At 48.5% G+C, this 64055-nt stretch overlaps 3 protein-coding genes across 3 annotated transcripts; 2 read left to right on the top strand and 1 right to left on the bottom strand.

Annotated features, from left to right (window-relative positions):
• Positions 1 to 6225: 6225 nt before the first annotated feature.
• On the bottom strand, positions 6226 to 37022 carry LOC149995113 (myosin-14-like). The gene is made up of 14 exons (XM_090259122.1): positions 36859 to 37022; positions 32852 to 33039; positions 29862 to 29983; positions 27411 to 27480; positions 27127 to 27287; positions 26052 to 26160; positions 25047 to 25178; positions 24027 to 24233; positions 22473 to 22610; positions 20448 to 20571; positions 19715 to 19886; positions 17917 to 18129; positions 17244 to 17388; positions 6226 to 6342 (listed from the first exon to the last, which is right to left on the bottom strand). Exons 1-14 carry the CDS (start codon positions 36989 to 36991, stop codon positions 6226 to 6228), a joined length of 2031 nt encoding a protein of 676 aa, XP_090115248.1. The 5' UTR covers positions 36992 to 37022.
• A 7245-nt stretch (positions 37023 to 44267) lies between these two features.
• LOC149995112 (cell adhesion molecule CEACAM21-like) lies at positions 44268 to 48216 on the top strand. Its single transcript, XM_090260724.1, has 3 exons — positions 44268 to 44504; positions 45773 to 46126; positions 47919 to 48216. The coding sequence occupies exons 1-3, from the start codon at positions 44456 to 44458 to the stop codon at positions 48197 to 48199; spliced, it is 684 nt and encodes a 227-aa protein (XP_090116850.1). The 5' UTR covers positions 44268 to 44455; the 3' UTR covers positions 48200 to 48216.
• A 10238-nt stretch (positions 48217 to 58454) lies between these two features.
• On the top strand, positions 58455 to 60726 carry LOC149995111 (cell adhesion molecule CEACAM21-like). Its single transcript, XM_090259121.1, has 2 exons — positions 58455 to 58668; positions 60440 to 60726. The coding sequence occupies exons 1-2, from the start codon at positions 58455 to 58457 to the stop codon at positions 60724 to 60726; spliced, it is 501 nt and encodes a 166-aa protein (XP_090115247.1).
• Positions 60727 to 64055: the final 3329 nt, after the last annotated feature.

Raw genomic sequence — 64055 nt, 5'->3', positions numbered from 1 at the left:
ATCAGTGTCAAAGAGCTTCTTTCCTCTATGTTTCCTTCTAGGAGTTTTATGGTATCAGATCTTAGTTTAAGCCTTCAATGTGTTTCAAGTTAATTTTTGTGAGTGGTGTAAGACAGGGGTACAATTTCATTTTTGCACGTGTGGCTGTCTAGTTTTCCAGCACCATCTGTTGAAGAAACTATTCTTTCCCCGTTGAGTATTCTTGGCTTTAGATAAACATTTTTTAACATTATTTCTAATCAAAACGTGCCGGTAGTGACACAGTTGATGCCTATCCCCAAAGCCCAAAGGACTTTAAAGCCTCCGTTCAGTCTTCCATTGGAGGCTTTGAAGCCGTTTGTCTGTCCATTGCCGTACCAGGCGCTGAGACACCTGATGCGTATCTTCATCTAGTACTACAACCTGTGGGCATTATATTCAGACCACGAACCGAAGTGTGCTGATGAGCTGCCACTGCTCAGGTGGCCAGCAAAAAACCACTGGGCCACTTTCCAGGCCAGATTCCTTTGCCCTTTCGGCGCCTGTGCCCCATCCCTAGTCTTGCTCTCCAGCCCCCACACCTCCAAACAGGAGCCACTGACCACGACACATGAGCAGAGCACACTGCTGGCCTCACACCATCTGGGCCAAGTTTCAGGTCAAGGTAATAGCTTCTGGCATCTGCTTAGCTCTGTACATTTCCCTCAGTTCTTTCATAGGCAGCATTAATTTGGCCTCTCAATAAGCCTAAGAAATGCACAGGGCAGGTTTTATTAGCCCCATGTGATGGATGATCAAATAAGAAGTCAGAAAAGCAGGAAACACAGCAAGCAGTGGGATTCCCTTTGGGACTCTACATCACAGGACTGATTTTATGAGTAAAGTCAACCATTCTGGGAATGAAACCTCCCAGTTGAAACCAATGTGTTCATTCATCTCACCCTTCTTCTGTTCGCTGATCTTTGCATTCCTCCCATCCGGAACAGCGTTTACAGTAATGGTAAGCCTTACATACGTTTTAGAATTAAATGACACATTTTCTTCCCTAAAAGAGGAGCATATGATCAGGTAGTAATGACAAACCAGTAAACAATCAAAATGCAGTGGTGTAACTATAATTATATTCACTAATTCCATCAAAGTAGTATTTGTTAAGTACTTCCTATATGCCAGGAGCTGGGAAGAGACAGGCGGTGGCATGTGGGATTTCAGCAGCATAGACTCGAGTGGCTGCCAGGAACCAAATCCCAGCTCTTGGGTTTTAGTTTTGGAACATGGGCAAATTATTGAACGTCACGGAGCTTCAGGGTCCTCATCTATACAATGGAGAGCACAAAACATTCCTGACAGGGTAGTAGTGAGGATTATATTAGTTCCTATACATAAAAGCTTCAGAATGGTGCCAGGTCTGTTTAATATGCATTAGCTAGTCACCATTACTAGTTATTACGACTAGGAAGCAGTGATGTAAAAGGCAGAGGCTGAAACTAGGAAAAAAGACTCAGAATTTTTCAAATTACAAACTTAGATTAAAATATATTATTTTTAAAATAATCACCACCACAGAAATATACATATGGTCGGTTGATTTTTTTATAAAGGTGCAAATGGAATTTGATGGGGAAATGAGAATTTTCCATAAGTGATGCTGGAACAACTGGACATGCAAAAAAAAAAAAAAAAAAAATTCAAGCTTTACCTCACACCATACACAAAATTTTACTCTTAATGGACCGCAGACCTAAACGAGAAAGTTAACGTTACAGAACTTCACCCATAATGCTCCCCCATGCCCCGGTGCAGTCGGCTCTCCCCTCCCCACTCTCCCCTTGCCTTCTGTCCTCTCGTTTTGCTTTTCTTTAAAGAAGCTATGTGAAATGGAATCGCACAATATTTGGTCTTTGGGTCTGGCTTTTGGGTTAGACTAATGATTTTGATTCACTCGTGTTCTTGCACATGTCTGCAGTTTGTCTGTTTCCACTGCTGAGCGGTATTCCATGGTATAGATACACCACATCGGTTAACCCAGCTACATGCGAACACTTGGGTGATTTGCAGTTTGGGGCCATTCTGCATAAGGCTGCTGTGACAGGTCCTTGAATGGACTTAGGTTTTCTTTCACTTGGGTAAACAGCTGTTCATAGGGTAGGTGAATGTTTATAAGAAACTCCAGGCTCTTTTTCAAAGCAGTTGTACAATTTTGCCCTCCTGCAGCCTTTAAGCCAAACTGGGAGGATGATGAAGATGGGGGGGGGGATCACTGAGCTAGCCTCAGGCCACCTGAGGAGTCACACATACGGTGTCATCTTGCACAAAAAAGCAACCGTTCCTCCCGAGACAGACCCTGAGGAAGACAGACGCGGAACTGAGGTACAGAGCAAACTAGCGCCCCCATCTGAACCCAAGCCACACACGAGGCCTCACGTTGGCCTCGGCCCCAAACATCTGAAGAACAAGAGAGACAATTTTTTTTTTACCTTCCAAGCTTGCATTCTTTATCCACGTGCTCACCCTTTGGGATACAGAATTGAAAATATTTAAGAAACTGGAGGATGGGACTATTCCGTATGTAGACCAAGGGCCCTCCTCCTGAATTGTTTCCATTTCATGTGAGTATTTGATTCCTATTTGCCTCATTCGCCTAGATTCATTAGGCAGTGACCGAAGTCCCGTGAAATCCAATAGTGCTATGAAAAGCGACAGGAAACCCGAAGAGCATTCTGTGAAAAGGTCTCTCTGCAAGTTCTTCACCGACCACAGCAGCCGTGAGGCCACTCCGCCCCGGGCTCAGGGCCAGAGCGAGGAGAGCGCTGAGCACCAGACAGGGCTGGGCAGGGCCGGAGAAGGAACAGGGCGGGTCACAGGGCTAGCTGGCTGCTGCTCAGGGCTACAGCATGGGGCCAGAACCAGCAGGCAGTCGCAGGGCCAGAGTTGAGACGGGCTCCCCGGGTGTGGGGTGGGGCTTTTCAGACGCCATCCTGCAGAGCTCCCAAGTTCCCACAGAGGACGTGAAGGGGTGGGTCTATGAGACTCTGCGCGACTCTGTCTTCACCCAAAGCATCTCTGACTTTCAGTGGTTTGTATCCTAAGGGTTGTACAAGGCTCATTGCTCTTTTTCTAAGACCAAAAAAAAAACCATCTTCTTACTAAAAACAATTTTAAAATGACTAGTTGAGAGGTAGAGCCCAAATTTTAGCCTCTACAGAGGCAGAGAGAAAACCTACATGTGTTAAGCAGGCTGGCGAATATATAAAAGGGGGTGGTGGGGACTGTGGCCGACTGGAGGGTCTATACGCCCTCCATGGGGCAGCTACCACAGGGCCCCAGTGAGCTGTAGCTCTGAGGGACTGAGGACCCAGTCTTGCCAGACCTGCTGATTTGCAAGAGAACCCAGCCAAACAGATTTTTACATAAAAGCGCTCAATTACTAAAGATCACCAACTAATTCAGTTTATCTTATAATATCATGTAGATCCAAAAAGCATATTAATACCTGGATTGGCCTCTCAATCACTAACTGGCTCTGGTTTGGAAAATACTAGAAATCATAGCAGCTTTTCATTGTTGCGGTGGGGAACTCACACCTTTCTTGAATGTAGAAGAGCTAGTTCTGTCTTTATGTTTTCTGCTAATCATCGTGTCCTCAATGCTTAGCCCGGAGCCTGGCCCTTCACTGCCCAAACCAGCTGTGGAATGACGGGGTGTGTCGTTGTCACCTGGCTCTCTGTTGCACCCACTTAGGCCTCAAATCTCAAACAAGTCTCCACTTCTGCTTTGATATTCCAGGTGGCAACCTTGTGGGAGGTAGACCATTCATGGGTGGGCAAACCTGGCACATCTGTATTTTTCTGGGCACTGCTGAATAATCTAAAAAGACAGGCTGTGTACTTAAGCCAGTCCAAAGCTGTGCTCTGCAGTTCCCAGGTCCTTTTAGGGTACAAGAAACTTCGGTTCACGCCAGGAAACCCCCCACCAGCATCATTTCCACTTAGGAAGGATGGAAGCCTCACTGCTCTGAGGAACAACTCCGGGGCAAAAACACTGATGGTCCTGTGGCTGGAGGTCCAAGAGCTGGCATTCCAGCAGATGCCCATGGTAACTGGAAGCAAGTCCTTCCACGCTTCAAAGTCAGGGGTTCGGCCGACTCTGCCGGACTTGCACGGGATATAACTGAATGATTCTGTGACCCATAGCTCACCTTGACCTACCTAACAGCTAAAAAGAATTGAAGTTGGAAATCAGAGAAAAGTTGTCTTTGTAAGAGTATTTAATGAGCAGTGAGCACCCTTCCCAGCCCTGTGCTGGAGATGTATTCTGTCTTCATCTAAGCCCAGTGACGGGACATCAAGGAACCATATGGAGTCCTTCCCTTGCGTTACCTGGAGTTTGAAGGACACCAAGAACTTTCAACCTCCCTCTAATGGTGCCTCTTCCTAAACAGGAGCTGCTATGGTCTGCGCCAGAGACGTAGACATGTCCTCTTCTGTCCAGGGCAAACGTGCATGAGTGTGTCCAATGAATCAGACATGAGCCACAGGAGAGGAAGGCCCTTTGCAGAACTGCTTAAATTCTGCCCAAGAGATAGATCTGCCCCAGGAGGCCTGATGACCCCAACCAGCGGTGAGTGGCCAGACCTAGATTCCTAAGAGCAGAGGGAGAAAAACAGAACTGGCACTCAGAGAAAATGTAATATTCCCAGTACAGACCCAGAGAAACCCACAAATGTACCCCAATAAGTGAAGTCAGTTTTGCTCATCTACTAACTTGCTGTAGTCCAAAGTAGTCAACACTTGATTCCATGAACACCGGGCACACCAGCCCTTTCCTGTCCCTCACCTCTCCTCCCTCCTCTGTTCAGACCTGGAGGGTCAGAAGCCTCATCTAGTAAGCTGGGGGCAGGACAGGAGGCAGAGAGAAACAAGGTGTAAAACTGAACAGAAGCTTCCCACTCACTCCCCACCCAATGTGCACACGAATATATTAATGTGCATGAACTAGATATATTCATTACTAAAATGAGGCTATTCTTGAAGCTAAAAATGACAGGAGAACTATTTAATTGTTAAGAATGAGCTAGCTGACTCTGTTGGCTCCCCAGGACTCTCTCGAAGTGTGAAGAACAATCGCCTGGCAGCTGAGGGGGGGAAGAACAGAATTGTTAAAATAATAGTTTTTTAATATGTAGGAAGACGAAAAGGCATTCAGACCCGGGGAACAGGGTGCCCAGCGGTGTTAAAGGGGTGAGAGTCTGAGGAAGAGCAGGTGGGTTGAGGTGGCCAAAGCAGAGGGCGTGAACAAGGGAGGTGGGGCCAGCTCACAGGGAAGCCTGTTTTCCATGCTCTGAAGTGTGTCCTTCATTCTGCTGGAGACGCAGCTCTCTGAGGAGGCAGAGATACAGTCTGTTGGGTAATTGCAGAAGATAACCCTGGCAACGGCATGGACAGAGACTGGAGTCTCTTTGGAGGTCACTGCTGTGATTCACGTGAAAGATGAAGGCCTGGATTAGGAGAGCTGTGGCTGGAACGGAAAGAGCGTGGATCTGAAAACCTGTCTGGAGGCAGCATTGTCGGGAACTAGCCACTCTTTGGCTAGAAGGAGTGGAGGAAAGAGAGAAGTCAAGGGTGACACCTTCTTAGAGGCTGGGCAACAGGTAGCTGAATGTGCCAGGAGCCTAGATAGGAAATAGAGGAGGAGGAGGAACTCGGAAGGAAAATAATGAGGTCAGTTTCAAACATGGTGAACCGGAGGTGCTATTGGCAGGACTTTCCTGGGAAGACGCCTGAGAAGCAGCTAGAAGTCTGGTCTTGGAACAGCAGAGAGGTTAAGGCTGGTGAGATGGATGCATCTGTCCCACCTCGGCATCCTCTGCAGGAGTGGCTCCAGCATGAGGCACTCATCCACACTGGAAAAATTCTTCCAATTACTTTTTAGCACATCTTAGAAGCAGAAGAGAAAAATGGATCGCTTTTTTACATTTTCATTACATTCATTCTAAAATTATACTCTCCTGATTTCCAAGGACTTCCAGTGCCTGGTGTTGATATATAACCACGTAACTTCACCCTCTGTATACAATGCTGAATTACTTACGCCTCTCCCAGGGCTCACTCCTGACATGGGATGTCAAACAGAAATAGAACATGCATCTCCTGCATCTGGGCTGAAACCTTACAGAGAAGTCTATGGGCGGCCATAAATAACCCCGCATGTTCCTGGAAAGGAGCTGTGTGTGCGGACAGCGTAGGGTCACTGCAGATTTATGAGCGCGTCCCCCAGGCCGCGGCTCGCACAGCCAGCGCAGGGGCCCGCGGACGGCGGGAGGTCCGAGGCAGCACCACGATGAAAGGACGGCTGGTCCCAGGGCTGTGGGACACCTGGGCACCCCAGGGCCACAGGACACCTTTCCATTTTCTAGCGTTTCTACTGCTACTCTTACAGCCAGGAAAAGACCCTGAGGGTCACTGAATCCTGAGTGTGTTTTCTTACAGCCGTTCGAATCTGTCACCAAGCGCACTAGACAAACTTCTGCTATTGTGGCTACAACGTCTCCCCGCTCTTCCACAAGCGCAAAGGTCGGCTTTAGGTGCACTGTGCGTGGGTGGGCACTGCCTTCCCGTCTCTTCTTGCTTTTCTTTCTCATTTCCCACACTCTTGGTTTCCTCTCTCTCTCTCTCTCTCTCTCCCCCTCATTATCCTATGAAACTCCTCTTCTTGTGCATAATCTGGAGTAAATGACTTTACCTCTCAAGCCCTTCACTTTCTCACTTGTAACATGAAAGTGTAAGACCAAGTGCTTGTCAAACTTGAATGTGCAAGCGATGCCTCTGAGGATGCTGTTAGAATACAGATTCTGATTTAGTATCAGAACACTGGAGGGGGCCCAAGGCTCCACGTCTCTAACAAACTCAGGTGATTTTCATGCTGTTGACCCGAGAACCTCACTTTAAGTACGAAAACAATCCCGGACGGCAGGGCTCCCTTTCCTTGTACCCGCCGTCCATTGGTAGAGCCTGCGAGGAGAGCCGTGGTGGGAGTGCTGGGGATACTTCAGCCTCCGTGGAGGGAAGTTGAACGTGGTAAAATGCTTTCAAAATAAGCACATCAAATATCTGCCTTCAATGAAAGAGATGATCTCTAAGGACTATTATCATTCCATATTTTAAAACATTTGTGTTTTTCTTCAACATGGAGCATTTCTCAGAAGCTGTTTACATATGAAAGAGTCTAATGAACTCATCAGTGTTGATGCTGAATTATGGAGGACTTTTTAGAAATAAAGAGAGTGGAAATCATAAAATAAGGGTCAACAAGCAATCAAAAAGGATAGACGGTTAACTAACCAAAAGTTGGCTCATAGAAAATGGTCTTAAGATAGCCCTTTGGGAAGAATGTTCAAGAGAAAAGAGAAGATGTAAATAAACACTACAGTAAGTAGAAAGGGAAAAATAACTACAGACATAGGAGATGTTTTAATAATTTTAAGGAAATATTATGAGTGAACAAACACCAGAAAACGTCAGAATCCAGAAGCAATGGGTATGTTGTTTTAAAAGTATAAAAATGAAAAAATTTTAATGTGAAAGAATGGAAAACTTATTCAGACAAATAATATTTAAGAAAACGAGAACGTAATAAAAAGCCTTCTCCCCAAACTCACACCCAGACACAAAAGCCAGGCACAGAGGGACTTACAGGTGTGTATTATCAAAACTTCAAACAGCAAATAACCCTTATATTATACAAGTTTCCTAATAAGAAATAATAATAAAAAGGTTGTTTACTTGACTTGGGGTGGTGAAGCCATAACACATACTTTTATCAACCAATGTCACTTCAATAAAGTCAACAAAAAAGTTTAAAAAATAATGTTGAAGAAGGAAAAATGTATAATCTAGATGTCAAAACAAAACTGGGACAATACAAGGAGAGAATATTGTAGGTCCATTTCACTTAGAAATACAAAAAAAAAGTAAAGAAAAGAAATATAAAACACTGACTAACAGAATGTAACATATATTTAAAAATAAGTCATCATAATAGTTTACCCCAGATATTGGAGGATTATTAAACATTATAACATCTATCAATCCACTTCAAAATTTAAAACAGAAAAGTCATGGTTATCTCAATAAATAATGAGAAATCACTTTATTTAAGTCAGCACATTCTTAGTAAAACTTCAGAGGATAGGGATATGAAGTTTATCTTTCAAAAACCTATAGCAAACAAACTACATAATGAAGACATTTTAGAAGGTAGGGAATAAAGCAAAGATACACATTTTAACCACTACTGTTGACCACAGTTTGGAAGGTCTTACCCAATTCACTAAGATTTTAAAAAAAAAGCAAAAGATTGCCCTGACCAGTTTTGGTCAGTTGGTTGGGCATCGTCCCACAAGGTGAACGGCCACCAGTTGGTTTGATTCCCGGTCAGGGCACATGCCTAGGTTGCAGGCCTGGTCCCCAGTCGGGGAGCATGTGAGAGGCAACTGATCGATGTTTCTCTTTCATGTCAATGTTTTTCTGTCTCCCTCTCTTCCTTCTCCTCTTAGAATAAATAAAATCTTTTTAAAGAAGGCCAAAGATTGAAAAAACAGAAAGAGTTGCTATGCTTTGGAGAGACACTGCTCATTTATACAGAAAGCTAAAGGAAATTAAACTAACAAATATTTAAGTTGATGAGTAGATGAATGAATCAATAAATGAATGAATGAATGAATGAGATGGTTCAGCAAGATCCCTAGACAGGAGGTCAACACAGAAACACAGCAGTATTCAAGCAGCACTCCTAGAATGGCAGCTTGGGAAGTTCCACACGCCTCCTCTGTCTTAGTCTGTTCAGGCTGCTGTAACAAAATACGACTGACTGGGTAGCTTTAAAACAACAGAAATTTATTGCTCGTAGTTGGAAAGGCTGAAGTCTAAGATTGTGCTGTCAGTATAGTCATGAGGGACCTCTACCAGGTCCCAGACTTCTTGTTGTACCCTCACATGGTGTGGGGGGCTTGCTGAAGGGTATCTCTGGGGCTCCTTTCATAGAGCAGTCATCTCATCCCCCAGGGCTCCGCCCAGTCACCTCCCAAAGGCCCCACCTACTAACAACACTGTGTTTGGGAGATAAGATTCAGTGTATATAGATTTGGAGGAGACAGATTCAGCTCATAGCACTCTCGCCAGGGGAATAACCATTATCGGTGAAATTTATAAAAACAGTGATCTGAAGTCTCTGGGAATTTTTCTAAAGGCATACAGCAAATGGAGAAACATTTGTTCACGAAAACCTACTAAATCTCAGTGAGCCAGTGGTATTTGAGTCACAACCTACTCCTTACCTGGCTCTCTCCACCCTGTCCATCCACCAGCACAGTGTGAAAGAAGTTCTACTGTGGGCAGATGTTGCCGGGAAGACAGGGCTCACTCTCACCCCATTTTCAGTCTAGGGATATAGTTACCCCTTGGGAGGAGCAGCTTGTCAGCAGTTCGTGTCCCCCAAACCCAGAGGTCTGGGCCTCCCCCACACTCATAAGGTGCAAAATCTACCCTAGACATAGCAGGCCAATAATACTTGGCCCAGGTCACCCTGAGCCTAGCTCACTTGTAGGGTGGAGGCTCTGTGGTTGAAGAAGTAAGGCAAGAAAACCAGAGATTGCCACTATGCTCAGAGTTGTGCTCATGGAGCAAGGATACCGCTCCAAGGGCAGTGGGCCATTGTCCCCGGCCCCAGCTCCAGAGCAGCAGTGCAGAAGTTCTGCTCAGTGGGGAGGCAGGCTGTAGGAACGGAGAGCTGAGCTCCACTTATCTCCCTAAAAAGTCTGACTTTACTTGCAACAGAGAGTGGAAAAGTTCAAGCTAAAAAGCATTTTGATAGACAGTAAAGATTTTGTTGTGAGGCAGTTAGAGAAGATGTGTAGCGTTGGAATAGCAGTGAGCAAAATGGTGGATCAGTTAGAAGTTCAGTAAAGAGACTCAAGGAAGACAGGGAGACAGGTCAGAACTGTCGTGGGCTTGAAACAAGCTTCAAAGACTGGCTTCAGCAACTTGCCTCTGCAAAAGGCCTGACTTTAATCTGATCAAATTGTGGAGCAATATACACTCAAAAGCAATGCAGAAAATTCTATGTTGTCATAAATGCCCAGTTTCGGCAAAAAATTTGCAAGATATGCACAGAAATGTGAAAGTGTAATTTATACACAGGAATAAAAGCAGACAAAAGAAACTGCCTTTGAGGACAGCCAGATGTTGACTGGACAGAAACTTAAAAATAATTATTACAAATGTGTTAAACTAACAAAAGGATATAACATTTAAAGAATCAAAGGAAGGTATGATGGCAGTGTCACATTAAATAGAAAATATCAATAGAGGTAGAAATTATTTAAAAGGACCAAATGAAAAGTTTGGAGTTGAAAAGCAAAATAAACAAAACGAAAAATTTACTAGAGGGGCGCAAAAGCAGATTTCAGCTGGCAGAAGACAGAATCAGCCAACAGAGAGAAAAAGAGGAAGAGAAAAATATAAACGGAGCCTCTGAGAAATATGAGCCACCATTATGCTTAATGGTAACATCAGATGAAGGAGAGAGAAGGGACAAGAAAAAGTATCTGAAGAAATGCGACCACCCATCAATCTATATGCTATACAAATACAAAGATATACTATGCAAATAACAAACACAAGAGAGCTGCAGGGGCTATGCTAATAATAAACAAAATGAACTTTTAAAAATGTTACTAGAGATCAAATAAAACATATTATAATAGAAAGGTCAATCCGATCAGAAGATATAACCATTATAAACATATAATGAGTTGGGCAGAGTCTCGGAATACATTCCCCAAAATGTTTTTTATAACATTAGTCTATACATTCAAGAAGCTCACCAAAGTCAGTCCAGAGAAGATAAAACACAAAGAAATTCACCTTCAGATGTATCATAGTCAAAATGTTGAAAGAGAAAATTTTGAAAGCAGCAAAAGAGAAATAATTCCTTGCACACAAGGGAACCCCAATAAGTTTAAAAACTGACTTCCAGTCAGAAACAATGGTGACCACAAAGGAGTGGGATGGCCATATTCAAAGTGCTGAATAAAGAAGCTGTCAGCTAAAAATATTACATCCGGCAAAACTATGTTTCAAAATCAATGGAGAAACTAGGACATTACAAGGCAAACAGAAACTTCTAGCAGACCCAGTGAACAAGAAATTGTGAAGGAAGTTCTTCGAACTATCAGCAAATGGCACCATACAGTAGTTCAATTCACAAGAGAAAACAAAGAGCTCTGATGAAAATAATTTCATATGTAATTACAAAATACCATATTAATGCACATTTGTCCTTTCTTCTCTTAACTGACTTAAAAACAATTACTGATATACAGGATAGGGCAAAAGTACATTTACAGTTCTGAGTACATGAAACACAGAGTTTATTCTCATATTATCACTTACTAATTATTCTATTATTTTCCACACAAACAACTGTAAACCTACTTTTACCCCATCCTGTAGATATCTAAACACATGTGAAGATATAAATTATATATATATATCTAAACATGTATCTATTACATGTTGTATATCTAAACATACATAACACATATATCATACGTGCGTGTTTGTGTTCTTGGACCTCTAATCTACAGAAAGAGCCGTGTACAGCAGGAGGCGGGGACAAAGCTGCACACTTCCCAGTAACAGTGGGCGGGACAAGGGAGCACGGAGAGGACACCAGGTGGCAATTTGAATTCACAGAAAGAAAGAAAACAAAATTCTTAAATAAAGGGATTAATACAACAAACTCCATAAAAGTACTTGCTCTTCTCTATTCTCTCAGCTTCACTAAAATACACAGAACTATAAAAAGTCATAATTATAACAATGTACTGATGGGCATGGGCATGCAGCATAAACATTATACATCTACATATACATGTAACAACAGCACAAAACACAGTGAGTAGGGACTAGAATTGTACAGGTGCAACATTTCTACATTTTGCTGGAACTGAGATACTATAAATCTGAAGTAGAGTCTGGTAAAATCTATAATGGAGACCTAGAGAAGCTACTAAGAAGCTGTCTCAAAAAATATAGATTAAAAAAACCAGTAAAAGAATTAACATAGCACAATAAAAATATCTGCTTAATGAAAAAGAAAGCAGTAAAGAAGAAAGGAAGAAAAATGATATGAGACATGGAAACCAAAATATCAGACATAAACTCTATCAATAAGCGTACCATGTGTGAAAGGATTAAACAGTCCAATTAAAGGAGAGAAAGACTGGATAAAAAACAAGACCTAACTGTATGCTGACTAAAGGAGCTACATTTTAGACCCAAAGGTACAAACAGGTTTAAAGTAAACAGAGGAAAAAGATATACCGCGCAAAGAGCAACCACAAGAGCACGGCAACGGCTGTACTAATAACAAACATACTTTAAAGCAAAGTGCTACACATTATAATGGAACTTATTATAATGAAAAGGTCAATCCAACAAGAAGATATAACCATTATAAATATATAATGAACCTAACAGAGGATCATAACACATGAAGCAAAAATTGACAACACTAAAAAAAAAAATACACAATTCAACAATAATTATCGGAGACTTCAATATTCCTCTTTCAATAAAGAGGAATAATGAGAAGATGCGCAAGGATATAGAAGACCTGAAAAACATTATAAACCAAACAGACCTAACAGACAGGCACAGAGAGGTGTTCAGCAGGCAGAATACATCTTCTCAAATGCACATTCCCCCGTTCTCAAATGGAAAATTCCCCAGGATAAGCCATTTGGTAGGCCATAAGGCAAGCTACATTAAATTTTAAATAACTGAAGTCCTATAAAGCACATTTCTGACTACTAGGGAATTAAATTAGAAATTAATAACAGAAGGAAAGCTGGAAAATTCTCAAATAACTGAAAAATAAACAACACACTCTTAAATCACCAATGGGTCAAAAACATCATAAGAGAAACTGAAAGCACTTTGAGACAGACGAAAACAGAAACACAGCACACCAAAACTTACGGGATGAACAGCTAAAGCAGAGCTTGGAAGGAAGTTATGACTGTAAATGCTTATGTTAATTTAAATTCTTTCTCTAATTCTCCACCTCGAAAAGCAGAAAAAGAAGAGCAAAGTAAACCCAAAGCGAGCAGAAACAAGGATGTATAAGGATTAGAGTAGAAATAAATAGGAGTAGAAAAAACAATAGAGAAAATCAGTGAAAGCAAAAGATGGTCCTTTGAAAGCTCGACATTCACAAATCTTTAGCCAGATGAACTAAGCATAAAGGAGGGGAAAAAACTTGAACTACTTAAGTCAGAAGTAAAAGAAATAACATCGCCAATGCCATTGCCAAAATAAAAAGAAGTATAAATGAGTACTATGAACAACCATACGCCAACAAATTACGTAATTTAGATGAAATAGGCAAATTTCTATAAAATTGATGCAAGAAGAAACAGTAAATATGAATAGGCCTATCTAAAGAAAAGCTCAGGGATATTAGTGGAATGAACATAAAGTTGGGCCAGGTGGATCAGGCCGACTTTATTAATTTAGGACCACTAAGCAGAGATTCTGGACCTGACGTTGTAGCTCGAGGGGTTAGAAAGCATTCTCAGTTAGTTTGGTCCGTTGGACCAAAAGGGGATGCACACTAAGTGAAGGTGAAACATCGAGGGAAATTAGCCTGTTAGAGTGGGTTTGTCATGTAGGACCTGCCCACCCATGCCAGGAGGACCCAAAGGACGCACTTCTCACAACTGGGAAAAATACATGTGTGAGGGGAGCTCCAGGGTCCTTGAATAGCCCTGGGGCTCCTCTTTTCTGTAGTGAGAAGTTACAGTGAAAGCTAGGGCCACTGAACTGGGATCCTTCATCGCAGGAGGGCTAATTGCGTCTTGGAATGGCAGGGGCCAAATAATGGTCCTCACCGGTCAAAGACAGAGGGTGGCGGAGCCAAACGCATCACCAGGACAATCTCATTCACAGACGCCTTTGGCTCTGGCTAGTGGATCATGGTGCTCCTGGAAGAGAAGCAGATGAGCTGTCTGTTTGGTTCTTTTGAAGATTTTCATTTATTTGTTTTTAAAGAGTGGAGAAAGGAGGGAGAAAGAGAGGGGAAAAAGATGTGAGGGAGATACATCCATCAGTTGTCTCTCACACACACACCCCAGCCAGGGACCTGGCCTGCAACCCAGGCACATGCCCTGACCAGGAATTGAACCAGCAACATTTTGGTTCACAGGATGACACTCAGCCCACTGAACCACACCAGTCAGGGCTAACATGGGCAGTCTATTAAACTCCTACTTAATCTATATAAGCAGAAGAGTCCTAGGTCAAGTAAGCAGAAATATCAATTGAATCACCAACACAAAGAGTCATGGCTCCTTAACTGTGTTCCTCACTGAGCCAGTCGGCAGACCCCTTGAGGAAGGACCCCAGTACACTACCCAAACTGTATACTGTTAATTTTTCTCCTGCCTTTCCCCCAAGGCACCTACAGTCTTTCACCCATGTAACCCTGCCGTGGGGAAAGGAAAATAATCAGACTCGGGAAATTCCTGGCCCCTGCCATTCCAAGACGCAACTGGCCCTCCTGCAATGAAGGATCCCAGTTCGGTGGCCCCAGTTTTCACTGTAACTTCTCACTACAGAAAAGCGGAGCCACAGGGCTATTCAAGGACCCTGGAGCTCCCCTCACACATGTATCTTTCCCACTTGTGACAAGTGTGTGGTCGGCGCGGCTGCGCGGCGAGGCCCGACGGCCCGGTCCGGCGCGCTGCGCGGCGGCCGGCGGCGGCACCATCCACGGCGGGCTCGGGAGACGGAGGCCGGGCTCAGCGCGGGCTCCCCGGCATGCCCCGGCCGGCCACCGCCTCAGAGCCGGGCCGCGTACGCAGGGTGGCTCCGCAAGCGCCGGGATGCGGGCCGGGCCTTCCCTCGCACCACGGTGCTCCGCTGCACCGCGCGCCCGGGCACCTCCGCCCCGTGCCCCGCGCCCCCAACAGAGCGCGCGGTCCCTGCCGCCCGGCCGTCGCGGGCCCATGGACGCGGCCTCCTGGGCCCGCTGCCTACCTGCGCTCGGGCCCGCCTCTCAGGTGCCGGGCCGCTTCGGGTCCCTGCGGTCGGGGCGCCACCAGTGTCCCGGGCGCCCCGCGGCCGCAGCAGATGCTACTGGAGCCTCTACGCACTCCCGGGGCGGGGCAGTCTGGTGGGCGGGCGCAGGGGAGGAGGAAGCCAGAGGGGCAGTGATCGGCGGCCCTGTCGGCCAATGGCAGCGCCGATCTTCGCCTACCAAAGGAAGCCCTCGGCCAGTGGCAGCCAGGGGCGGGGACAAAGGGCAGGGCGTAAGGTCACTTGCGTACGGTGGGGCGCGGGGATGGGGCCTTCAGGTTGGGTGGGCTGGTGTGGGGCCAGCAGAGTACTCCCAGCAGCGACGGTGGCGGAGGCGGTGGGTCGCAGCGGCCGGAGCGGGAGCGGTGGCGGAGACGGCCCCAGCGGCGGCGGAGGTAGGAGAGGCCGTCGGAGGGGCGGTGGGAGCGGGGTCGGTGGCGCCGCCTGTCGGATCAGCGGCGGCGTCTTTGACAGAAGCGGGGACGGCGGCGGAGGTGCTATCGGCGGGAGGGCCCGGAGCGGCGGCGGAGGAGGCGGGAGCGGGGGCGGCGGGAGAGGCGGTGGCTGATAGCACCTCCGCCGATGCCACAGGTCCTGCCGACGCCCCAGCTACCGCCGCCGCTCGCGCCGCCGCCTCCGGCCCCCGTCCCACCGCCGCCGCCCCGGGTCCCACCGCCGCCGCCCCCGGTCCCAGCGGCGGCAGAGGTCGGAGAGGCCGTCTGAGGGTCGGCGGGGGCGGGGGCGGCGGCGATGGATCGGTGGGGCGGTCGCGGTGGGACCCGGGGGTGGCCGCGGTGGGACCCGGAGGGCGGCGGCGGCGGGACCCGGTGGCGGCGGCGGAGGTGCTATCGGCGGGAGGGCCCGGAGCGGCGGCGCTGGGACACGGGGCGGCGGCGCTAGGATGGGGTCGGGGGGCCGCGGCGGCGGGAGTGGGGGCGACGGCGGTGGGACCAGGGCCGGAGGCGGCGGCGCGAGCGGCGGCGGGAGCTGGGGCGGCGGCAGGACCTGGGGCGTCGGCGGTGGCGCTATCGGCCACCGCCGCTCCCGCTCCGGGCCCTCCCGCCGATAGCACCTCCGCCGTCACCCCAGCTCCAGCTCCCGCCGCTCCCGCCGACGCCGGCCCCGATTCCACTGCCGCAGCCCCCGTTCTCGCCACCGCCGGCCACGGTCCCACAGCCGCCACCCCCGCTCCAGGCGCCGCCGACCCCGGCCCCAGTGGCGGCAGAGGTAGGAGAGGCCGTCGGAGGGGCGGTGGGAGCGGGGACGGCCGGCGGAGGTGTTATCGGTGGCAGCGGCCGGAGCGGCGGCGGCGGCGGCGGAGGCGATGGGAGCGGGGGCGGCCGGAGAGGCAGTGGTCGATAGCACCTCCGCCGCCGCCCCAGCTCCCGCTCCCGGCGCCGCCGTCCCCGCTCTCCCACCGCGGACGGCGCCGCTCCGGGCGCTGACACCGACCGCCTCCGCCACCGTCGCTGCTGGGAGTACTCTGCTGGCCCCACACCAGCCCACCCAACCTGAAGGGAAGAGAAACAAGCAAAGATTTATGATTCTCCCCACCAACCATGTCATGCACGTTCTTGCCTCAGGGCCTTTGCACTGGCTATTCCCGCTGGAAGTCCTCACTATTCCTTAAACAACAAGGCACATTCCTGCCTCAAGGCCTGTGCACTGGTTATGCCCCCTGCCTGGAACTCACCTCCCCACTGATGCTGGGATGGCTCAACCCTCAGCTCCCTCAGTTTTTTAACTCAGATGTCACTTCTCACAGAGCCCCTCCATGGCCTCTATTTAAAGTCACAAGCCCCTGACTTAGCACCTGATCCCCCTTTCCTGTTCATCATTTCCCTGTAGCACTCATTACCCCAGTATCAATTATGAATATGTTTACATTGTCTACACTCTGCCTTTCCTGCTAAAACAGGAGCTCCGCAGGGAAAGGTTCGTTGGTGGTTTTGTTCACGGCTGGTGCGCACCCAGCGAATGCTGAATGAAGATGGAACGAGGACGTGGATGTGTGAGGAAGGAACCCCAGGCAGATGGGCTGGCCTGGAACCTGCCAAGGACACCTCCTCCAACCCAGCATCCTGCCCTCCCTCCCTGGGCCCCACCCCCACTCCTGCCGTAACCCACCCTCCGGGCCTGTTCCAGCTGTTCCGCCAGCTCTCCCAGCGCCTGAGTGTGGCGCTGCCTCAGCTCCTGCACTGCCACCTCGTGAATGCGTGTCTCCTCCTCCAGAGTCTTCTTCAACTCCGTCACCTCCTGTTCCCTCTTGGACCTTTGATTGGGGGACAGGGACAGGGAACAGAATTTCAGAACAGGGGAAGGCAGGGACTATGGGGGAGCCCCCCAACAACTGGTTGGGCTTCCGTTTATTGTATCTGTCCAAGAATGGGACCTCAGTGTACGCCGAGGGGGGAATGTGGCTTTAGGGGTGAACTCCTACTCATCTTTCAAAACCCTGTTCAAAAGGCCCCTTCCCAGGGATGACTTCCTGAACTTCCTCCCGTGGAGGCGGCTTAGGGGCCTTCTCTTACCATGCTACATGACTCCATCAAAGCCCACTTTCTTCTGGACCGGGTCTGCTCTTTGCCCAAATCTGCCTCCCCCGAGACTGGGAGTTCCTGGGGGCCATGCCTGGGTCTGACTCATCTCTGTCCCCAGCTGGTCCAGAGCTAGTACTCAGTAAACAACTGTTGAATGACGAACCCTCTGTAGAGATGGAGAATTCGCACCCAAGGCCTTCTTCCCTCCCCCGCCCCTGCACGTGCCCAGGCTGTGCCGGCGCCGGGCAGCCGGGCCTCACCGGAGCTCCTGCTGAGCGTTGGTCGAGTCCAGCGTATCTTCCAGCTCGCCCTGCAGGGCCTCCAGCTCCTCGCCTAGGTCCCGCCGCTGCTTCTCTGCCTTGGCCCTGGCCGCACGCTCGGCCTCCAGGTCTTCCTGGGCCTCGGCCAGTCCTACCTGCGCCTCCCGAAGGGATTTGAGCAGCTGGGCCCGTGACCCGCCCTCCTCCTCTACCCTGGGGGCAGACAGGACCTTGGAGTTAGTTACAGAGGCAGGCAAGGGGCAGGGAAGGCCTCCTCTTCTGGGGGCGAAGAGGCCAGATGTGGCCTCTTTGGGGGGACCTGTGCTGGGTTCACACACAGCTCTGCCCCTGGGCATGTGCCTCCAGGATTCAGAGCCTCAATTTCTGAGCTGTAAAAGTGGAGCAACACTAACTAATCCCAGGGACACTTGCTAAGTAAGACCCTGCCATGTGCAAGCCCTTTGCTCTATGGTAACGCTTATGCCAGACGAGGAAACCGAGGCGCAGAGCAGGGAAAGCATGTGCCCATGGCACACGGTCAGCAAGTGGCAGAGCTGATCCCGGAGACCCGCCCCATAACCTCTATAGAACACAGCCTCTTGCAAAGAGAAGTGGAATGGAGGGGCAGCTCTGACGGGGGGTTGCGCTGACAGGGGTTTGTATCCGCTGCTGGGTCACCTGCCTGGCAAGTGACAACCTCTCTAAACAGCAGGCTCCTGGTCTGTGAGAGGCATGAACACCCTACTTCACGGGCTGCCGTGAGAATGGCAATAAAATTAATAAGAATGCTGTATGATCCCCCTTATCGAGAATAGGAAAGTCTGCCCTGACTGGTGTGGCTTAGTTGGGCATCATCCTGCAAAGGTTGCTGGTTCAATTCCCAGTCAGGGCACATGCCTGGGTTGCAGGTTCCTTCCCCGATCGTGGGAGAGGCAACCGATCAATGTTTCTCTCTCACATCAATGTTTCTCTCCCACTCTGCCTCCCTCCCTTCTCCTCTCTCTAAAAATAAAGTCTATTAAAAATATAACAAGAACAAAGCAATAAAGTAATGAAAAGTGGTAACAGACACACCCAGCAGTTACTGAGGGCTCAGGGTGTGCCAAGCATTTTATGAGCACCTTCTTATTTAATTCCTACATTAACCCCCACTTTATAGAGGAAGAAACTGAAGCTACAGTGGTGATGTCATTTGGGTGAGGTCACATGACCAGAAAGGGGAGGAGCCAGGATTTGAACCCAGAAGTCAGACTCAGGGTGCGTGTCCTTACACACACACACACACTCTCCCTGGACCAGCAGTTCTAAGAAGCACATTTTTCCTACAGTCAAGGGTGTCTCGGTTTGCATAAAGTGCCGTGGATCAAAAGCATTTGAAAAGCCCAGCACCACATCTAGGACATGGGAGGTGTTCAATAATCATGAATGTGTCATTATAATGATTCTGGTGCCTAAGATGGTCTGACTGCTTCTCAAGTCACGCTGAACCTGGGCTGCTCGGTGAGGGGAAGCTGAGCAGGGGAGGGAGAAATCCCATTTTCTTGCCCCAGTTCTGAACCCAGAACCATGCAAGTTACTAGACACCAGGGCCTAGTTTCATCGTTCCCTTAAGCAGGTGGGCTTGGAGCTCTCGTCAAGGCCAGTTCACACAGGGGACACTGAGGCTCAGAGAGGGGGTGGCGGGTGCACAGCCAGTGAGCAGCCCCGCCCCGGGAGGGCGTCGCTGGGGTGAGCCCCCGTGCTGGCAGGCCAGGTGCAGTGCTCCGTACCCCGCCGACCTCCCACCCCGACCCCGCACCTGGCCAGGGCGGCCTGCAGCTCCTCCTCCTTGCGGCCCAGCTGGGCCCGCAGCTCCTCCACGCGCTGCTGCTGTTCCACCATCTGCTCCTGCAGCTCGGAGCTCTCCCCGTCCAGCCGCCGCTTCAGCTTCTCCAGCTCCTGGCGGCCCTTCTCCTCCTTCCGTAGGCGGTCTGGAAACGGGAGTGGGGGCCATGCACACGGGCGCCACACCCACATGCCCCACGCCTGGCAGCTCCCGCGGAGACCCACGGCCCGGCACTTGCCAGGTGTCAGACTCGGCTCAGCATCTCCCTCCTCTTTCCAGCTTCCCGGCCAGACCCTCAGACACTGCCCCCTTCTCCTCGCCCCCAAGGACGGCCTCTGCTCCTGCTTACTGCCTCTCTGCCCTGCCCTCTCCTCCCTGTCTTCCCGGCCACCGGCCTCCGGCGCTTGATCCCTTCTGCTTCTGCTTCTGAGTCCATAGCAAAAGACAGAGAGGCAGAGGGACCAAAAAAGCATCTGAAGCAGTGAGTGGGACAGTCAGAGAGAGGGAGAGACCCAAGACAAGGAAATGGCACCGAGAGAAAGAAACAACGTAAGAGCTAAGAGGACACCCACTGTCTCAAGCCTTCTTACCCCCATTTAGCAGATACGACCACTGAGGCTCCGTGTGGCACCAGAGGCTGGCCCCAGGGGTCCCCAGGGAGCATGCACAGCCCCCCCACGGCTGCCCACTGCGGGAGGGCACTCACCCTCCATGTCTGCCATCGTGGCCTCATATTTCAGTCGGAGCTTATTGAGGCTCTTGATCTTCTCCTCCTCCTCGGCGGCCTGGGACGAGAACTCGGCCAGACGCTCCTCCAGCAACTTCCGCTCCTGAGGGCCGTGGGAGGTGGGGCCGTCAGGGGCAGCCCTTGCCTGACCCCCATCTCAGGCATCGTTCTCTTTGGGGTGTCTGCTTGTCTCCATTCCCTCCGATCCTCCTGCCCCCAATCCCTTCCTCCCTTCCGTTCTAGTCTAGGGTCTGTACACCCATCCCAGCCCGCCCGGTCATGCCTGTTAACTGCAGTGCAGACTCGCGTTATTGGAAATACAGCACCACTCACTGACCACCAACCCCGGATGAGCCCAGAGGGTGATTCTAATCATTTGCTCTTGTAAACGACACTGCAACCCACGCCTGCAGCATCGTGTGTGAGTGCTGGACCCTCGCTGCTGCCCCAAGTGTGGCTCGTGGACCGGCAGCGTCAGCCTCAAACGGGAGCTTGTTGGAGAAGCCGGGTCTCGGTCGCACACCGGGCCTGCTGCACAGGCTCCCCAGGTGCACGGGTCTGTGCTCGTGAGCGTTTGCGAGGCACCAGCCCAGAGCAGTGCTTTCCAAACTGAGAGCAGTTTTAGAAATCCATGCAGTGGGTCAGCACGACCCTTAAAAAGAAGGAAATGGGCCCTGGCTGGTGCGGCTCAGTGGACTGAGCTCTGGCCTGCAAACCAAAGGATCACCGGTTCGATTCCCAGTCAGGGCACATGCCTGGGTTGTGGGCCAGGTCCCCGGTTGGGGGTGTGCGAGGGGCAACCACACATTGATGTTTCTCTCCCTCTCTTTCCCCCCTCCTGTCCCCTCTTTCTATAAATAAATAAATAAATAAATAAATAAATAAATAAAATCTTTTCTTTTTAAAGAAGGAAATGGAACAGAGTACGATAGAATAGCCACAGCACCACAGGAAGGTTCCAGAAAACTCCTGTGCATCCTTGAGCTCTGCTCAGGCATGGGTCCTCCAGAAAGCCTGAGGCCACCCTGACCACCCCCAGAAGAGATCAGGCCACCCCTCTCCACAGTTTTCTGTTCTTTCCTGCCACAGTAATTATAACTAAGTCACACAGTGTGATTATGCTTATTTCCTGTGGTGACTCATGTAGCATCCCTTTCCCCTGGGAGGGCATGGGTGGCTTTCGTCCCCTGTGCCGAACGCAGCCCTGGCCGTGGTTGGTTCGAGACGGCGGCAGGCCCTTCACCATGCCCTCATACTGGGGTGGAGTCTAATTCCCTGCCTCCGAATCCGTGACTGCTTTAAGCTTGGTGGTCTGCACAGCACGGTCTGCAGGGCAAACCCAGGCCGCTGCCTGTTTCTACAGGTAAAGTTTTATGGGGACACAGCCATGCCTGTCTGATTGTGAACAGTCTGGAGCTGCTCTCAGCCACGATGGCAGAATTGAGCAGCCGTGACAGCCACGGAGTGGCCTGCAGATGTTCACTGTCTGGCCTTCCAGAGCAAATGTTCGCCAACACCTGATGGACAGAATTCAATGGAGGTGATGCTGACTGCTTCTGCTTCCCTGCCCTGGGGCCCTGAGCAGCTGTGCCAGGCATCCAGGCTCTCTCATGGGGAGACAGGCCACACAGAGGGGCACGGAGACACCAGACACCCAGCCCCGGCCACCTGAGAGGTGACCGCCTGAGAGGGCCACAGGCCGAGCTGCAGAACGATGGGATAGAATGAAACGGTGGCTGTTTGCAGCTGTGCGGCTCTGGGGTGTCTTGTGATAGAGTGACAGGTAACGACACACAGTCACACAGTCATTGCTCAGTCAGCACCTTCTTGAGTGACCATGTGACAGAGGGAGACAAGGAGAGAGACAGGGATCAAGGGAAATACAGCCCAGACTGCGAGGGACACAGACCCTGTGGCAGGGTGAACTGGGGGCAGACAGGCAGAGGGACCCACACACCCACCAACATGCCCACGCCCCCTGCCCGGGGGGTCACGGTCACTGACCTTGCCCAGCTTGGCGTTCTGGTCTTCCAGGAGCAGCAGATCTTCCTCAAATTTCTTCAGCTTTGCCTCCGTCGTCACCTTCTCCAGCTGAAGCTTCTGCCGGGCAGCCTCCTCTGCCTCGAGGTGAGACTCCAGCTCCTGCCATGGGGAGGAGGGCGAGTGAGGCCCCAGGGCTGGGGCCGGGGTGTGATGGGGAGGATGGGGTGGAGGTGACGGTCCACGGACCCCTGGGGCTCGGGACTCAGATGGGTCCACACTCTGGGCAAGGCTGGGGAGGATAAAACCCTTTCTGGTCTTTCTGTTCCACTCACCAGCTCAACAGGCATTGACTGAGTGCCTAGTGTGTGCCAGGCACTGTTCTAGGCACCGAGGACAAACACTGTTGTCCTTGTGGAAACTACATTCTCGTGCGTGCGTGAAGATTTAGATCAACATAAACATGATAAATAAACATGTCATGTAGGTGGGCACTGTCCCCTATGGCATGTGGAGACTTAGGTGTGAACCCAGAAATTACGATTCAACATTATGAGCTGCCTTGACATCTGGTAAAATTGGGGGGAACTATAGCATCCTGGCCATAAGCCCTCCTACCCGCTCTGCTCCATGGACAAGGTCCCCGAGCCAAGGAGCCCTCTGTACCGCAGGGACCAGGCACCGTGCCTGCCTGTCCCTGCAGAGGGGAAGTCAGTGGCTTGCCATTGGGAATGAGTCAAACCAACCATCGCATCTTCCTGCAGGAACCAGGGTCACCTCCCCTTCTTGTCACTACGAAGCCTGCCTCCCACAGCCACAGTTGTTCACACTATTCCTGAGTGCGCCCCCCGGCGGCTCCCTGGGGCATGGTATCTGCTTCATTCTGCTTGTGAGTATTCGTGACCCGTAAACTGCTGTCTATCTCATCTGCCCAGGGTCGGGTGCGGTGTGTCAGGCTGTCTCCGTAACTGAAGGGGAGGATCCCATCCTCCCCCACCAGCTAAAGAGGAGGCAACGAAAACATCCCAGAGCTCCTGAAATGTGGGCAGTGTGAATGAGCAATTACGTGTCCTGCTTTATTTTATTTTATTTATTTTAAATTTCAAATAAGACATCCAGTTAATCTGTGGGATACTTTTAAGTATGTTTGGAACAACTTGGGTATGTAAATCGACTTTTTCAACAGAAGTTATGAAATATAAGAATTGCCAAATGGAAACTCAGCCTCTAAATTGAGATGAGTCTTAAATGTAAAATATACACCAGATTTTGAAGGGCAACCCCGCTAGAGCAGCCTGCCTGTGAATGCAGCAGCACAGAGGCAAATGGAGCCAGGAGATGGGGAGAGGCAGAGTACTGAGGAAGTCACTTCAGCACCTGGATCCAGCCATGCCTGAAGCTTACACATTCTGGAGTCTCCCATTCTTTGAACCAAAAAAGTGTTCTTTCTGCTTAACCCACTTTGAGCTGTTCTCTGCAAATTCATGGCCAAAAGCAACATTGTTTGGAGAAAAGCAAAGGTAGGCAGGGTAGACAGAAGGGAGGGGGCGGTGGCCCATGGGTTCAGGGGGACCAGACCTGTATATGTTGCTGAAGCCTCTTCTTCTCGTTCTGCAGCTGGCGGCTGCACTCCTCCTCCTCACCCACGCGGGCCTCCAGCTCCGACACCACCAGCTCCAGCTCCTGCTTGCGGGCTGCCAGCCGCCCCCTGGTCTCCTCGGCCTCAGCGCACAGCTCTGTCTCTGCTCGAAGTTGCTCTGCCAGGCGAGCACGCTCCTCTTCCAGCTGGGGGTGGGGTGGGAGGGCAGCGGTTAGCAGGCGGTGCTCCCAGTCAGTGGACACCAGGTCCCTCCTGTCCCCTGACTTGCTTGGCTCTTTGAGGTATAGCCCTGGAACCCATTCCTCCGCCAGGTCCCCATCTCAGGATGACCCCACATTCCCCTGGTCACCGAGTCAGAGCCCTGGGTGCCGCCCTGTCCCTCACTACTCCATCAGTCCCCGGCCCTGTCCTTCTTTCCCCGACTCCCTCTGCCTCGTCCCCTCCTCTCTGTCCTCATAGCCCCAACATGCTCAGGCCTGTTCTCCCCCAATGGACACTCTCCGCAGCCTCAGGGCCTCCAGTCTCCCCCTCTCCAGTCCACCCTACAGACATTCCCAGAGAGGCCTTTCCACCATCTTACATTTCATTTAACACTCCTACGCCCGCCCAGCAATTTAACCAAAGGACATGATTTAGGAAAAGCAAACGGAAAAATTCTCAGTGAGAAGCCGACCACCTGTATACCCTAACCCTGCTACAGAGCTGTTCCCGTGCTCGGCCCCATCCTGGAGCCCTACGCCTGGAGCATCTTGGCTTGGCAGGAACCAGCCCCGTACCCAAGACCCTGGCTACACCCCAGGGTCCTGCCTCCTGCACACCACGGCTCAGTCACACCAGAGTTTCAACTCCTATTCAGCCCCAGTGCACCTTGGGTCTGACCTATCCTACCCCTTCTCGCCATAGCCCTGCCCGGGGAACCTGGGACTCGGCCGGAAGCCCCGCCCCTTATAATTTGGCTCCACCCCAGCCCCGCCCCACCCTCAGCCCCGCCCCCTTACCTGTGTCAAGCGGCTCTTGAGCTCGCCCACCTCGCGGGCGCTCTGTTGCTGGAGCTCCTGCACTTTCTGCAGCTCCTGAGCCCGCGCCTGCAGCACCTCATCCTGCCGTGTCACCTGCAGCAGTGGCTTCACCTAGGGGCAGGTCAAGGTGGTGAAATGGCTGGGAGGCGGCTGGGCCCAGGAGCTAAGCGTTCACACTGAGCATACGGCCGGTTTCCTGGGTCCCAAAGAATGCGGGATAACCGACCTCACTCTTCGGGTCCTTTCGGTGCAGAAAAGGGTTAGCTCAGCTGGCCTGGGCTGCCCAAACCCTGCTCATTCCAAAGAAAGGACGGGCCCTTGCCTGGGTCCTAGAGGCAGCCGCTAAGCCCTTTGAATATCTGCCTGATGGATGACTTGGTTTATCTGAGGGATGGTATCAGCTGACCTCTGGAGGGGCTGGAGACCGAGTAACAGAGGTCATCCACACGGGGCTCAGCCGCCCCTATGTGACGGGTCCAATGACAACCCTGGACACTGAGGCTTGGGTGAGGCTCCCCAGCAGGCAGCATCCCATATGTGTGGTCACACGTCATGCCTGGAAGGTTAGGAGCTGTCTACATGACGCCACTGGAAGAGACACACGGAAGCTTGCGTGGGCCCCTGAACTCTGGCCTGTGTGCCTTTTCTCTTTACTGATTTTAATCTGTGTCCTTTCACCGTAATAAACTGCAACCACGAGTATAACAGTGTTTCTGATTTCTGTGAGGCCTTCCCGTGGATCGTTGACTCTGAAGGGGTCTTCTGGATCCAGCTGCACCTGAAGCTGTCCTACTTCTTTTTTCCATGTTGGTTGAAATGGGATATTTGGGTCACTTGCTACCTAAAGAATCCCGATGAACAAAGGTCTGGCTGATTGGTCCCATTTTACAGATGCAGCAAACTGAGGCCCAAACAGAGGAGGTCACTTGCCCCAGCAGACCTGCCCACAAGGCCCCCACCTCCTTGCTGCTCAGGCGGCCTCACCTTGATGAACAGCCGCCACCACTGCCAGTGTCGCAGCTTGAGGTAAGCCGCGCAGTTCCGCTGCATCACCCTGAGCGCGCTCTGCTGCTGCTGCCGCTTCTGGAAGGCCCTGGGCGGGGAGACGGGCACGTGGGAGAGTGGGCGCTCAGCCCCCCAGGCCCTGCCCCCTTAGCAACAGAGAGCTCCCTTCACTGCGTCAACTGTTATTAAGTGCCTACTGTGCTCAAGCACCGTTCTACTCCTGGTAAATCTTGTGGACAGTTCATCAGTTCTGCGCCCTCAACCCTCTCGGCCTTGACCCTCCTCAGCCCCGCAGCCTCACCTTCACCACCTGCACCCTCACCTAGCCCCTTCCCCAGGCCCCCAGCCTCCAGAGCGGTCTTTCTCCACCCACTCCTGAGGCTCCCTAGCACCCCAAGCAAGGCCCCCGCCCCTCAGCCTTGTATTTGGGGGTCTTTTATCTGCTGATCCTTCCTCCGGGCCAGTTCCAAGAAGGAGATGCTCCTGCAAACTTCCTGCATTCCTGCAGCCCAGAGCGTCTTTCCCACCCTGCTTGGTCCCCCTGGGCATCAAGTGTGACCTGGGGGGCGCCCTGTTCTGCGGGGCCTCCTGATGCACTTGTACGGCCCCCATCAAAGCACATCTTGCCCCAGACTATGTTGCTTTGTGCCTCTGTTGTCTCCCCCTCCAGACTGAAGTCCCTCGAGGGACTGGCCAGTAGGGTGACCACCCCGACCTAGTGGACTTGGGGCTTTCTCTGTTAGCACTGAAAATCATGCATCCTGGGAAACCTGCAGTCCCAGGCAAACAGGGAGGGTTGGTCCCCCTGTGACAGAGTCTAGCTCTGCGAGTCTCTAGTGTCGCCTTGCACTGGGCCTAGCTCACAGGGGCCCCCGGGGCCTTAGAGCCAAGAGGCGTGGGCACCTGGTGGCTCCCTCCCTTTGCCTCTCAGCCTTTCTACCATTTTGGAGGCCTTGACATCTGGGGCCATCTGGGGCCATCTGGTCAACCCCTCCCTGCATGTGCGCGCCCCTCCTTAGTCAGCGGGACCCCAGAAGACAGTGTGGTGCCTCACTTGCGAGCCAGGAATCCCCGGGCAGCTGCTTGGAAAGACACGATGATGTCTGTGACCTTCAGGTCCCGCTCCTCTTCCAGCTGGGCCAGGACGCCCGCCCGGAAGAAAATCTTACTCTGTCCCACGCGGTAGAGGTTGGGATCCAGTTCTAGGGCCTGGATCTGTGAGGGATCGGGGATGATAAGAAGAAGGGACTGTGAGAGGGGAGGTCCCAGCCCCTCTCCTCCCTCCTGGGGTTGTGCGCGCGCGCACACACACACACGAGCACATACACACACACTTACCATCTTCTCACAGGCCTGCTTCCCGTCCATAAAGCCCTTGGGGATGGCATTGGGTGTCAGGATCTCATACCTGCAGGGGACGGGCAGGGGTGGGGAGTCGAGAGTTACAGCAAACTGTCACCATGGCCGGACATTGGGCTCAGAGTGACAGCTAGCAATAACCAATGACAATAACGGGAACAGTAAGAAAAGTGGACGTTCGACCTCAGCCACACCCTGAGCTAAGAGCACTAGCACCACCGCCACCAACTTCGATAATAGCAGACCTGGCTCCGTGGATACCTACCTCGTGCTGACTATGAGCGTTTATTACCTCGCCACCACTTTTCACTGAGACAGAAAATAACGGAGGGTCTCAGAATGGGCATGTAAGAATAACAAAAACAGCAGCTGAGCTCTGACCAGGCAGCTCAGTTGGTTAGAGTAGCATCGTGATACATCAAGGTTGCAGGTTCAATCCCCAGTCAGGGCACATGCAAGAAGCATCAATAAGTGGAAGAACAACTCAATGTTTCTCTCTTTCTCTTTCTCCCTTCCTCTCTCTCTTTAAAAATCAATTTAAAAAATGTTTTTAAACAGCAGTTGATGTTTTGAATCTCTTATGGGTCAGGCCCTGGGCTGCTCTACATCAATTTCTTTCCAATTTCTGAGCGGAACTCAGAATGTCAAAACAACAACAACAACATTTTATAGCCCTAGCTAGTGTGGCTCACTGGATTGATTGCTGGCCTGCGCGCCAAAAGGTCGCCAGTCTGATTCTCTGTTGGGGCACCTGCCTGGGTTGCAGGTCCCAGTAGGGGGCATGCAACTGATGGATGTCTCTCACACATTTAGATGTTTCTCTCCCTCTTTCTCCCCGCCCCCCCATCTAAAATAAATGAATAAATAAAAAAATCTTTAAAAAATACATTTTATAAACATATACATGGTCTGTCCTCAGAGCCTTGCTCCTGCTGTGCCCTCTCCCCAGATTTCAATATTTCCTATAAAATAATGTATATTATCTATACCATTTATAAACACATATATGCACATTTATATGTCATATATAATATACATTTTTAAGACTGGTGTTTGAGAATGTGTGTGTATGTGTGTGTGTGTGTGTGTGTGTGTATCAGGGTTTCTCAATCACCAGGGGTCTTGTTAAAATACAGATCCTAGTTCAGTAAGCCTGGGCGGGGTCTGAAATTTGCATATTGACCAGCTGCTGGCTGCTGGTGTTGCTGCTCCGGGGACCACACTTTGAGTAGCAAACTACAGACCTGTACTGTCCAGTACAGCAGCTCCCGGCCACGTGTGATTGCCAAGCCCTTGTAATGTCATCTGGGCAACGGAACTGAATTTTTAAAAACATGTTTATTGATTTTCCTTTTTTTTTTCTTTTTGGAGAGAAACATCAATATGTGGTTGCCTCTCATGCACCCCCAACTGAGTACCTGGCCCACAACCCAGGCATGTGCCCTGACTGGGAATCGAGCCGGCAGCCTTTGGTTCACAGGCCAGCGCTCAATTCACTGAGTCACATGAGCTAGGGCTGTTTATTGATTTTAGAGGAAGAGGAAGGGGGACAGGGAGAGGGAGAGAGAGAAATATTGATTGGTTGCCTCCTATAGCGCCCTGATTGGGGATGAAACCCACAACCTTTTGGTGTATGGGACAACACTCCAACCAACTGAGCCACACCAGACGATACTCCAACCAACTGAGCCACACCGGCAAGAGCTGAACTGGATTTGTAACTGTATTTACTTTTCACTAATTGAACTTTAAATGTAAAAACTGAAGCAGTGTAAAATATGTTTTTCTTTAACACAACTTCATTGTCTTGATAGGACTATAATTCACTTTGACCAATGGAAATATAGTGTAAGGCACGCCACATTTCTAAGACTTGGTAGGAAAAAAAGTATGCACAATGTCTCACCACTAATTTTTATACTGATTACATGTTCAATTTACCCCATATCTTAGATGTAGTGAGTTAAATAAAATATGTTGTCAACATTAATTTTGCCTACCTCTTTTTACTTTAAAAAATATGGCTATTACAAAAATTTTAATTGTATACAGGTCTAATGTTCTATTTCTAATGGAGAGCATTGATATATACAGCTTGTGTGAAGCGTAATTTTTATTGTAATATTTACCATATTATTTGCTTTCTTTTTTTTCTAAGTTGATATTTTCTATTCTAGCCTATTCCACTGCTATTTTTTTTAAGAAATGCCAATTGCAACACGTTGATCGCAATATGATGCTCCCTGCCCTTTCTCTCCGGGAGCGCACGAGCGGGTGACTGCTGGCCCGCATCACAGAGGGGAAGACTGAGCCTCAGCAAACCTCAGGAACTTGCCCGCTGTCCCGGCTCAGAAGTAGCAGCGAGAGGCTTTGGATGCAGGTAGGGTGTCTTCCAGACCCGAGCCCCGCGCCGCCCCTGACCCCGCTCACCGCTGCCGGAACTCCTGGAAGAGGATGCGGTTGGGGAAGCCTTGGCGACAGATGCGGATGCCCTCCAGGACGCCGTTACAGCGCAGCTGATCCAGCACCAGCCGCGGCTCCAGCTTCCCGGCCTGTGGGCGGTGGAACGGACACGCAGGGTCAGCGGCGCCCGCATGGGGGCGCCACTCGCGGGACGACAGCCGTCCGGGGAAACCACGTGGAACGGCCGTTTTCGCAGGTCAGCCCTGGTTGGCCATTGCGTATGGTTCCACCTATAATTTACTGAGCACCTACTACGTGCCAGGCAGAAATCCCTGCCCTGGGGAACTTCGCAGTCCAGTGGGAGAGACTGACAGCAAATGAGGTGGAGAAGTGACTAATAAATGAAAGAAAGAAATAACGGTAAGTGCGCAGTAGAACAGAACAGGAGCGGGAAGCGCTGACTTAGCGCAGAGGATGGTCGGTCAAGGTGTGTGGTGTGAACAAAGCCCATAAATCACTATTTTTGGTAAGAATGGCAAAAATGGTAAACAGTACACGAATTTAAATGATACATTCCAAGAGAGACCTTTTGCCTTGCCCATGTCGCCAGAGCAGTCAACACAATCCCCCGTTTCCTATGGAACCTTCTAGATTAGTTGTCCCCAACCCCGGCTAAACTCTAGGGCCCATGGGAAGCTTAAAACAATTAAGACAACAAAAACCACCCCCATACACACACACAAAACCCCACACCCAATGCTCCTGCCCTAGCCTAGGGCAGAATTGGAACTGCTGGGAGGTGGGATTTAACTCAGGAAAACCACCAGGCTGGATCTTTTTCTACAGCCATTTAGGCATATTATTTTATATCCATGCATCCATCAAACACTTACCGAATATCCATCACATGCCACGCACTGCTCTAGGTTTTGGGGACTGAGCAGTGAAAAAGGAGATAAAAGCACCTAACTTCAGGCTGTTCGTGTTCTGGCAAAAGGGAGTTTCTGTTTGTCTGTGACTATATAATACTCCCCTGTCCTGGCAATAAGGCTTCAATGTTGTGGGAGGGAGCCATGCCTTCCCCTCTGATCTCAGTCCAGAGTGACCGGGTGGAATCTCATCCTGGCTCCATGCATGGTCATGTGACCCAGGTCTGGCCAATCAGAGTAACCAGTTCGGAGGTGGGCACAGAGCCATCCTGGGCCAATGAGAGCCTGCCCTGGGACTTTTGTTGGGGCTGTGAGGCAAGAGATGCCCTTTTCCCTAGGGCTGCTGAACTGGGAGATAGAAGGCTGGACCCACTGGGGGCTGCCTTGCCACCCTGAGGGTGCTGAGAGAGAAAGAGACCCACAGAGAGGTTTCTTCAAAGTGAAGGCAACACACAGAAAAGCAGTGTCAAGCAAAGGAAAAAGATTCCTGATGCCACCAGTTGAGCACCTGGATCCAGCTGTATCTGAACCCAAGAGTGGAATTGTCAATTACGTGAATCTACACATTCTCACTTTCGCTTAGGCTGCCTTAGCTGGCACTCTCTCACCACCGAAAGAGCCCGCAGGAATTAGCTGAAAACAGCTGGAAATTGGACATAATAAATAAGACGGTCTCATAAGAACTTCCTTCCTTTTTTCCCACTCTCTCCCTCCATCCCACTCTTTGACAAGACATTTGGCAGGCTTGAGTGGGTAAGCACTCAGCAAGGCCAGGAGATTGATTTCATAAAAGGGGAACAATAAAACAGGTAAATATGTACTATATTATAAGATCGACGTCTCCCCTGTGGCTAAAAAAAAGTTACGAATTTGTACAGGGGAAAGAATTACAATGAACTCTATGGCATTGGACTGCAACTTGACATAGTGTGAACGCATGGTTTGCAAAGTATAAAGATAGTTATAAAAATAAATACAGAAGTAAACATGTGTATACATTTATGTGTGTGCATGTGTAAACCTATGTGTGTGCTTGTATATACATTTGTGTATAAAAACATAGCTCTGCTTACTGAGAGGTCCTGGGAGTGCCACCCTGATAGCCCTGAGCACACCCAGCACCCAGATCTTAGACTCTAAGCACCATTCTCCACCAGAAAGAACCAGGGCTTCTTGGAGAAGTGGATGTCTATGGATGTCATATTTTATCAACTGTAAGTCCCATCAATAGTGAGACACTTCTATTTTATATGTCACCGAGAAAGCAAAACTCCTGTCAATTAAACTCTGACAAGCTATTGATTATAAGCCATATCCCAAGTTCAGAAATGCTAAAGTGTCAGAAATACATGTGTCTTAGATTTGATAAAATATGGTGTTTGTAGACCTGAGAAAGAGACACACACGTACAGAGATCCACCAACCCAATAACTACAGCTATTTTCCAAGGACAGTGTAAGCCTCAAGCACCCTAACTTCGTGCTCTCATTTTCCTCTCATGTTGACCCTTCTCTACGAGGCCCATTCTTTGATTTTCCCCACAAAAATACTTTTCAGTGCCCTGGGAGGCCAGAGATGGTCTCCCCAAACCTGCATGACATCCCCAGTCCCAGTGGCCTTCTTTCTATCCCTTGTGCCTTCCATGCTCTAACCTACCACAGGACCTTTGCACAAACTATTCTCTGCTCAGAATACCATGTATGCTTCAGAGCTCAGTTGCCACCTCCTCCAGGGGTCCTTCCCTGACTTCACTGAGCAGATAAAACCTTACGTGGTACTTACCACTCCTACAAATTCAACCAGTCATTCATTTTGGGTGATTAGTTGAACATATGTGTTCTGTATTAGACTGTGAGGATAGGGGTTGGCTGTGCTTCTATCTAATATATCCCTAGTATCTGGCACTTAGTAGGTGCTCAATAAAATGTAAGTCCAATGAACAAATAAATTTTCCTAACAGAGCACTCATTTGGGGAGGGAGGCAAGTCCCTCGGGGTCACACATCTGGTCAGTGGTGAGCTGGGCCCAGATGTGGCTCCAGCCAAGTCCAGCTGCCAGAGCTCCCCTTCCCCGGCCCAGGTCACTCACCCTCTTCTCATGGTTGGGGACGATACAGCGGACGAAGCTGGGGTTGGTATTGCTGAGTGTGGCCATGAGGCGGCTCAGGGACTCCTTGTAGAGCTGCCCCACTGTCCGGAACATGCCCCGGCGGGGGCGACCACCCGGTGGGCCGTCCCCGAGGCTGCTCACTTGCTCCAGCCCCACGATGCCCTCCACTGTGTGAAGAGGAAATCAGATGAAGGGTGAGAAGGGACTCAGTGGTCAGTTTGGAGGGGCTGAGTTGGCCAAAGGTTAAGGGCTTTACTATTTACAGGGCTTGGCATCTTATATATAAAGTGCCTCCCACAGCCTGGTAAGGTAGGTAGTACCAGCCCCATTGTACTGGGGGGCAAACTGAGGCTCAGAAAAGTGGAAGGCAGCGCCCAAAGCCTCACAGCTTAGAAACTGCAGATGCAGGATTTAAACCCAGGCAGGGTGAGTCCTCTCGAAGGCTGATCGCTGACCCCTCTCCTCCTCAAGGACATGATCTCCGTTCTCCTTACCGACAGGTGAAGACAACAATAGCAAATGCTGACTTAGCGCGCAGTCTCTGCCCGGCCCTGTTCAAAGCACTTACGTACTCTGGCTGATTTAAAAGCCTGTGAGAGTCGCTCCCATTTTACAGATGAGGAAACCGAGGCACAGAGAAGGAAAAGGGTAATCACAAGCACAGCTGCATTTGTAGGAACATGAAACAGAGTCACATTAAAAATGTAATAGAGCGCTGGCTGGTGTGGCTCAGTGGATTGAGCGCCAGCCCATGAACCAAAGGGTCTGCGGTTCGATTCCCAGTCAGGGCACGTGCCTGGGTTGTGGGCCAGGTCCCCAGTTGGGGGTGTATAAGAGGCAACCGCACATGGATGTTTCTCTCCCTCTCTTTCTCCTCCCTTCCCCTCACTCTACAAATAAATAAATTATGTTTTAAAAAATGTAATAGTCTCTGCCATGGCTGGGTGGCTCAATTGTTTGGATTGCAGTCCATGCACCAAAAGGTTGCAGGTTTGATCCCCATCTGGGGTGCGTACGGAAGACAATCAATCAATGTTTCACTCTCACATTGATGTTTCTCTTTCTCTCTCTCTTCCTCTTGTTCTAAAATCCATAAATATGTTCTCAGGTGAGGATTTTTAAAACTGCAATAGGGTCTGGCTTTTATGTGCAATCTGTGAAATAAGGCAATCTGCCTTCACAGTAAGCTTTTTTCTAGAATTCGATGACCAAATCATGCCGGGTTTCTCAGGATCCTACAGCTGGGGCTGAATCTGATGTCCCCAGTGATGAGGGTCATCATGGGTCAACCAGGTCATCTGCACTTAGGCAGGACCTGGTGTATGGTGGGGGCTCAGATATAGCATTTTCCTCCCCAGGTTTCATCTCCCTCCCACCACCATCCTTACAGTTATTATCAAAATGATAACTGCCATTTATTACGCTCTTATAGAACAGGTAAGAGCTGAGGCTCTGGGACTCAAAATCCTGGGTTCAAATCTCAGCCCTGCCACTTAGTGGCTGTGTGATCTTGGATTGGCGACTTAACCTCTCTGTGCTTCGGTTTCCTCAACTGTGTAAGGGGGGTACTAGTACCAACACCTGCCTCAGTGGGTCATACAGAGGATTCTACGTGTTAATGATCATAAAAGGGCTTCGCACAATGCAAGGCACATAGTAAGTGCTCAATAAATGCCAGCTGGTAGTAGCCCCATTGTACTTTGGCATGCAGTTTAGTTAGAAGAGTCTAGTTAGCACTGAGTCTGGAAACTGCTGGGAGAGCTGGCAAGGAGGAAGAAGAAGCATGAGAGACCTCCTCATGGAGAAAAGAGGGGACGGGTGTTCAAAACCAGGTTCCCGGTCCAACAGGCCCGCCCGCCTCGTCTGGCAAATCTCACCCATCGATGCACAGTAGCACCCACCCCCTGGTGGAGAAATGGCAGAGCTGCGCCTCCCTGGAGATCCCGGGGACGACGGTGGGAAGGAGCCAAGGAAAGAGAACTGCTGGAAGCCCCCATGTTCTGGGGAATGAGGACAGATGTGGGGAGAGGACAGATGCGGGGAGATGCAAAAGATGGGGGATGCAAAGGGAGCAGTATGAGAAGAGGGACAGGAGGTGGCAGGAAGGAAAAAAAGAGGAGGGTTATTAGTCAACAGCACGGGCCAGAGCAGGAGGGAGAGCCTGAATACTGGCCATAAACATCTAAAACCAGGGAGACTGTCCTGTTCATCTTTGTGCCTACCCACTGAGGGCATCAATGTCAGCTGAAGGGACAAATGTCCTCCATGAGCCTTAGTACCAGAGGGAAAAGGTCTCTCTCCCTCGAGGTTGAGTCTGTATGTCCTATTAGGTATCTTTTCCCCCTGACGGCCAGGAAGCTCGAGGACGACCTTGTGGCTTCTGCCCGGCATGTGGCGTTGGTCTCTCTGAGGCTTGTCCTCATCTGCCTTTTCCCCTGGGCTGCCAGGATGCTGGGCTTCCCGCTCTGGGCTCAGGGCAGCTGTCACAGGGACTGATGCAAAACTAGCCCCGACTCCCTACCCCTCTGTGGGACCTGCAGCGCCTCGAGTGTGGGCTCCTGCGTTCAGGAGGGCTGTGGGAGAAGGATCACTGTGCCACGTTCCAGTCTAGGACTCAAGAGGCTTTGCCGTTTCCACTCTCCCTCTTGGAACGCTTTGAGTCAGCCACATGCGGGGTGGGACGTGTGAGGGGTCACTGGGACATCATGTAAATGAAGCACAGATTCTAAACAAGCAGGGTGGGTGGGGGGACGTTCAATCCGAAGGAGAGCTTCTAGCAGAATCCGGTTTTGTTGCTAAACATCAAACACTGCTTTTCAATCCCTCCTGTGTAAACTCCATAAGACACAAATATCAGACTTTTCTTTCTTAAGTCAGCTCACAACATCAAGGGATCCAATGCCCTTTCGCTCTGTGAGTTGGTTTTGGGAAACACTCATCTTGCTTATTTTGTTCTCTTGTCTAGTTGCATGGGCTGGCACATCTACAACTATGCTTTTCACCCCCATCAAAGAGTAAGGCAAGCTCTGACTGGTGTGGCTCAGTGGACTGAGCACCAGCCTGCAAACCAAAAGGTTGCAGGTTTGATTCCCGGTCAGGGCACATGCCTGGGTTGCGGGCCAGGTCCCCAGTTGAGGGCGCATGAGAGGCAACCACACATTGGTGTTTCCCTCCCTTTCTTTCTCTCTCCCTTCTCCTCTCTCTGAAAAAAATAAAATAAAATCTTTACAAAAGATAAAGGTAAACTGACAGATTCTAGAAACCTGAAATCAGAAAAAAAACAAGATGTTGGTGCTTCCAGCTGTATAAAATCATCTCTCAAACCCCCTCTAAGGATAGGGGGCAGCTTGGAAAGTATGGGGTTCTACCACAAAGGCATTTGGCTTTTCTGCTTATGCCTCTTAGAAGTGTCATTCTGAAAAGACTGATGGGAAAAATTCACATGGGTCTTGTTGGAGCAAGACAACTCCAAAACTCTATCTCAGTCCATTGTTTCTTTCTTCTTCCTGGGGGCCCTAAGGGGAACTTTGTGAGAGAGCAAAGAAAGAAAAGTCTGAAAGTTGGCCAACCTGATAAACAGCACCCTTCTGAGTTGTCTTGTCATTAATTCTTTTCCAGTCAAATCTCTTTTTAGGGGATCACATGCCACCTGCAAATAATGTTATCGCTTCCTTTGCAATGCTCACATGCTTATTTATTTTTCTGGTCTGATTGCATAGGCTAGTATTGCCAAAGCAGTGTTTCACAGCAGTGCTGACAGTGGGCAGCCTTGTCTTGTTTAAGGAGGAGTGTTTTATCATTGAATACGATGCTGGCTTGAGATATCCATCAATCAGCACTAACTGGGAACACTAACTGGCTGGCCTGCAGAAGTGCTGCGTCAGAGCAGACAACTCAGCCCCCGAAACAAAGGTGCTCACACTGTGGGTTGGGAGCAGGGATGCCCAGAGCCCCAGGGACAGGGCCGGGGGAAAGCCAGTCCTCACCATCTTTCCAGATCTCCGCCGTTAACCGATCCGTGCTCTGGTGCAGCAGGGCGGCAACGTTGTCGTTCAGAGGGTCCATGTTTTTCATCAGCCACTCATTGGCCTTGTAGTCGACCTGAATGAAACCAGGCATTGGAGCGTGGTGAACTTGGAGGTTCACGGGCTCCCCTGATTTTCCAGCTCCAGGCTTCACCACGGGGGGAGGACGTTGGTGCCACCTCGTGTCCATACCTTGAACTGCACCCTCCGCCCGCGGGACTCCTCTCCCTTTCCTTCCCTGCCCACCGCTGACCCCGTCCATCACCACTTTCTCCCTTCTTCATTCTACTCCAGACACCTTGGCTTCTCCACTGTCCCTCCTCACACGTGCAACCGCATTTCCACCTCAGGTTTTCCCCCCGAGCTGTCCCCGCCGCCGGGGATTCCCTCTCTGTGCGCTTTCCCACGGACGGCTGCTTGGGAGAATGCAGGGTTTTGCTTTGAGAGTTCCGCCGTCACGGCCTTGACCACAACCCCCGCCCACCAGACAGGGGCTCCCTGAGGCCAGGGCCCGGCTCTGACTCGTGTCAGCACAGGCCTGGGCCCCAGCAGGTCTCAGCAAATTTTGGGCACCTTGGAGCCGCACGCAGGACACCCGGGCTCCTGCCCCCTCGCCGTGATGCGCACCGTCCCCTGGGCCCGCAGAGTCCCTCGCGCCCTCACCTGGCCTCTCCGGCACCCGTTACACATCGTTCACACCATAGAGCCCCCAAGCCAAGTCAAGACAGCCACCTCTTTTTGTAAGTAAAGGGTTATTGGGATGCAGCCCCCGTTAGTATATTTATTTATGTGTTACCTGTGGCTTCCCTCACGCTGCAACGGCACAACTGAGTAGCTGTGACAGGCAGTGTCTGGCCCGCAGAGCGGGAAGCAGTTACAAAAAAGGTTTGCCGACCCTTGGTTTAGATTTCAGATCAAGCATTACGCTCCCCTGGGGACGCTTCCCCGGTGTTCCTCCCTCCTCTGGGCGTCGGCTTTGACGCTGCCCTTCGCTGCCCCTATGAAGGCGCTTATCGGCCTTACATCCCCGTTGTCTGGATTTGCCTCCCTTCCAGATAAGGAACTAACAAGACTTGCAACCAAGGGAGCAACAGGCAGTGGCAGCTCATCCCAGGCCAACCTCCTGAACTTGTCCCCAAGGCTCCGTTTTTCTGTTTTTGCCACAACTGAGAGCAGTCCCTCCCAGTCACACATCTTTCTCATAATGCTTTAAGAGAGCCAAAGCAGCCCCTCCTAGTCTCTCTTCTGTTACTCTTTTTGTTCTGGGTCCATTCTTGTTTCATTGTCCCCAGCTTAATATACGTAACTCCCAAATCATCTGAGTTTGTTTTGTGAAATTATTCCTGCGCCAAGCCAAAAACTCACACCCTACCAGTTGGCTTTAGCAAACCTGCCCTGGGTTTGGCCCCCTTTCTGGTAACATTTTGAAATTTAACCAAAATGCTATTGCAAAAAGAAAATAAAAGGGATGTGTGTGTACTTAGGTTAAAAGTAAGTAGTTTGTCTTAATAAGTTGGTTATTTCTGAATTAGTAAAAAGAGACAAATTCAGATCAAGGAAGTTGTAGAAAGTTACTAGAATAAAAATATTAAGAATAGAATTTTATATATAAATACTTGAACCTAATTACTTGAATGTCCTTACACCCTAACTCAACAAAGATTACTAACTATTCTGATTCAGATGGAAGCTGAGTGGCCATGCAACATGGCCGTCTGTAAGTGCTGCGGAGGTGGAGGAAGTTTACTAATGAGACACTCACTGTCCTCCTCGCCTGTGGAACTTTTAAATGGTAACTGTAATTTACAGCTCTGTGTTCTTACAGCCTGGTCCCCAAATAAACATTATGGTTACAGGTTCCAAGTGTACAACTAGCAGGAATCACATTAATAATGAATAATTAATCATAGGTGGGCCAGAGTAAATGAGAACCCATCTCACAGTCAGATTGTTAAAACTGGATTGGTGTATAGGGTGTCCTCCAACTATCAGTAAGTATTTTACAAAGTGCAAAATACAGAGAAATGAGTTAGCCACACCTAGATATGATAGCTTATGGTTAGAAATGATCCAGAGTTTTTATTTCTTATTAAAGGCCCGTGGGCCTGTCTCCCATTTACCTGCCTTTCACTTTTGGGATCACTGGGCTCTGACGTCCATCCAAGGTTAAGGTCTTGCCGCATCACCAATGGTTTTATGTCAACAAGACAACGCTGACACCAAGACTTCCAAAAATCTCTTCCTGGCACCAAGAGGCAATATTACCTAACCAAAATTGGTCACCAATGAATTTTTTAGATGGGTTTATGAACAAAAGGGGCACATGTGGACAAAAAAGAAGCCACATAATAAACCTGACAAGCTCAGGGAGGCCCGTGTGGTGGGACTTACACACTCAGAGACCTGAAGTAACCACATAGGATGGTCTGAAATGAAAACTTTTAACCAAAAGTGAGTCATGGTGGGTAGCTGTGTCCTAGGTCAGTATCTTCTTTGGCAATGGTCCATCTTTACCTTAACTGAGCCTGTTAATTGTTTTCTTTGCATCTTCCATAACATACCTATAAAATGTGAGAATGATTTTGTTTTTACAGTCTCCTCACTGCACCAAGAGGAGACAAAACAAACAAAACAAAAACAACACAAAAAACAAAAAGAAACAAACAAACAAACCCCCCAAAACACCTTTCATTTTTATTGTTATTGTGTTCATTGTTAACTGCTAACTATACTATAATGACCAACCAAAAAAAAAGTTTATTTGTTTTACTTTTTTCCAATCTCAGAAATCTCTGCATTTTGCTTTCTCTCATCTTCCTAAACTATTGCCAGTGGGTTTCATGTAACCCTTTTAGGCCTCTGGCTTTGACTGTGCTGTACAAAATAAGGTGCAAAACTGCCATTCTCCATAGCATTCTCAATCCATTGAGATTTTTCTTCCCAGCAATTGTCACTAAGTTTGGCTCAAACAGACACATAAAAATTCTCTGCAGTTTTAAGCATTTCATATGTTGACAGCTGAAAATTCCAAGCTTCTAATACAAAACCTGCTCTTCCTGGTGACCTGCCCTCACTCTGCAGCTACCCGGAGGCTTGCCAGGAGTTGCGTCATCACAGCAAAGACACTCATCACCCTCATCACTTAGAAAATGCCAAAGGTCTTATCTGCTCTTTTCTAAGATCCAAGAAAGAAGACCAGTCATCATTTTATGATGTCACATGAGAGAACTGAGGCTTCCTGAGGTGGGGTCACTCACCCAGAGCCACACCACCTGCAAGGGACTCAGACATGCCATGTATTCTCTATGGGCACTTGGCGTCTATGCTCCATTTTTTTTTTAAGTTTCCTCTTATATCAGAGGGACCAAAATGTTAAAAACTGCCTTTTCCCTAATTGTAGTGATTGAGAATCCAGATGTGAGTCATATTCAGTCTCTGAGGTGCGCTTGTGTTTAATTCAGAAGCTGGAAGTGAGATGGGGTGGCTATCTCTGCTACTGTGTTGACTGATGGGTGGGCTGTGGCAGACACGGCTCTATGTGAGGAAGCAGGTGCTTCTCTACCTCTGGGTGGGGCTGTGGCAGTGTGACCTTGAAACCAGATTTCCAATGGCAATTCCCTCACTTCCATTTCTCTGGTTATTCAGTGTTTTTATAAGCACTGATTCTTGGTGTTAAAGACGTTTCTGCACAAATGGTCTTGGCAGGTTTACCTGTAGTAGCTCCCTATTTAGAAATAGCACAAATGTTCATGAAGAAGGAAATAGATAAACAAAATTAATGCATTCCTGGAATAAGGTAGAACTAAATGACAAAAAGAAAGAGCTTGTCAAAATAGTCATGGAGGCAAGAAGCCAACCTCCATCTAAAATTACATACTGTATAATTCAAATTTTGAAAATTCTAGGAAATGAAAATGAATCCGTAATGAAAAAAAGCAAATGGGATTTCTCTTAACACTAAGTCAGGAGGTGGAGAAGGCAGAATAAAAGATTAAAGAGGCATGAAGAGACTTTACAAGTAAGGGACATGTTCAGTATCCTCATTGTGACAACTTCTCTGGTGCATGCATGGGAAAAAATCATAAATTGTGTACTTTCAATATGTTCAGCTTATTATATTCAACTGTCACTCAATAAATATTATAAAATTATATATACACAGATAAAATATTGCTTAAGATATAAGTTAAATAGAAAATACAAAACTCAAAAAAACATGACTGTAACATGACTTTTTCTCACCCATTTTTCCCCTTCTCCATCAGGGGGCAGCAGAAGTACCCTGATGCCTGGAACGTTTTAGGGGCTGCTGACCCCACCTCAGCAGCACCCAAGTCCAGCAGGGTCCAGCCTCACGAGTATCAATCACTAGACAGTCTTTCTCACTCCCCAGCTCCCCACAGTGGACTCCTCCTCCATCCAGCCAAGTGTCAGCCCACCAACGCTCAGTCCTCTTTAGGCAGCTTTTATTTTTTTAACACCCTTTGTTCCTCAAGGGGAAAGTGGCCACTAACTCTCCAGGTCTCAGCCAAGAGGTCACTTTCTCAGAAGTGCTCTCGTTGATCCCCAGATCAGCAGAGACATGCTGTATATGTACCAGAAGTTCTTCTTTATCTTTTCCTTTCATGGCTCTTCACTGGTTTACAAATAGTTCCTTAAAACTGTGATTTACCTGAGAGCTTGTCTCTGTTACAAGATAAATTCCATGAGCACAGGGCCACATCTGTATTATTCTTTTTGGAGTTTCCAGGGCCCAGCCAAGAGCCTGACACATCACAGATGCTCCATAAAAACTCACTCAACTGATAAGAGAAACTGATGGCAATTGTTACACAGGGTGATAGACTTCTGTTTGCAAAGTCAGTTACTTCTACACACAAAGGCATTGGTGTCAGCATGGGAGGAGGCCACCACATGCTTGGGGACATCTCAGGGTCAGGTCTTCAATTCTTGTATATTTAGGAGGAAGGAAAGGAACCCCCTAATGTTGAGGGGTTAGGCCACTCTTTATTCTCCCCAAATTCACAGCCCTCCACAGTCCCACCTTGAGAGTTACGTCTCATCACCCAGGCTGTGTTTTTCCCTTTCTCACAGATACCCGATGTACAGAAACTCTGGATCCTCAACCCCTGGTAGTAACTTTACCAGGGGAGGGAAGAGCACACGCACCCTGACCTTATAAGAATCAGGGATGCCTTTTCATTCGCAGAGTCCCTGGTTTGTGGGACACTAGCCTGTGATTTCTGAAGACATCTCTCTAGTTCCTGATGTCCTGGGGAACAAGGGACTCTCCCTGTGCAGGATGGGACAGGAGAACCAGAATGTGTGCTTGCTTCCATCTCAGAACCACGGAGGGTTCTACAAGAGCCCCCCTTCCCCTAAGAGGAGAACCCACAGGGCCCCTGACTGAGTCTTCATGTGGAGCTGCTCCCGCTCCTGGGCCCTGGGAGGGGGCCTGGAGCAGATGACAGACAGGGACACAGATGACTTAGCTGCTATGCCACAATGCAGTGATCGAGGACGCACAGCACATTTTTGGGGATCAAACTTCCAAGACTCTCCCCACAGCACAAGGAAAATATTCCCCGGGCCCTTCCTTTGAACCCTTGAAAGCAGAGAGCCGTGTCTGAAACAGCACATCCCCCTGGTGGGACAGTTCTCCTGACACTGGACTCACAGCACTGTGGACAGTGCCTGACCTCTCACTGGGCTCTCACCCTGCCCTGGTCATCATCCTTGCAGCTGTGGACATTGACTGTAGATCCAGACCTGACCTCCAGGGGTCAACAGTGAGACCCACAGGAAATAGACGGGTGGCCCTGGCTTTGGTTAAGAAGATGGAAAAGGATCCTGATTCTCATCCCCAGCTTCAACAGGCCTTTCTCGGGCTCCTCCTCCTGCCAGCTCTGCCCCACCTGCTACCTCTAGAGACTTTAACAAGAAGGGGCTGTGCGATCACCTGACAAGCTCAGTGACCAAAGGTGACCTTACAAAATATCCTGATCAGAAATTTCTAACTCAGCAGGTGATGGCAGGGCATCACGTTTCAGGCCTATACGTTCCTTAGCAAAGGTCAACCTTTATATTAAGTGATCCCTGATCCCTGTTTTTGTGTATCTTAACTAGTATAACTTTGGCACATCAGATTTTCTTTGCTAGACCATTCAAAGGCACAGACTCTGGGACTGGTGCAGGAAACCCCAGAACCCCTCATGTTACCTGGTCCCCTGCATACCCTCTCCATGTCCTGTAAGTGTTCATTGTTCTGTGCTCATCACCGTAAAAAGTTTATGTGTTTCTCCACTTTGACTTTTATCTAATTCTACAGATTTACCTGCTATGGTTTCTCTCACATCCCAATGGATTTCACGCAACAATTTCATCTTCCCCTTTGATTATAATGTATAAATTAAGCTGTAAATATGCTGTTTTTCACAGGATTTGAGATCTTGCTCCCAGGCATATGCCTCAGATACACTCAATAAAGTTGGATTTTTCTTACTTTGACAGAGCCTAGGGGCACCTCCTCTCTCAGGGGTCTCAGTGCAGCTCCCTACCCCAAGCCTGGCACCACCCATGGGCAAGTCTGGGAGACCACAAGAAAGCCTCCCAGGCAGAAACCAAAGGTTCTCTCAACAGCCAGGGAGCACAAGGACAGGCCTGACAAACAGACACAGAGAAGGATATTCTACCTGAAACTGTCCCTCAAGGACTGGGAAGCCCACAGGCCCCTGACGTTCACCACAGACCTTTCTTCCTGGGACATGCACGACAGCTCCCCATTCACACCCAAAACTGCAGGTTCTAGCAACTCCTGGTCCTGGTCTTTGTCCCTGAGAACAAAAGCCAGTCTGGTGACAATCTGAGATCAAAGAAGGGTCTCTGCAATTGTCACCCAGCTTGACCCCTCCTCACTCCTGGAGTTAGCTCTGTGCCTTTCCGGCTGGGAGGAAATAAAACCTCAGAGAATTTGAGAACACAAGCAGACTAGGTTCTCAGCTGGGTTTCTGTGTCACAAAAAAATAAGATTCCCATTTTGGGGGACACCTGGAGCTCTCTCTGTGGTGCTGAGAGACCCAAGACCAAGATACAGCAGAGGCCAGAGCTGGAGTGAGTGGGTCACCATCTCAGGGATATATGTGCTCCCATCAGCCTTGCTATTGCAAGTGTTCCCTCTAGACCAGTAAGATCACCTCTCCTCTTAAATGCAAAATCATGGGCACAATGCACCCCTGCAGATCTGAATCTGCATTTTAACAGGATCTGGAGACTTCCCCTGTGCACAGCAGAGCAGAAGTATGATTCTACCTTCACATGATGGGGTCTTTTTTTGAATTTATATCACAAACTGGACAGTGGTTGAACCATTTTTAAGGTGTCACCTGGGCATCGCAATGTTTATAAATTTTCACAAGTGTTTCAATGCACAGAAGAAATGACATCCCTGTGACAGGTATTTTTCAGGTCCCAAGAACTCCTGCTCTGAAGGGAAAAGTCACATGTGAAAGAGAGAGGCTGTGGGAGAGGCTGCTGTGTAGCTGACAGGGAGCTGTGGGAGATGCCCGGAACCTGGACACCCAAGGCTTGCGCTTCTCCAAACACAGTGTGTGAGTGTGAGTTAGTGTGTGTATGTGTGTATATGTGTGTGCTTGTATGTGTAGTGCTCAGAGGTCTCAGCAGTTCCCATAAATATAGAAGGAATGTAAACTGAAAGGGACAGAGGTGGCACAAGTGAGGGCAGGGAGTGGGAGGGTCCTGGGCTCAGACCCTGCCCCCAGCCCACATGACAAGAACAGTCACCTTGCCCCAGAATAAAGCCCAGTGCACAGGTAGGACTCACAGCAGATTGCACCATCAGGACAGAGGTGCCTGGGAGCCTTACTGAACCTCAAGCTTTTCTCAAAGCGGGAGCCACAGAGCAGGTGGCAGACACCATGGGATCCCTTTCAGTCTCTACCAGCAGAGGACTTGTCCTCGGGCACGGGATCCTGCTCGCCGGTAAGTAAGAGACAATCCCTTGGGGTAGACAGAGGATCTGACACAGAGGCTGGCTGGGATCTCCTGAAGAGACCAGGGCTCTGATCAAAGAGGGAAGGCTTCTGTTTGGACCTGAGGGTAGAGGACAGAGGAGCAGAGTAGGATGGGGAAGGGGACCCAGCACGGGGAGGCTCTCATAACCTGGAAGTGGTGAGAGGCAGGAAAGCCTCATGCTGTTCATCTCCTAAGTTATTCATCATTGAGGATTGAAGTAGAAAAACTGATAATAACAATAAAAATTTATGATAGATAACACCAGAAAAAAATATAACCAGGAGTGCTAGACATTGTCTGTACTGCCAACCTCAGATATGTTTAATATACGTTATGAGAAACAGAACCCTGGGAAAACATTTATTTACCCACAGCTATTTTTAGCCTCTTGCAGTCACTGGAGGTACAAGATCAGACTAGACCCTGGTCATCTGGAGATCACATTCTTTGCAAGAGAGAGGGACAAGGGAGGATCTGAGTGTGATATCAGGTACCCATAGGTGCCGTGAAGAAACAGAGCAGGGGCAGGTCAGAAAGTGAAGGCCAAGAATCTTTAGAGAAGGAAGTCAGCACAGGTGTCTTTCTAAGACTCTCCTCAGGGTCAGCAGGGGTCTGAGGACAGTGAGGGGTGAGCCAGGTAACCACCTGGAGAAGAGTATCTGAAACAGAAAATATAAGAGGTTCAGAGATGCTTAAGTAATGGTGGCCATGCTGTTGAGCTTGACCATGGAAGATGCACACAGACCAAGGCTGAGAGTTGAAGAGACTTACTTAGGATCCAGGCCCTCATCTTTCCATCCCAATACATAGATCCAAATAGTAATCAATTTCTTTTTTTTCCTAGTCTCACTATTTAACTACTGGTGCCTGCCTGTCACCGCCCAACTTAATATTAAGAACATCAATGCTGCTGAAGGAAGAATTGTGCGCCTACCTCTCCGCCATATACCTCCCAACGTTGAAAGCCTCACATGGTACAGGGGGAAAGGGACAAATCGCTATTGTAAAATTGCATCGCTTGATTATATCCAAGATCTGTATAAGAAAGGGCCTGCATACAATGGACGACAGAGAATAATGTCTGATGGATCCTTGCTGGTGAATAATGTCACCATGAGGGATGGAGGAATGTACACCGTAGAGGCCTACACTCGAGGTTCAAAGAAAGAAATAGGAAATGGATGGCTTAGAGTATACAGTGAGTGATTGTTCTCTGACCTCTGGGTGTTGGGTAGGGTAAATTCTACTTCACACCTAGGGTTGGCAGCCCAGGACTCTGCCTCTATTCCCCTCTGCATCACTTCCCAGGTTGGGTTTTTGCATTTTACACTGAATACACAGTGGAGACAAACTTCTTAAGATCTCAGTTCCCATCCTTAGGCTCAGTGCTGCAGTCATTGCAGACACAAAGTCCAGTCTGATGGGAGTAAATCAGCAGAGGGAGACCCATCTTAGTGCCGGCCCCCTCCTCCCCCTCTCCCTGTGACTTTGACCCTGAGCACAGCCCTGCTGGGCTCTGGCAAAGCCTGGTCTGAGGAGTCATCCACAATTTCTACTGAGCTCACCTCAAGAGAGCCCCTCCCCAGAACTCTGTCCTAGGGATCTTGACTCCAGGGACCTTGGGGAGCCTGTGTCAGGTTGAGGTTGACCTCCTAGGAAAGGTTAATTGGGTAATGGTTTAATGGGTGCCCAAGTCACAGCTTCCTAATGTGGTCACCATCCAGGGCTTAGGCCCAAGAGCCACATCTTGGCAGAAATGGAATTCAGTTTAACCTGAGACTGTGTGCAGAGGACAGTTGGACCATGTTCTTTAATATTAGCCACCTGTCCTGGGGGACGTGGCAGAGTTCAGAAAAGGGTCAGCCCACCCCCCCCGCCCCCCACTCCCAAAAAAGAAAACGAGAAAAAAAAGATGCTTATGGCAGGTCCTCGTTCACTAGGATCACCCCGGGGGATTCTCTTGTAGTCAATCAACAACAAATACCTCTTATTTGAGCAGCTCTTCTACCCCAAGATTTAGGTCAGATACCGTCAATATTTTACAGTTAATACACTGACCACCTGGGAGCCAAATATTTATTCTCCTTCACTGAGACAGACACAGGGAGACTCAGTCACTGAAGCAGAGTCACACAGACCACGAGCAGCTGGTCATAGTCACTCGGGGTCTGTCTGCAGCCTCAGCCTTGTCCTCTCTTCCACCCCGGGGGCCTATGAGGGGTCTGTGGATTCCTAATCCGACCACTGGTTCAGATCCCTTTCTCTTAGGCATCCTCAGCTCAGAGGAATACATTCTGTTTTGTGGACTGAAAGGAAATGGAGAATTAATATGTTTTTACTCCAGGACCAAATTACCTGCAGTAACAGTCAGAGTCAGTGCTGGGAATCCCCAGGCTCCCCCCCAGGTGGCCGGTCCACACCTCCCTGCGCTGGACTTGAAATCATTAATTTGTTTCCTGATGTGTTACTGTCACTCCCACTGGACTATAAAGTAAAGGACTTTGCCTTCTCGCTCCCCACTCTACCCCTGAAATTAGCTCAGGGACCAACATGTAACACACTCAGTTGTTTTTGATAAATTAAGAAAAAAATAAAGGGTGATTTGATGGAAGAATTAATTAATGACTAAAAGACCCAAAATCTCTTCAGAGCCTGGAACCTGGATGCAGAATCCTTGGATTTTTGGTCTTAGGGGACAGGCTCTCTGTGCCTCCAAGGACTAAGACCCATGTCTCAGGCCCTTTTCTGTTCTTTAATGGAATAGTATTTCTTGTAATTGGTCTTAGGCCTAAGGTTTTAATAATTTTCACATATGCAAGAATATTAAGTTTTTCCAAATTTCTATCTCATGGCTACCTAACACATTGGCAGCAAGGGTGACCTTCACAGAGCTCTGTGTGGACTGTGAGAGGCTCAGATGTCTGAGGAAGCAGCATGGCTCCGTGTCTCAAGCCCATTCTCAGTCTGTCCCATCCTCTGTTTCTCCACAGAATTTTTGAGAATGCCCACCCTCCTAGCCAGCAACAGCACAGTCACAGAGAATAAGCGTGCTGTGGTCTTGAACTGCTACACAAATGCCGTCTATATCCAGTGGTTGTACAATGGCTGGAATCTGCAGCTCAATGACAGAATGAATCTCTCCATGGGTGACAGAAGCCTCATCATTGACCCTGTCCAGAGGGAAGATGCTGGGTATTACCAGTGTGAAGTCTCTAACCCCATCAGTTCTTCTAAAAGTTGGGTGGTTGAGTTGTATGTGAATCATGAGTGACCCTCCTTCCCTCCTCTATGTCGTTAAACTCTAAATAAAGTTTTTTGCATTATTATAATGGACTTGTTCTGAAGGTGAATATTTCTTAAAAGATTTGCATTGAATCAACAAGTACTCAAAAATATGAGCTGGCAATGTCATTATTGTTAACTTAAGGTCACATTTCAGACCAAACTCTGCCTTGGTTTGGCCTCCATGTCCACAGTGGAAGTGACATTGTGTCCCTCAGAGGATGAGCAGTGGTCATGTGATACCCAATGGGAGCAGGCAATAAGCTCACAGAATCTGAGCTCTGTCCCCTCTGCAGGCAAATGTGTGGTGAACATTGGAAACAATTGCAGACAAGGGGAATGGATAGGAGGATGCCCATGTGGGTAGCAACACTGATCTTTGTCTTCCTCTTTGATGTCTTCCAAAATATTTCTAAAGTCTCTTGAATATTTTTACTTATATTGCAATAATTTTTTTACATAAGTTCAGTAAATATCTGTTTTTATTAATAAGATAATATTGACAACTTTGTTAATAAAACCAAGACTTTAGCTCAAATGTCCTTGTTCAGACTGATTGATGCCCATGGAATTAGAAATGACCTCACCCTTTATGAAGCTAAGTTAGACCTTATAGGACTTTTTATATTTCTTGGAGAAGAGGACTTCACACAAAGCTAGAGAGACTGAGGGGAAGTGTCTGGGTGAAACTTCCTAACTTCAAGAAGATGTTATCTCCCATCGTAAGTTTTATAGAAAAACCTGCATCATGGCAAACTATGTGGTAAATGTCAGCTTCTCTGTACTTAGGTAAATCAGGTGACACCAGCCATGTTGTAGGATCAAGAATATACTTCTTCCTTTTGTATTACATTTGATAAAAGGGAAGGTGACTGAATAGAGAGATATCATGTCTTAATGGAAAGCAAATCCTCTGGAAGATCACTCCCTGGCTCTGGTCAGGTAGTCTCAGTTATTTTGCACCTCTTTATAAAAAGCAGGAACTGATAGATACAAAATGTATCTTGGCTGAAAGCCATGTAGTTCTGTTTCCCTCCACTGTGCAGAAAGCATTTTTGTTATGACTCAGAGGCCTTAATGTTCCCTCAGAGTCAGGTACCTTTATATAGGTTCTTCCTGATTTCAGGCCTCTAACCTCCACTTTCTCCGAGCACTTGCTTCTGAAATGCAATTACAGTTTGTAATTGTAGATTTTTTTCTTTGCCCTTTGGAAATATAGATGTCTCCTTAAAATCTTCTTGCCAGTGTTACGATTCACAGAGTATCTGTCACAAGGGCCTGTGCCCATCCCTTCAATTTAACCCTCCTGGTGTCTCAGTCCTTGTGGGAGGGTAGAAGCCTAGCCTGGGTGAGGACCTTTTAGCCATGAGGTAAAAAGACCTCCTCTGAAAATTTTATGAAATATTTTACTATAATTTCTTGTATAGCCAATTATCAAACAGAGATTCCTATAATTCTTGCCCCTGTTTTTAAAATCTCCACAGCCTTCCACTTTAGTTCTGGCTCACTCCACGAATGCATGGTCTTTCAGAAAGTCTTTCTGCCATCTTTAAATGTGTGTGAGGTATCCTTCACTCTGGCATCACCTGCTTGTAGTTAGCTGACTGTCACGTTGCTTACAGTGCCCATCCTTACCATGTTTTCAAATCTTCCAATTTTTAGAATCTGGCTGAAATTTTCCAAGTAAATGTTTCCAGTTGTCCTGCCTCCCTTCTGAATTGGTGTCCACAGCAGGAGATGAACTGACTACCCAGATCTTTCTGGGAACCAAGTTGCCTGGAGGTAGCCTTGGTCCTGAATTATCCACTTTGCATAATACTCTCCATTTCCATCCATACTGTCACAAAGCATAGGAGTTCCTTCTTTCTTTCTGCTGTGTAGTGTTCCACTGTGTAAATGTACCAGTTTTTTTCTCTAGTTATTGCACTACATTTACTATAATTTATACTGTTGAGGTTATTTACATCTATTGTAACTGAAATATTATACTATAGCTTGCTACTGTGAATCTCTTCTTTGTATTTAAAATATATTTTATTGATTATGTTGTTAAGTTGTCCTAATTTCTTTTCCCTTTGCTCCTTTCCTTCCCTCCAGCAATCCCACCCCTCTTAGTTCATGTCCATGGGTTGTGCATATAAGTTCTTTGCCTTCACCTTTTCCTGTATCATTCTTAACTTCCTCCTCTTATTTTGTACCAACCAGTTATACTTCTTAATCCCTGCACCATTTCCCCATTTCTCCCCCTCCCCCCTCCCAGCTGATAACCCTCCAAATGATCCCCACATCTGTGATTCTGTTCCTATTCTCGTTTGCTTAGTTGGATTGTTTTTATTTTTTAGATTCAAGTATTGATAGTTGTGAGTTTGTTGTCCTTTTAATGTTCATAGTTTTGATATTCTTTTTCATAAATAAGTCCCTTTTACATTTCATACACTAATGGCTTGGGGATGGTGAACGCCTTTTGTTTTATCTTGTCTGGGAAGCACTTTATCTGCCCTTCCATCCTAAATGATAGCTTTGCTGGGTAGAGTAATCTTGGTTTGTAGGTCCTGCTTTTCATCACATTGAATACTTCTTGCCAGTCTCTTCTTTCCTGTTAAGTCTATTTTGAGAAATTAGCTGGATAGTCTTATAGGCACCCCTTTGTAGGTAACTCTCTGCTTTTCTCTTGCTGCTTTTAAAATTCTCTCTTTACCTTTAAGCTTTGGCATTTTAATTATCATGTGTCTTGGTATGGTCCTCTTTGGGTCTAGCTTGTTTGGACAATCTGTGCTTCCTGGACTTGTATGTCTATTTCTTTCACCAAATTTGGGGAGTTTTCTTTCATTATGTTTTCAAATAAGTTAGCAATTTCTTGCTCGTTTTCTCCCTCTGGTACTTCTATGATTCAGATGTTGGCACATTTACAGTTGTCCCAGAGGTTCCTAAGCCTCTCCTCATTTTTTTAAAATTTATTGTTTCCTCATTCTGTACTGGTTGACTATTCTTTTCTTCTGTTCCAAATCATTGATTTGAACCCCGGTTTCTTTCCTTTCACCATTGGTTTTATGTGGATTCGCCTTTATTTTATTTAGCATACCTGTCACTTCTTCTTTTCTGTGTTTGCTGTACTTAAGCATATCTGTCAAGTCTGTGAGCATCTTTAACACCAGTGTTTTGAACTCTACATCTGTTAGGTTGGCTACCTCCTCATCTGTTAGGTTGGCTATCTCTTCATCCCTTAGTTCTATCACTGGAACCTTGATTCGTTCCCTCTTTTGGGCCATACTTCTCTGCCTCCTCATATTGACAGGTTCTCATGTTGATTTGCCTCTGTGTCTTAGGTAGAGCTGTCACACCTGTTATGTAGCAAGGGGCAGAGCCTTAGGTATTTGTCACTGTAGGGCAACCAGTTTCACCATATTGTGGCACTGTATGTGGGAGAGGGGTCAGAGAGGGAACAATGCTGCTTGCTCAGCACTCTCTCCTTTTCTGGGCAGTTTTCCCGCTTCTTGTATGGGACTGGTGCCTCCCTAGCTATTGCCTTATCCGTCATTCCCAGAGTGGGTGGGTCTTAGGATGTTCTAGGCCCGTGGGGGCCCTTTAAACAAGCAGGCTCTGCTGAGAGACCAGCAGTTCCCTCCTCTCTCTCAACCCCCACTGGTTTGCACAGTCAGAAGCAATGAGACATTATTTTCCCTGGCGCTGGAACCATGAGCTGTGTGGGCTGGTCTGGTGCTAGGAGCTCTCCCCAGGTGTCCCTCTCGACTTTTTAAAACGTGTGACTGTGCTTTCTGCTGGCCTGCCGCTGCCACTGCCACTGCTGCCGCTACTACTGCTGCCGCCACTGCACAGCTTCCTCTCATCCCTGGCTTTGTCTCTCCTACCTGACTGGATGAGTACTTCTTCTTTGTATCTTTGTTTGTTGGACTTCCATGCAGCTTGGTTTTCTGGAACTTGTGGTTGTCTCTAGTTTTGAGATAGTTTGTTCCTTCTTAGTTGTGGAGGGAGATGCAGCGTGTCTACCTAGGCCTCCATCTTCACCGGAAGTCTGTTTTACTTTTTACCCAACCTCAAAAATCTCTGCACTTTGCTTTCTCTTGCCTCCCTAATCAATTGCCAATGAATCTTATGTAACCCATTAGGCCTCTGGCTTTGATTGTACTGTATAAAATAAGGTCAAAAACTGCCATTCTCCAGTACATTTTCTCAAGCCACTGATATTTTGCTTCCTGGAAATTGTCGTCAATTTTGACGCAAAGAGACTCATAAAAATTCTTTACCGGTTTAAAGGTTTCTTATGTTGAGAGCTAAGAATTCTAACCTTCTCATCAAGACTTGATCTTCCTGCCAACATCTCCATACTCTGTAGCTACCCAGAGGCCTGCCAAGAGTTGCCTCATCACAACAAAATATGCTCTTACCATCCTTATCATTTAGAAAATCTCAAAAGGAGCCGCTCTTTCTAAGATCCAGGAAAGAAGACCAAACATCGTTTTATTAAATCACATGAGAGAACTGAGTCTTATTGAGGTGGGGTCGCTCACCTGCAGTCAAACAGCTGTAAGTGGACTCAGCTATGTCATGTATTGTATATGAGGACTTGGCATCTATGCTCAGTTTTCTTCAATGTCTCTTCTTATATCAGAGGACCTGAAAGGTTAAAGGCTCCCTTTTCCTGATTCCTAGTGATTGAGAATACAGATTTGAAACAAATTCAGCCTCAGTCATCACTCATGTATAATTCAGAACCTGGAAGGCAGATGGGGTTGCTATTTCTGCTACTGCATTGACTGATGGGTGGGCTGGGGCAGACACAGCTCTATGTGAAGAAGCAGGTGCTTCTCTACCTCTGGGTGGGGGCTGTGGTAGTGTGACCTTGAGACCAGACATTCAGTGGCCTCTCCCTCCTTCCATTTCTCTAGCTATCCTATGGTTTTACAAGCACCTAATGTTTTGGGTTAAAGAATTTTTGCACAGATGTTCATAGCCGGTTTACTTGAAATAACCCCAACTTGGAACCAACACAAATGTCCATGAAAGGGTGAATGGATAAACAAGTTACTGCATCCCTGGAATGAGATAGAACTAAAGGATAAAAAGAAAGAACTATTTCAAAATAATCATGTTCAGTCAAGAAGCCAAAATCCACCTAAAGTTATATGCTGTATTCTTAAAATTTTGAAAATTCTAGAAAATGGAAACAAATCTAGAAGGACAGTAAGCAGATGAAGGAGGTGGAGAAGGCAGAATGGAGACATTACAAGAGGCATGAAGAGACTTACGAGTAATGAACATGTTCACTTTCCTCATTGTGACAACTTCTCTGTTGCATGGATCTCGAAAAACTCCATAAACTGTATACTTTCAATATTTTTAGCTTATAACATTTAGCTAACTCAATAAATATGTTAAAATTACATATATGCACATGAAAATATTGCTTAAAGTATAGGTTGAATAGAAAATATAAACCTATTAAAAAACCTAACATAACTTTTTATTCTTTATTTTTTTGCTTTTTCAACAGAAGATGGCAAGAGTTCTCTGCATCTGGAGCCGTTCAGGGGGCTTCTGACTCCCCTCTCCTGCACCCACAGCCCAGCAGGGTCCAGCCTCGCCAGCATCAGTCATCACGCAGTCTTCCTCACTCTCCGGCTCCCCACACTGGACTCCGTCTGCTCCTCCATCCAGCCAAGGGTCAGCCCACCAAAGCTCAGCCCTCTGCAGAAAGTTTTTTTTGTTTTTGTTTTTGTTTTTTTTTTTTACACAACCCCTGTTTTTCAAGGGGAAAATGACCACTCACCTTCAGGTCTCAGACACAAGGTGGCTTTCTCAGAAGTGCTCTCGGTGATCCTCACACCAGGAAAGACAATGTACATGGTGTGGACACACCAAAAGTTTCCTTCACGCCCCTTCACTGGATTGTAACTAAGTCCCTAGAGCCGTGGTTCATCTGAGAGCCTGTCTCTGTTACCAGGTGAACTCAATAAGCACAGACCCACACATGTCTCATTCTCTTTGGAGTTTCCAGGGCCCAGCCAAGAGCCTGACACCTCACAGATGACCTGTAAACACTTATTAAATCGATAAGGGAAACCACACAATGGAAGCCTGTCACTCTATGTGACACTTGCAGTCAAATTATGTTTCTTATAGACACAAAGGAACTGGTATCAACATAAAAGGAGGTGACTGCATTTTGGGGAACATCCCAGGGTCAGGTCCTTACTCCTCAGGAGGTAGGGAATGAACCTCGAACACTGAGGGGTGGGATCACACTTTATTCTCCCCTAAATCACAGCTCTCCACAGTCCCGCCTGTGAGTTACATCCCATCGTGCTGGGCCATGTTTATCCTCTTCTCACAGATACCTGACCAGACAGAATCTCTGGATCCTCAACCCCTATAAGAGTTACTACCAGGGGAGGGAAGAGAACACACACCCTGACGTTGTATGAATCAGGGACGACCAGAGTTCCTGGTCAGTGGGCCACCCTCCTGTTGTTTCTGAAGACAGTTCTCTAGTTCCTGATGTCCTGGGGAACAAGGGACTCTCCCCGTGCAGGATGGGACAGGAGAACCAGAACCTGTGGTTGCTTCCATCTCAGAACCACTGAGGGTTCTACAAGAGCCCCCCTTCCGCTAAGAGGAGAACCCACAGGGCCCCTGACTGAGTCTTCACGTGGAGCTGCTCCCGCTCCTGGGCCCTGGGAGGAGGTCTGGAGCACATGACAGACAGGGACACAGATGACTTAGCTGCTATGCCAAATGCAGTGATGCAGGACACACAGCACATTCTGGGGATCAACCCTCTAAGCTAACACCCTCTCCCTAAAACTTAAGGAGAATGATGCCCAGTCCCTTCCTTTGAACCCTTGAAAGCAGAGAGCTGTGTCTGAAAGAGCACATCCCCCTGGTGGGACAGTTCCCCTGACACTGGACTCACAGCACTGTGGACAGTGCCTGACTTCTCACTGGTCTCACCCTGCCCTGGTCAGCACACCTGTTCGGCACCTGACATTGCCTGCAGGTCTATGCATGTCCTCTGGGGAGCAACATTGAGACACACAGGAAATAGACACATGACCTTGGCTTTGGCTAAGAAGATGGAGAAACAGCCCAATTTTCATACCCAGCTTCAACAGACCTTTCCCCGGCCCTCCTTCCTGACTGGTCTGTGTCACCTGCTAATTCTAGAGACTGTTAACAAACAGGGGCTGTGCAATCACCTGACAAGCTCAGTGACCACATGTAACCTAACACTATTCTGATCAGAAGTTTCTGACTGAGCAGGTGATGGCAGGTCATCACGTCTCAGGCCTGTAAACTTCATTAGCCAAGGTCAGTCTTTACCTTAACTGAGTTCTGATCCCTGTTTTTATGAATCTTAAAGGCATAATTTTGATACATGAGAGTGATTTTCTTTGCTAGACCATTCAAAGGCACAGACTCCGGGACCAGCGTGTTAGACCCCAGAACACTTCATGTTATCTGGTCCCCTGCCTACCCTCCCTATGTCCTGTATATGTCAATTATTCTGTACTAACCAATGTACAAAAAATGTTTCTCCATTTTGGTTTTTACTTCATTCTAAAAATTGCCCTTCTATGCTTTCTCTCACACCTTATTGGATTTTATGCAGCTTTTTTCATCTTCTCCTTTGATTAAAATGTATAAAATAAGATGCCAAACTGCCATTCCTGACAAGATGTGAGACCTTGCTCCCAGGCATATGATGTCAGTTTGGCTCAGATACATTCACTAAATTGCTCCACAGCTTTGGACATCACTTACTTTGACAGAACCTACGGGCACCTCCTCTCTCAGGGGTCTCTGTGTGGTCTCTACCCCAAGCCTGGCACCACCCATGGGCAAGTCTTGGTGACCAGATGTAAGCCTCCCAGGCAGAAACCAGAGGTTGTCCCAACAGTCAGGAACCAGAAAAACAGGCCTGCCTAATAGACATGGAGAGGGATATTCTACCTGAAACTGTCCCCGAGGACCAGAAAGCCCACAGGCCCCTGACGTTCACCACAGTCCTTTCTTCCTGTGACATGCGGGACACCTACCACTCCACACCCCAATCTGCAGGTTCTAGCAACTCCTGGCCCTGGGTCTCTGGGTCTGAGAGCCAAAGCCAGTCTGGTGACAACTGAGATAACAGAACGGTCTCTGCAATTGTCACCCAGCTTGACCCCTTCTCATCTCTGTGACCTTCCTGCTGGGAGGAAATAAAACCTTCTCAGGGCATCTGAGAGCCTGAAGGAGACTGGTTCCCAGATCTGTTTCTGTGTCACAAACAAAAACGAACCTCATTATGGGAGACACCTGGGGCTCTCTGTGTGATGCTTACAGACCCAAATCCAAGACACAGCAGATGCCAGTGCTGGTGTGAGTGGGTCACCCTCTCAGGGATACATGTGCCCCCATCAGCCTTGCTATTACAAGTGTACCCCACTTGCCAGTAAGATCAGCCTCTCCCGAGAGCTTGTCAGATGCAGAGTCACTGGCCCACGGCACCTGCGCCCCGTCAGCATCTGCAGTGTAACAGGACCTGGGGGCTCCCCTGTGCACAGCAGAGCAGGAGAAGGGGTTCTGTCTTCACAGGAAGGGGTCTCATCTGGAATGGGCATCCATTAGCTGGACAGCTACTGAGGTGCATTTTTAAGGTGTCTCCTGGGCATTGCAATGTTTACAAGTTTCACAGGTGACCTGATGCACAGCAGGGGTGACATCCTTGGGACAGGATTTTCTGAGGTAGCACTGAGGGAAAAGTGAAATGTGAAAGAGAGGCTGTGGGAGAGGCTGCAGTGCACCTGACAGGGAGCTGTGGGGGATGCCTGGATCCCAGACACCCGGGCTTGTGTTTCTCCAAACACACTGTGAGAGCGTGTGCGTACTGTTCAAAGGCCTCAGCTGTACCGAGAGAACAAAAACACTAAAGGACAGTAAAGTGGTAAGAAGGCACAGGGGTGGCACAAAAGAGGGCAGGGAGTGGGAGGGTCTTAGGCACAGACCCTGCCCCCAGCCCACATGACAGGAACGGTCACCTTGCCCCAGAATAAAGCTCAGCGCACAGGTAGGACTCACAGCAGATTGCACCATCAGGACAGAGGTGCCTGGGAGCCTTACTGAACCTCAAGCTTTTCTCAAAGAGGGAGCCACAGAGCAGGTGGCAGACACCATGGGATCCCTTTCAGTCTCTACCTGCAGAGGACTTGCCCTCGGGCACGGGCTCCTGCTTGCCGGTAAGTAGGAGACAGTCCCTTGGGGTAACAGAGGATCTGACACAGAGGCTGGCTGGGATCTCCCGAAGAGACCAGGGCTCTGAGAAAAGAGGGAAGGCTTCTGTTTGGACCTGAGGGTAGAGGACAGAGGAGCAGAGTAGGATGGGGAAGGGGACCCAGCACGGGGAGGCTCTCATAACCTGGAAGTGGTGAGAGGCAGGAAAGCCTCATGCTGTTCACTTCCTATTCATTATTGAGTATTGAAGTAGAAAAATTGATGATATAATAAAAGCTTAGGTCAGGTAACACCAGAGGAAAATGTAACCAGGAGTGCTAGACATTGTCTGTACCGCCAACCTCAGATATGTTTAATATACGTTATGAGAAATAGAACCCTGGGAAAACATTTATTTACCCACAGCTATTTTTAGCCTCATGCAGTCACTGGAGATACAAGATCAGAGTAGACCCTGTTCATATGGAGATCACATTCTATGCAAGAGAGAGGGACAAGGAAGTATCTGGGTGTGATGTCAGGTACCCACTTGTGCCATAAAAAAAAAAAAAAAAAAAAGAGCTGCGGCAGGTCAGGAAGTGAAGGCAGAGAATCTTCAGAGAAGGAGGTCAGCACAGGTGTCTTTCTAAGACTCTCCTCAGGGTCAGCAGGGGTCTGAGGACAGAGGGATGAGCCAGGCAGAAACCTAGAGAAGAGTATTTGAAACAGGAAATATAAGAGGTTCAGAGGTGCTGACGTAATGGTGTCCCTGCTGCTGGCCTTGACCATGGGAGATACACACAGACCAAAGGTGAGAGTTGAAGAGACTAGCTCAGGATGTAGGCCCTCATCTTTCCATCTCAATATTAATATTAATCAATTTTCTTTTTCCCCTAGTCTCACTATTAAACCACTGGTGCCTGCCCATCACCTCCCAATTTACTATTAGGTCAATCACTGCCATTGAAGGAAGAAATGTGTACCTACATTTCCTCGATACACCTCCGAATATTGAAAGCATCACATGGTACAATGGGATGGGGACTAATCCCCGTTGTAAAATTGCATCTCTTGATTTCAACCAAAAACTATATATGGATGGGCCTGCATACAATGGACAACAGAGAATAATGTCTGATGGATCCTTGTTGGTGATTAATGTCTCGCTGAAGGACAGAGGAATCTACACCGTAGAGGCCTACTCTCAAGGTGGAATTAAAAAAATAGTATATGGGCAACTTAAAGTATATGGTGAGTGATTGCTCTCTGACCCCTGGGTGTCGAGTGGGGTGAATTCTATTTCACACATAGAGCTGACAGCACAGTTCTCTGCCTCCATTCCCCTCTGCATCCCATCCCAGGTTGAGTTTTGGCATTTAATACAAGATACAGAGTAGAGAAAAACTTGCTGAGACCTCATTTCCCATCCCTAAGTCCAGCACAACAGTCACTGCAGACACAAGGACCAATCTGATGGCATAACTCAGCAGAGGAAGACCAGCCTTGTGGAGCCACCTGAGCCCCTCACTATGAACTTGACACTGAATAAAGCCCTGCAGGGCTCTACCAAAGCCTGATCTGAGGAGTCCCCAATTCTCACAGAGCTCACCTCAAAAACCCCTCCCTAGAATTCTGTCCCAGGGACTTTGACTCCAGAGACCTTGGGGAGCCTATGTGAGGTTGGGATTCACCTCCCAGGAAAGGCTAATCAAATAACGGTTTAATGGGAGCCCAAGTCACAGGTTCCTGATGTGATCACCATCCAGGGCTTAGGCCCAAGAGCCACATCTTGGCAGAAATGCAATTCAGTTTAACCTGAGACTCTGTACGCAGAGCACAGTAGGACCATGTTCTTTAATATTAGCCATCTGTCCTGGGGGACTTAGAGTTCAGAAAAAGGTCAGCATCCCCAGAAAAAAATGGAGGAAGAAAGATGCTTCTGGCAGCTCCTTTTTCACCAGGATCAGCCCAGGGGATTCTCTCTTGGAGTTGATCAACAGCAGATGACTCCTATTTGAGCAGCTGCTTTATCCCCAAATTTAGGTCAGATACTGTGAATGTTTTACAGTTAATATGGTGACTATGTGGTAGCCAAATATTAATCTTCCTTCACTGAAAAGAAACTGAGGCACAGGGAGACTCAGTCACTGAAGCAGAGTCACACAGACCATGAGCAGCTGGTCACAGTCACTCGAGGTCTGTCTGCACCCGCGGCCTTGTCTTCTATTCCACCCCAGGGGCCTATGAGGGGTTTCTGGATTCCTAAACCGACCAATTGTTTAGATCCCTTTCTCTTAGGCAGCCTCAGCTCAGAGGAATACATTCTGTTTTGGGGATTGAAAGGAAATGGAGAATTAGTATGTTTTTACTCCAGGACCAAATTACCTGCAGAAACAGTCAGTCAGTCCTGGGAATCCCCAGTCTCCCCTCGGGTGGCCCGTCCACACCTCCCTGTGCTGGACTTGAAATCATTAATTTATTTCCTGATGTGTTACTGTTACTCCCACTGGACTATAAAGTAAAGGACTTTGCCTTCTTGCTCCCCACTCTACCCTTGAAATGAGCTCAGGGACCATCATGTAACACATTCAGTCACTTTTGATACATTAAGAAGACATAAAGGGTCATTTAATGAAGGAATGAATTAATGATTGAAAGACCCGAAATCTCTTCATAACCTTGAACCTGATGAAGAGCCCTTGGATTTCTGGTCTTGGGAGACATGATCTCTGTGCCTCCTGGGACCAAGACCCATATCTCAGATCCTTTCCTGCTCTCTAATGAAGTAGTCCTTATTGTAATTGGTTATAGGCCCTGAGGTATTAATAATAATAATTTTTACATATGAAAGAATGTTAAGTTTTTCCACATTTCAATCCTGTACTTACCTAACACAATGGCCGACAAGGGTGACCTTTACAAGCTCACTGTGGACTGTGAGTGGCCATGATCTCTGAGGAAGCAGCATGGCTCCGTGTCTCAAGCCCACTCACAACCAGTCCCATCTTCTGTCTCTCCTCAGAGCCTGTGAGAACGCCCACCCTCCTAGTCAGCAACAGCACAGTCACAGAGAACAAGTGGGCTGTGGTGTTGACCTGCTACACAGATGCGGATGCGGTCTCCTTCTGGTGGTGGTACAATGGCTGGCATCTGCAGCTGAACAAGAGAATAAAGCTGTCTGAGGACCGCAGAAGCCTCACCATAGACCCTGTCATGAGGGGAGATGCTGGGTATTACCAGTGTGAAGTCTCCAACCCCAGTAGTTCTGCTAGAAGTTGGGTGGTTGAGTTGTATGTGAATCATGAGTGACTCTCCTCCCCTCCTCTATGTTGTTAAACCCTCAATAAAGTTTTTTTGCATTATTTTAATGGATTTGTTCTGAAGGTGACTATTTCTTAAAAGATTTGCATTGAATCAACAATACCCAAGAATGTGGGCTGATATTGTCATCATTGTTGACTTAAGGTCGCATATTAGAACAAACCCCACTTTGGTATAGCCCTATTTGTACCGTTTCCACAGTGGAGATTACATTGTGTCCATCAGAGGATGCGCAATGGTTGTGTGATAACCAATGGGAGCAAGATATGAGCTCACAGGATGTGAGCTGTGTCCCCTCTGCAGCGGCCATGTGGAAGGCACCAGGACACAGTTGCAGACAAGGGGGATGGACAAGAGGACACCATGTAGGTAGCAACACTGATCTTTGTCTTCCTCTTTGACATCTTTCAAAGGATTTCTAAAGCCTCTTGAGTATTCTTATTTATATAGCAATAAAATTATTTGCATAAGTTCAGTACATGTCTCTTCTTTTCGTTAGTAAGATATAATTGGCAAGTTTGGTAATAAAACCAAAACTTTAGTTCAAACGTCCTAGTTCAGACTGATGCCCATGGAGTTAGGAATGACCTCACCCTTTATGAAGCTAAGTTAGACCTGATGGGCCTTTTGTTATCTCTTGGACAGATGACTTCACACAAAGCTAGAGAGACTAAGGGGAAGCTTGTGGGTGAAACTTCCTAACTTCAAGAAGCAAGAGCTGACCTTGTTACAGAACCCCTGGGCTGCTCCAGTTGAAAACAAACTCACGGGCTCTTTAGTTAGGGGCCCGATTGCCCGCCGCCAAAATTATAACTCTCAATGTTACAGAACCCCTGGGCTGCTCCAGTTGAAAACAAACCCATGGGCTCTTTAGTTAGGGGCCCGATTGCCCGCCGCCAAAATTATAACTCTCAATACCAGAGTTTGGTGAAAAGAAAAAGAATTGTTTATTTAACAGTTATATAGATTTAGTTATTTGCGGATTTCTGTTGTTAAGTCTTATGCTCTTTAAAATACCCACAAACACATATCCTTGCCTCCCCCCTTCCAAACCAGGCTAGTTTTAGGAAAGTCAGAGAAACCGTTTCCCTACTTTCCAAACACAGTTCAGCTTTACCAGCAGCTGCCAATCATTCAATCTGATTGGGGAGGTCCTTTCTGTGCTGTGGTGCCCTCCAGCTCTCAATGCAGGACCGCCTGGATTCTCAGCCTCCTTGCAAACTGCCTTCTTCCTGCAAACCGCATGGATCTTCTCTCCTTCTCAAAACTGCATGGCGAGAGCCTCTTAAAGCAGCCTGGAGACCCCTTCTCCAAGCCACATGGAGAAGGCCCCTTCACCAAGCCACGTGGAGGGAGCACACGAGAGCGAGAGAGCGAGAGAGCCCGAGAGCTAGAGTGAAAGCCCGAGTCAGAGCGCCAGAGCGAGAGCCAGAGTGCCAGTGAGAGCCAGAGCCCGAACGAGAGCTTGAGAGAGTCTCAGAGCGAGAGTCTCAGAGAGAGAGAGAGCACGAGCGAGAGCCAGAGAGAGAGTCTCTCCTAAAATGTCTGCAGCTGCTTATATATCCCTGACTGCGTCCTCTGACGCAGTGGGCGTTGCAAACCGTTCTGACCATTCACAGACCCTTACGTAGGCTCTGTGTGCTTTCCATACCGTCCCCTGGTTCAAGACTCCTCCCATCTGCCTGAGGCTTTGGATGCATTAAAGCCATTTGCATAAGAAAGACACTAGCCACCAGCCTCAGGCATGTGGAGGCATTCCAAAAGCTGCTTCCTTCTCCCCATCCCCCAGCTGCAAGCTCTGGGGATTTTTGGAACACCCCTGTTTCTGTAACATCAATACCAGGGTTTAGTGAAAAGAAAAAGAATTGTTTATTTAACAGTTATATAGATTTAGTTATTTGCGGATTTCTGTTAAGTCTTATGCTCTTTAAAACACCCGTAAACACATATCCTTGCCTCCCCCCTACCAAACCAGGCTAGTTTTAGAAAAGTTAGAGAAACTGTTTCCCTACTTTCCAAACACAGTTCAGCTTTACCAGCAGCTGCCAATCACTCAGTTCTGATTGGGGAGGTCCTTTCTGCGCCGTGGTGCCCTCCAACTCTCAATGCAGAACCGCCTGGATTCTCAGCCTCCTTGCAAACTGCCTTCTTCCTGCAAACCGCGCAGATCTCCTCTCCTCCTCAAAACCGCATGGCGAGAGCCTCTTAAAGCGGCCTGGGGACCCCTTCTCCAAGCCACATGGAGAAGGCCCCTTCACCAAGCCACGTGGAGGGAGCACACGAGAGAGCGAGAGAGCGAGAGAGCGAGAGAGCGAGAGAGTGAGCGCGCGCAAGAGAGAGTCCGAGCTAAAATGTCCGCAGCTGCCTATATATCCCTGACTGCGTCCTCTGACGCAGTGGGCATTGCAAACAGTTCTGACCATTCACAGAACCTCACACAGGCTCTGTGTGCTTTCTCCATACCATCCCCTGGTCCAAGTCCCCTCCCATCTACCTGAGGCTTTGGATGCATTAAAGCCATTTTGCATAAGAAAGACATTGGCCACCAGCCTCAGGCGTGTGGAGGCACTCTGAAAGCTGTTTCCTTCTCCCCATCCCCCAGCCACAAGCTCTGGGGATTTTTGGACTCTCCTGTTTCTGTAACAACCTGACTTCCCAGATCTTTCTGGGGACCAGGTTGCCTGGAGGTGGCCTTCGTCCTGAGTCTGGTAGCAAGTGCAGCTGTGACGCTGCCCCTCTGCAGCGGCCCCACCATCAACAGTGCTCTCCTGCTACTGCACCTCAGTCACCTTCACGGAGCAGGTTTACAGGGATTTGACAACTATTCTGTCATGAAACTCAGAAAGTCTAGTAAACATGCGGGCTCCTGTCACATCAGCCCCCCAGAGGCCTGCACTGGGAGACCTTGTTTTGTGCCTCCTGTGACCTGGGATTCAGGTCAAATATCAGTGTCCTTGTTCTTTGATTCTCTGTTGTGTTTACTAAATCCACGTGCCCATCCTTAGCGAGTCTACAGTCAGAACTTGAAAATGGGAAATAAATCTGTTTCCTGAGTCTGTGTTTTCATGCTTCTTATGTCTTCTGAGGTATTTGGTTAAAATCCTTGAAGAATAGGTCAAAGTGTATTGTGGGTAAAGAGAGGTGTGCGTACAGGTGGAGCAAAAAAAATGAGGTCTGCTCCGAGTCAGGATGAAAAATTACAAAGCTTGTGGGTTTTGCTGTATTAGCACTGTATGGATTAAAGACACCTATGAAGGCCATGCAGGAGGGTGCTGTTTAGATGCTCAGCTTGGAACTGAGGCATATGAGTCAGGGGC

The sequence above is a fragment of the Furipterus horrens genome, unplaced genomic scaffold (assembly GCF_987537825.1).
Source record: "Furipterus horrens unplaced genomic scaffold, mFurHor1.1.pri manual_scaffold_13, whole genome shotgun sequence".
Lineage (NCBI taxonomy): Eukaryota > Metazoa > Chordata > Mammalia > Chiroptera > Furipteridae > Furipterus > Furipterus horrens.
This window is presented reverse-complemented; position numbering and strand designations above follow the sequence as displayed.

Coding starts and splice junctions, on each gene's coding strand:
- LOC149995112 (XM_090260724.1), top strand. CDS start 44,456: ATGCCCGGAACCTGGACACCCAAGGCTTGCGCTTCTCCAAACACAGTG. Junction 44,505..45,772: donor CGCTTCTCCAAACACAGTGT/GTGAGTGTGAGT, acceptor TTTTTTTCCTAG/TCTCACTATTTAACTACTGG. Junction 46,127..47,918: donor TGGATGGCTTAGAGTATACA/GTGAGTGATTGT, acceptor GTTTCTCCACAG/AATTTTTGAGAATGCCCACC.
- LOC149995113 (XM_090259122.1), bottom strand. CDS start 36,991: ATGCCTGGTTTCATTCAGGTCGACTACAAGGCCAATGAGTGGCTGATG. Junction 29,984..32,851: donor TCCCCAACCATGAGAAGAGG/GTGAGTGACCTG, acceptor CACCGCCCACAG/GCCGGGAAGCTGGAGCCGCG. Junction 19,887..20,447: donor CACGATGGCAGACATGGAGG/GTGAGTGCCCTC, acceptor TCCCGTTTCCAG/ACCGCCTACGGAAGGAGGAG.
- LOC149995111 (XM_090259121.1), top strand. CDS start 58,455: ATGGGGACTAATCCCCGTTGTAAAATTGCATCTCTTGATTTCAACCAA. Junction 58,669..60,439: donor TGGGCAACTTAAAGTATATG/GTGAGTGATTGC, acceptor GTCTCTCCTCAG/AGCCTGTGAGAACGCCCACC.